This window comes from Protopterus annectens, chromosome 1.part0, assembly GCF_019279795.1.
Source record: "Protopterus annectens isolate FY-2018-M chromosome 1.part0, PAN1.0, whole genome shotgun sequence".
NCBI lineage: Eukaryota > Metazoa > Chordata > Ceratodontiformes > Protopteridae > Protopterus > Protopterus annectens.
Genome location: NC_056725.1, coordinates 1,805,697,597 through 1,805,769,685, shown reverse-complemented (window position 1 = coordinate 1,805,769,685; position 72,089 = coordinate 1,805,697,597).

Below are 72,089 nucleotides of genomic sequence, written 5' to 3'. Positions count from 1 at the left end.
AAACTGAAGAAGATTTCTTGTAAAACTGTCTGTGTATGAGGGGCCTTATGCAACAACCAGATTAATGGAATGGTAACAATGAGATCAGCACAGGTCTTCACAGAGATATGAGCACAGATGATGAAAAATAAATTCACTGGTTGAGAAGGAATAGCGCATAACCAGAGAAAACACAGATGTAATGATTTACTATTACAATGACCATTTCCTAAGAAGATCTGAGCATCATCATAAAACTATCTGCACATTCCAAAAAGATAGTACTGCATTCCTACTGAACTTGTTAAGTGATTCTTGAGCAATCAGTCAATCAATTAAGAATCACTTAACAAGTGATTCCTAATCAACCAATCAAGTAATTAATCATTAACTTCTTAAGTTACCCGTTAAGTAGGAAACATCCAAATTCTAAAACATACAAACCTTCATAAAACATAACTGTATATAAATGGCAAGTAAGTGGTGCAAGAATTAATAAATAGATATTTTCATAAGATACTCATAAGTGCAATTTTAAAATGCTTTTTAAATAGATGGGTCTTTATCAATTTCTTAAAGCCCTTTAAAAAGCAACAGACCCAAAGTGACAAAATCAGTAGAATGCACAAGTGTGAGGGTACAGAAACTAAATTAGTTATTAATTGATTTAACCATTAGTTAACCAGGTAGTAAGGTGGTTATCAGATCCTTTTCAGCCAAGACCTCTAGCCCATGAATAGCACAAACTGAACACATTAACAGTAACAGCACAGACACAGTATATTCCATAAAGCATACAACAAACTTAGCTGAATGTTTAGAGAGTGTCCTTTAACAAATAAGAGTTAAAAGGTGAATTTACACTGCAGTAAAACAGACATTGCATATAACAAAATTATTTGATTGTAAAATGGATTACCAGACCAGATACTGATACTGTAGTATGTTGCAGAGTAATTACAAAAAACTATTTTTGAGACAAGTAGCTTTAACTATTGTATTTTAGACACCTGCATTCACTTTCAAAAAACAAGTAGTCTATGCACACAAATCTGTAGTTATATAATGAAAACTACCAATAGCATCAGCAAAGCTGACTAGAACAATTCAATTGGCTGACAAAGCACAAACAGCTTCTGGGAACTAATAAAAATAGGGATATGGCTAATGGTTACCAAAGAAAAAACAGGAGCAAGCAATAACAAACAGTAAAACATTCCATTTTGCTGGTACTAAATACTGGAAATAAATGTTCTTAGAAATTAGGGGTGCCACAACTTGCCATGCAATGACATGTATTTAAAAACTTTACATCTGATTTGGATAAGTCATGACTACAAAAGTAAATATATCAAAATTAAGCAAATGAGTTTTGAGAAACTTGCCAAGAGATTCATAAAGGGCCTAGCATGAGCCATACAGCTTGTGCTAAAAAGCCGTGACAATGTAAGACCTCATTAGTGACTAATTTACATGCCTCTGAATCATATTTACTACCGTGATGTGCATCCCTCCAGTCACTCTACCACACATACAAGTACACAAAACATGATTAGATACGCAGGCACCATAGTCTTGATACCTGCTCCTGACCTGTCTCTCCTACCATGGTTTCCATATCCTTGATTCCCATCATGAAGTTGGTGCAATCATGGCAATGAAGTTTTACGTTTCCCTGATGTTTAGTGTCTTCTCCAACCTGACCCCAGTATTGCTATTGCTGCCATTACTGCACTTGCTTTAAGAGTAATTCCTCACAAACGCCTGATCAATGCACCATGGTTATGGCATGTAGTTGTAACACAGTCTTTGCACTGAATCATTACTGAAGCATGGTGGAAATAGTCATTTGATACAATTTTAGGGGAGAGAGCACACATGAGTAATTAGCATATGCCTCTCCCCAGAAAGCCTCATTAGCACTCAGCATGACCATGGGGCCAGCCATGCATGGTGCTGCATGTCTTGTGTTAGGGTGGTTGCTGAATCGGAAAAAGGTGCATGCCATGGTACATTATTGAATCCTGGCTAGAACGTGAAGGGAGAATATTTAATGCACAGTGATTGAAACTGTGGATTCATTTAAAGACCTGGGCATATTGTAACTCCAGTGTTATTTTTTTCTGATAACATCACGCAATTGGTTAATGATAGTCATACAACTATATGCTACATAAAAAGATTTATAGATTCTAGGAAATCAGAAATGATAAAATCATTGTTTACAAGTTGTATTAGACTCAAACAAGAGTATAGAGTAATAATATGGAAACCATGTAAGAAAACTAACATAAGTAACCTGGAAAGAGTACAGCAAAAATATACCAATGGTGTTCACTGATGTGAAAGTTTAAATTATTATGAAAAATTAAAATATATGAACCTGTACAATGTCTGACATAGATATTTAAGAGGAGACCTTGTTCAGCTATCTAGAGAATTTAGAGACAACTACCTCTGGGAATGCTTAGGTTATCAAAGAATAGTTCAGAATCACTGTGCGACACATTTTTGGCATATAAGTTTTGGCATTATCAAAAAACTTGGGGAAGCATTATTGAACGTAAAATCTCTAGTTTTATTTATCAATCAACTGCTGATTTCCTTGGTAGATTTCAGTGGATGTGTTTGGACTTTTTTAACACATTGAGGTTCACTCACTTTCACTTTACTTGGTCTAGATTCAGAATGAAAATATTGTTAGAGACTTTGGTACTTGGGTTGGTAATATCCTCTCCTTTGACCATCATGTAACAAAGGTAGTCAGGAAGTCCTTCTACTTAACACAACTGATCACCAAGGAGATATCTTCCAGATGCAAATAGGTCATTTTCTCATTATATATTCATCTCAAAGAGAGCACTGATTAGGCAGATTATTGAATATAATGCCTCTTTGGGAGGTACCTCACTGGACATGTCTAAAAACTAGAAATATCCCTGAGGTTTATAAGTAAGATCACCATCCTAAAAACCCTAAACTGAACATTTTTAACAAGCTGCACACTGATGAAATCATCAAAAGTATACTTTGCAGTACTGTACTTTAACCAACTTAAGTGCAGTTACTAATAAAACAACTAATTTATATAATAGATTACATGTACTACACACTACAGCTTACAGCCTTTACTGTACAAGGTTTGTTTCTTGATATAGATACAGATGATGATTCTCCATTTACTTTGGAACTATGTTCCTACAAAATATGAGCTCTAACACCATTTAGTTTTACAGTCCTTTTATACAGTTTTTAGTACCATTTGGATCCTGTCTATGAAAGCAATCTTTTGAAGTCAATACTTAGGTATTTGCTTGATGTCATGCAGTCTGCTGATCAGATGATTTATGTTCTGTTTCATGGTGAATTATGTGACAACCTTCAAGACTTTGGGAGGTGTTCCTGTCTCTGGTCACCCTTGCACCTGTGTTAGGAATTAGGGAGTCATCCTTATCTGCAGTTCTCTTGCAGCTGTACTAGTCAGGGAACAATTATCACACAGTATGGATGCCAAACATATACAGTAACTAGCTACTCTTTTTTCCCTACTTTTTCTACTTATTTTCAGAAAAGAAATGTTTAACCCCATAATGTATCTAACAGGTTCCCCCTTTTGTTTTAAAAACACACAAGACAGTTTACACTGATAGGTTTTCTTTGGTTAGATCATAATTTTCATTGTGATTTACAGAAAACACATTAGGAAACAAAACCTTTAGCTTTCTTTTGATACAGCAGGTCAAAACATAATTCCAAACAGTTAGTACAGTGGTAACAAGCATTACTACCAGAATTGGGTATATAATCCAGTCTAACAACTTTCTTTCCTTTTGTAGACCATCCTGTAAAAATGTCCCACCAGTTATCAGCTGTGTCTGTTTCATTTTTTTCAGCTAACTTGATTAATTTGTTTTTACAATCACAGAAGTTAATTCATGACTTAGAATTATTCTATTAACCTTTTGCAACTGTTGAATTAACTGTTTACTTTCATTTATGACTCTATGTAATTATTTTAATGAAAATCCTTCATTAATCACACTGTACATATAGCCAACCTGCTGGCAGACAGGTTCAGTGAAAACTTTACCCCTCTGTCCCCCTCCATCAGGAAATCAGGGCATTGCCAGCACCTGCCCCCCTCCCCTGAGCTCTAGGGAACAAGTCATCACTGCCTTCTAAAAGGCAAAAAATACAGCCTCCATGGGACCCGATAAAATTCCAGGCTGCATCCTACATGAACTCAGGCATGAACTTGCACCATCATTAGGCACCCTATTCAACCAAAGCCTGAGTATAGCTTTGCCCTAGCCAAGTGGAGGACAGCCACTGGTCCAGGAAATTATAGACCCATCATCCTAACTAGCCTGATCTGCAAGGCCATGGAGTGGATTATCATGGACCTCATTAACAAGGACATTGGCAACCTCCAAACACTCGATCCTACACAGTTTGGTTTCATTAAGGGGAGGTCATGCCTGTTAAATTTGGTCAACTTCTTTGAGACAGTCACCAAAGCCATGGATGAGGGGAAGATGGTGCATACTGCCTACCTTGACTTGGCCAAAGCCTTCAATACTATTCCCCACTCAGGTATAATAGATAAACTCTCTCAACAATCCATATGTTACCAGATGGGTAGAAAATTTGCTCACTGATAGAAACCACCTAGTCAAAATAGGGGAAGCCACCACAAGCAGTAGACCCGTAATGAGCTGTGTACTCCAGGGATCGGTCTTGAGGCCTCTGTTGTTTGGGACATACTTTTCTGAGGTGCAGGCCAAAATCAGTGGGCTATGTTTGACCAAGTTTGCAGATGACTGCAAGCTGGGTGCTGTCATCAATTCCCTTAGTGCTGTGGACATCCTCCCAGAGGGTCTCACCTAAACAAATGACTGGAGCCAGAAACATGGCCTCAAACTGAATGCCAAAAAATGCATCATTACCCCCTTTTGGGAGAGTGACATCCCCACAAATGATCACATTAATAACAAGGTCCTAAGCACACAATCAGTTGTGAGGGATTTGGGCACCCAGGTTAATAGCAAACTGATGTTTGATCACCATATTGCCTCCATTGTATGGAAAGCTTTCTACACGGCCCACATCATTAGTAAGGGCATTTTATCCAGGGACAAGGTGGTCATAACATCCCTCTAGTCTTCCCTTATAAGACCCATTATTGAGTACAATGCCCCTTTTGGCATGTACCTCACAAAGCACATGCAGCAGCTGGAGAGACCACAGATATTCCAGACCAGGAGAATCCAGGGCCTCAAACATCTACCCTACACAGATAGACTAAAGGCCCTGTCCCTCTACCCGGTCTAATGCAGACTCCTCAGAGGTGACCTCTGTCTGGCATACAAAGCAATCTCACACCTCGCCTTGATAGGACTGCTGCATATCCACAAGTCAAGCTCCACTCGAGTAACCCACATGCATAATCTCAACCTAATCAAATGTCTGCTTTAAATTTTAATCATTTTATTGATTGATTGTTGTTAATTAAGTGAGGTGTGCATATAAATGTGTGTGCTTATGTCTGTAACTGTTTGATACTCTTAAAAGGTGGTTACACCGAAGCGCTAGAGAGTGAGAGAAAAGAATAAAAGTTTTACATTTTCCTGCCTTGTTATTCATTTTGTACCACAGTCGGTGGTCTTGGGTCAGTGTTGTTTTAACTACTGAAGAGTGGCCAGAAGGAGGTTGTTTTGTTTTATAATCTCAACCTGGTCTGTGACATCAATAGGACTTGTTAGCAGGACTGATATGTCTCACAGAGACTCCCCCTTTTGTGAAATAGACTCCCTATGCACGTCAAGCAGAGCACCTCATTAACCCTTTTTAAGTGCAACCTGCATAACTGGATGGGAAACAGAAAATACACCCCTGGGATTCTACCTGTGTCCCTGCTGGACAGGTGCTGACTTGTTAGACATGGGCTAAATTCTTGGCTAGGCTTGTAAGGGCCTCAGGGACAATAGCCTAGTAACTTCCTATGATCCTATGCCAGTGCGTGTTGATTCCATTGCAAAGGCATTGCCACCTTGCTTTCTGGAATGAACACATATGTTTCATTATGTCATGTCAGGTGAGTTATATTATTAAGACAACCTACAAAAGGACGTTGCTTAGTAAATGTTAAACTTTAATTTGCTACAATACACACAAACTGTGGAGCTATTTCAGTAAACATTTCAAAACTAGAAGGTAAAATGGTCCATTTACATAAATTTACAGAATATTGCAAAAAGCATGGTTCATACACTGGTGAGTGCTGACCACACACCAGTCCATTAGCTATATGAGCATAATGTTCAGTTTTGTGAGTTTTATTTTGTAAATCAATATAATTTCCCTCTAACTGGGGTAACCAATACTGGTACGGATAGAATGGTGGTCCAAAAACCAGTGGTAAAACTACAACTTGACACATTACTTTTGAACTTGTTACATTATAATGTGTGATTTTTCCTGCACAGTATGTATTTGTGCAGACTGTTTGCTGCCGATGCATTTCAATCCAGTTGGTACTTGGGACACATTTTTCGAACATGGCTCTCCACACATATTTATTATTTGACATTAACTTCATTTGCACTGAATTTTTTTGCATTTCTATATACAAATACTGCAAAGTGCATTCAGTCCAATCTATGAATTTAGTAACATTAACATCAAACCCTAACCTGCTAATTAAAGAGTTAAAACATTTCAAAAAGTCTTTTTTGAAAATCCATATGTCTCTTCTGCAATGTCCATATAGTAGGTAACCATTGTGCCTGTAAATGTACAATTTGTGAAATATCCTGTTTTGTCAATTTTAATCTGTTTGCTAATATTTGTATATCAATTCAATTCAATGCATCTAAACCTGTTCCCATCCCTCCTAAAAGAGTATTGTACCATGCTCTTCATCTCCTACAGCCAGTAATGCCAGAAGGGAATGAGGCATTAAAATGTATTACTATTTTCTGATATTTTTGTCCCACTACTGTACATGTCGATGGTACCCTGATTACTTGATCTGACTTGGCTGTGGGATTATTATTAAACATTCTGATAATAACAAGACAAGGTTGTCTCCCAGTAATTACTGGATTGTTGATACAGACTAATATATTTCATTCCCATAGTACTATTTCAGACCCTTTTTCAGTACTGTTTACACAGTCAGTGTAAAATTGAAACAGTGCCCTTTTTCCTTGCAGTATGCAGCATTTTATACCAGTATTGTTTTGTAAAGATACATTTGCTTTACATTGTGAGAGTTGGACATATACCTGTCCCCTGGCTGTCTTTCAGACTGTGACACTGATCAAAGGAAAGGTTTTCAATGTGACATTTTTGCCCCCCGGGCAAGAAAAGTTACATTGACTTCTATTTATAGTATAATTTACCCACCACAACTTTATATTAGTAATATTACTTTTGTATGCCTTTTAAGCCGGGGTCTCTGCTAATCCTGGTGCTATTATACATTTACAAAAAATTGTAAAAAACAAAATAGATATTGGTTTAACTAACAGATGCTTAAATGTAGATATTTGTATAAGATTATTTGCATTTGCTGCTGTTTGCCTTTTTCTGTTCCAAACAGGTACACTTTAGGCAGCTATATTTTCATTTTCTGAAAAGAAAATACATGTATGTCACTTTTCTGACTTCATTTCTTCACTGCTTTTAACTACTCTCATTTGATCTCTGTGCACTAGAACTGTTGTTTTTCTTTTTATCTTTTATTTTGTACACCAGTGGACCTATTTGTTTCACTACTTTAAAAGTTCCCTGACAATTCCTATCCCAGGGTCCTTCCATCTGGAACAGTTTTCTAATGCCTTCCACATGGGAGTTTTATTTGGCAGTAATATTGGGACCTTTCTCCATAGATGGAAAACTTGCTCTCTTGCATTGTAATCACATACTTCTATAAGTTGTTTTAACCATTGCTGATGCTTGCTGATTTTTACTATAGGTCTACTGTCTGCTGTATCAAGATTAACAGGTAACTGTAATGGCATTTTCCTCCCTGTCGTACTTTCATATGAAGATATTGCTGTCTTACTGTTGGGTGTTGCCCTTATACCTATAAGGATGCCTGGTAAATGCTATCCCCATACATTTACTTTTTCTAGACATACTTTTTTGAAATGCTATTTTAGAGTACGATTCATTTGTTCTATAATTTTGTTTGACTGTGAATGATAAGGCACATGCAATCTTTGCTGAATTTTTAACAGATTGCACATTTGATTTATTAAGTCACTAACAAACTGAGAACTATTGTTCTATTCAATAATTCTTGGCCACCCCCAATGACAGAAAATATTTTTCCATAAGGCCTCTGCCGTTGCCTTTGTTCTCATGGTTTTGGTGGGAATTGCCTCTACCAATTTTGAGAAAACCTCTATTACTACTAGTAGGTATCTGTAACCTCCCTTTTTTCTTGGCAAAGGACCTGCATACTTTACAGTACCATACTTTAACCAACTTAAGCACAGTTACTAATAAAACAACTTATCTATATAACAGACGACACATACCACACATTACAGCTTATAGCTTTTACTGTACAAGGTTTGTTTCTCGATATAGATACAGATGATGATTCTCCATTTACTTCAGAACTATGTTCCTACAAAATACCAACTCTAACACCATTTAGTTTTACAGTTCTTTTATACAGTTTTTAGTACTATTTAATTCCTGTCTATAAAAGCAGTCTTTTAAAGTCAGTACTTTGGTATTTGCTTGATGTTATGCAGCCTGCTATTAAGCTAATTTTTTTTCTGTTTCAAGGTAAATTATGTGACAACCTTCAAGACTTAGGGAGTCGTTCCTGTCTCCGGTTGTCCTTGCACCTGTGTTAGTCAAAAATTAGAGAGTCATCCTTACCTGCAGTTCTCCTTGCAGCTATACTAGTCACAAAACAATTATCACACAGTATAAATGCCAAACATATACAGTAGCTAGCTACTCTATTTTGCCCTACTTTTTCTACTTATTTTCAAAAACAGTTTTGAACCCTTTAATGTATCTAACATAAACTACCAGAAAAGATTGTAAGCATGATCCCTTTATTAAGAATCTTACAGATTCCTGAGAGGACATTTACGCTTGCCTCCTGAGCCATTAGGGACCAAATGGTCCTGGATCTTTTCTATCTCCACAAATCAAGTAGTCACACAAATACTTGAAAAAGGGACCTAAATCGTCATCATCAACCCCCTTTTTCCTATTTTCTTCATGGAGTCAGGGTGTTGTGGCTACTGTCACTTTCTCTTTGATTCAATGCCACTCTCCTACCTTCTTAGACAGTCATGCCTGACTGATGTAGTCTTCTCTCACACAAGCCATCTCTTTGCTGGGTGCCCTCATTTCCTCATGCCTTTTTTCTGTTGGTCTCATATTTTCTTTACCAGCTTGCCCTCTACTTTTCTGCACATGTGCCCAATCCACCAGAATCTGTTCTCTTTGACCTTCCATACACTATGAGCTACTTGGGATTCTGTACTGATGTTCTCATTTCTTTGTCTTTCCTATAGTGTGCATTTTACCACCTGTCTCTGGCACTTTAGTTACATCATGTCTAATGTCCTCAGCTGCTCTGCCTTCTTTCTCCAGGTTTCTGTACTATATAATAATATTGCTCACACCACTGCTTTGTACATTTTACTTTTCAGCTTTTTTGACATTCATCTTTCACACACTACCCTGACACTCTGTATAAACCAGTGGCTTATGCTGTGGCCCACCTGATTCACTGGGGATGACTTTGCAGTCTTTGGTTCTATCAGCAGTGCCTATTCCTTACTAGGAGGAAGTCTACCTGAGTTGCATGTTGGCCACTCTTGTATGAGATCTTGTGACTGTCTGTCTTGTTTGGCCACCAGCAAGCTATTTGACAAACAGAAATCTAGAATGTTCTCTCCTTTATTCCTGTTGCCCCATCCATGTGAACACAGGCAGTCCTCATATCCTGTTCTGTCTGTCTGCATATGTGCATTCATGTTTTCCCAGTTATCAACGCAAGCTGATGTTATTTTGCTTTATCTATAAGGTCCTGCAGCTGGTGCCTCAACACACTATTTTCCTTGCTACTGCTGTTGGATATAGGCTGAATACTGGCTTTACACTGGAGTCTGATTGCCATGAGTCTGTCACTAATTTTGATGACATCCCTCATTGTCTTCTAAAGCCTCTGAAGTCTCTCCATCAACATAATTCTTATACCATTTCAAGTATATCCTCCCCCCAGAGTGAGAGACTCTTGATTCCAAGCCAAGTGGCTTTGCTGCACTGCCCTGGATATAGAGGATATGCAACCTCCTCCTTACTATTGAGTCATCTTCATCCAAGCTGCATCCCTTTAATGAAGAATGTAACAATTCTTAGTTCATGTTTGGCAGGTTAATTGGATTGATTTTACATTAAATTTCACTCATTAGATCTCTCCCAGATACTCCCAGCTGGGCAAATGGACACTGGCCAGTAGCTTATTGACTCAGGGCTGCTGGGCTTTATGGAAGGCGTACATTGGTCACTAGCAGCACATACAGCCCCTCTAACCATTAGCTGCTTTCCCTGACTTCATTTTCACTTAAGTCATTGGTTTCTGTTATAGCTCAGAGCAGACCAGGTCCTGAACCCACTTACTAGCAAATACCCATACCCATTTTGAGGGGCAATTAGTTAAAATGAAAATCACCAAAACTCAATTTTTTACACTGTCAAGTGGCTAGCCCTGCTACAGCACACAGTCTTTGATTTATGTTCTCCTGCCTAGGGGCTACTGCGCACCCCTGTGGGTGCCCACCCTATCTGATGCCCAAAGCAGTTTGTACAACTCTTTCCCCAACAGACACCATCTAGAGTCTATTCTAGGGTCTTTGCTGCTGCCCACAACTCCATTCTTGGGTGTGTGTTTGAGGTGGAAACATCCAGCATGTCTTGGGAAGAACCCCCCCAGAGACACAGGGAGAACATGCAAACTCAGACATCTGTTTGACGGAACTACAAATCCTGAAAAAAACTAAAATGGCAAATAGCTGAATATCACAGAAAGTTAAATTAAATATTTTACATGGTTCAGTATCCTACTACTTCATATTTCTAGCTCTAAGGTTACACACACAATGAAAAAAAGATGCTTTCCCTTCCACAGGGTTGTGTGAAAAGATGTTTGTGTTTTGGTTTTATACTGTTTAAAAAGTTTCTCGCACTGCTGCGCAACACACAGCAGCGAGGCAAACTGAGCAAATTTCTGGATAGTTAAAGTCTGTAAGGCTCCATGTTAGCAGAAGTCAGCCAGTAAACATCCAGCCAATCCAGAAACTGGCGAATCAAAAAGAGGTATGCCAGTCCTTCAGTGGAACCCAAGCTCAGGCAGCTGTCAAGTAGAGGCCTCTACTCTCACTAGAGGTTGGAACCCAACAGACCGAGTCGTAGGAAGCCATTGAAGTCCTTGTATAGATTGAATCAGTAAGAACCCACATGGAAAAGAGCTTGTGGTCTTCTCTTTCTTCTCTGTAGCCTGTCTTGGGTACTCCATGAAAGCACTGCTATACACCTTAAGGGATACCTGATTTCAGATCTGTGAACTAGGATTATTTTTCAGATTCTTTGCTAGGCATCATTCAAGTCTGGGTCATACTCTGAATTTTCCCATCTGCCACTGTCTGTCCAAATATTATTGCTGTAGCAATTTTGTCTAGAGGTTTAGAACTGAGCACTATATAATGAGAGTACATCAGTCCAAACATTTGGAGCAAGGCCTCAAAGTACAGTATGAGACAGTTACAATGATAAAATTCTACGTCAGATGAGAACAACTTTAAAACAAGATTGTTGGCTATAAAGGGAAAGCTTAAAAGAAGGTCAAGACAAGAGACAAGAGTGGAAGAAAAAGGCCAAAGACAGAGGAGAGGGAATAGCTAGGATGTGAAGAATAAAAAGTGTCTGCAGAGCTATGAAGTTATAGCAGCAAATTATGGATGAATAAGTAAAATGCTGCAAGGGTATGCACAACTTTAGGCCACAGTCAGCCAGGAAGTAGTAAATAAAAGTCTGCTTGTTCTGCAGCAGCTCATGTGGTACACAAGCAGCAAAACAAGGTAGGTAGTGTTCCTACAGGGTTGAAAGGAGAGGCAAAAACTGAGCTGGGATGCAGTAAATATATAGTACAAGAAGATAAGAGAAAGCTAAACATTAGAAATCTTAGATCTTGAAGCTCGGTTTCTGTTCTGACTTGAAACGTAAGTTAGGAATGTGAATGCAATATAGTATGAAAAGAAAAGAGCAGGACATGTAAGTGATACCGAGAAAAGTAAAAGCATAGACAAGAGGAAAGGTATGAAAAGTAGATGTTGCAAGACATCAGGACAACTGAAAACTATTTCAGAGACTTTCAGAAAACTCCAGAGGTAATGTATAAAAGTAGTGGTACTGCACAAACTGAAATACACTGATCTTTCTAGGAAAAGGAATGCCAAATGTGCTGGGTCACACCAGGCTGGCCTAGTAGTTAAGGCATTGGACTTAAAATACAATGGATGGATGTCTGCGTGGGTTCAAGCCCCACTCCTTGGTGAGTTTTACAAGAATAATGGTTAAAGGGCCACTACGTGCTTCTGTGTTTATTTCCTCCTTCACAAAATGTTTTTCTTCCTTATCTTTTGAATATATCAATTTAAAAATTGAGCAATCCTACAGTACATCATTATTTCCAAAGTTACTCTTATCACCCAGTGCTACAACTCTGGTACTGTGAGCCATTTTACAGTAAATGATACTCTCACAGAGCTGTACCTAGTGTATGGGCGCAGGAATGGCTCAGTAATAACACCCTTCATTATTTTCCGTGTTTCCCTGTTTCTACCTAAGGACCGCCCACAAACCACCTTCCTCTCAGTCCTTTCAGCCAGGAAATACCCCATAAATTACCTATGCAGCCGGTTGCGCTTCTCCATCCAATAAAAAGGCAATGTTGTGCATCTTTGGGAACTATTCCATTCAGCTTTGTTGCAGGACATGTCTATTTCTTTGAGGGAGTACTATCATGTTTTCATGAGGAGCTACTGTTGTGCTACAAAGACAAAGGCTTTCTCTGTTTTTTTACAGGTATGTGTGCCTTCTTAACTGTCCTATTGTGCAAAATACCGATGCACTTACTTAATCAGTGTTGTAGTTAAGGTGGAGGAACGCAACAAGTAGCGTTCATAGTCCTTTACTCAGTGCAATAGCTTGCAGATCAAAATATGGGATGTTTCTTGGACAAATCGCACACGTTCCTTCTGTTTATCTTGTTTTCGTTTGTATCAGGTTGAAAACTTTTTTCATGTTTTGATTAGGTCGCGTTCAAGGAAAGCATTGTTATATCCTGTTGTGCAGTTATAGGTAGCTAATGTCTAAGAAATATAGAGAGTTGTAGGATGGTGACATTTTTATTTCCAGTTTGCTTTCCTGTCATTGAAGGTAATTTGACAGAAGTTTAAAATGTCTGTTAGTATAACTGCTGACGTGTTACTTTTGTCCATTTTGAGGTCTGCTGCATCTGAACAAATTGGGTATTCTCGGCATGCATATGTGAGGTGTATTGGCTTCCCTAAGTGATTTCATCTTCAGAAATGGCTGTTTTAGCGTGATTAAAATGTACTGCTTCCATTAGATGTATTGTACCAGAAGTCTTTTACTTGCATGGCTGGTGATGAGCAAGTTGAATATTACTGTAGTGCTCTTGATCAGGTCATCATGATTTTCTGTGTGAGAGACTGTTTGCTGTTTTTCTGTAATGGCTTCTTTGTACTGTTTGTACCTTTTCCATGTAATTTAGAAGAATACAAGCTGTAGCTAGGTGACTAATCTAGAATGTCCAGACTTTTGGCTATTATCTGTGGCCTGTCCCTCATAAAATTTAAGGTTTTTCTAGCAAATTCCTGAAGATTGAAATTGCTACATCATAACAAACAATTGAATTTCAGGTTTTATATCCTTCAGAAAATGCATGTTAAGGCAAAACCTGTTATTCTGTCAACTTTCTAAGTTTATATTAACAATATTTAACAATACTTATATTAACAATATTTATATTTATAGTCTGTTCCTATTTTTGAGCCTTGACCCCCATTATTTTTGCCTTTGACCAGATTTCTTGTGCTAAGAGGTTGGCTATATATGATCATTCGTGTGCCATATCTTTCATTAATTATGCTTTCTGGTATCACAATTGTCAAAAACATGTGTCTTGGATAATTAAGTCAGATCTACTAACCTGAAATGTGTTCTTTAATATAATTTCACAGGTTATTCAGTGGGCTTTGTGACACCTACCCAGTCCTTTCATTGTTGGGACACTATTCTGGGAGTTGCTCTCTATTTTGATGCAAGTCTGCACATGTGGTATTTTATTGAAATTGTAGTTTGTTGTTGAGCTCTTGCAGCAAGGAAAAACCTTGAAATATGTTTATTTAAAGTACTGAAATAATTTTTTTGTTGTTGTTGCTATTGTTTATCGGTTAGGGATCAGTTATGATGGGAGTAAAGCTTTATTTTTCTGTGCTTTCTGACCTGTACTGGCACTGCCTGGCTGTGTTTTTGTTACTTGTTTAATAGGATGAATGTTGTTTGAGTACATTGCAAAAGTATGTATTTTTTTTGGTACATATGGTAGATGCACTCATATGAAATAGGGTTTATATGGAGAAAAGTGTTTTGATTTGCTTCAATGTCTTTGGAAGATCTTTCTTTAAACTTGTAAAGAACACTTAGTAAATAAGTGATAGTTAAAAAAAATGTCCATGTAGTATTTTAGTGAACTAGAGAACTTCGCATTTAGGTACACATGTTCTCCCCGCGGTTGAATGGCCTTCGAAAGACATGCGTGAATGAGTGTGCCTTTGTTGAAGGCTGGGCATTAAGCTGGCACCTCAGCACAGTAAAAATCTACTGCCAATCATTAGCAGACTGGAGTTCCGCTGTGGCAACCCCCAACCAGGTAAAGCTGAAAGAAGAAGAACAACATATAAAGATATTTAAAGGTTTTTATTCTTTTTATTTAGTTATATTGCTTGAGAAAAAAAATTGTTGTGGTTATTTGGCGTAGGTAGACCCGGATGGGGGCACCAGGTAGTGTGGTGGGGGGGCAACAAAGACCCCTTTTGCCTAGGGTGCCAGTTGACCTAAGGCCATTCCTGGATGTACTACATGATTCTTCTTTCTTGATAGCTGGAATTTTTGTCCCAAATGATTCAAAACAGCATTGTTAGTTAAGCTAGTTGTTAACTTGGCTAAACATTCAAGTCTATGTTATTCGCTTATTATCTACTGCGTGTTGCTGACTTTGACTGAAAGTGACACTGTTCGCAAACACTACTTCATCACTCAATTTGATGGCTACAGCTGATCCTTCTTGCCAATATTTGTGCTAGAGGTAGAACTGTTTGACCTACCATTATCTTACTGTAGATGGGGATGTTACATTTACCGCTATATTCTATCAGACTTTATTTAAATGTTTCTAAGGATAGTTTTCACTTATTATTAAAAAATGAATTTGCCATCTTTCTGTCTTCCAGTTGGAATTATCATTCTTGGATGCTTTCCAGGTGTCAGTCATTCAGTTATGATTTGCTTACAGGGTTTTACTGGTAGTCTAGGGTTATTATTGTAGCTTATCTTCTTTTACCTCATGGAAAATGTGCTTGATTTATAACAGATGTAATGATACCTATCAAAAATATGGCTTTATTACTTTTGCAGAGGTGATTTTAAATGCTTCATGGTTAAAAAAATAACTAATTCTCAAATCATATGGTAAAAGTGGGGATTTGAGTGTAATTTTCTGCACTTATATCTCATGTAATGGACAGTCTTTCCATTTCTCTGGCCTTGAAAATCAACAGGTGAAGTACTGTAAAGTAGTGTGGGAACCCAACTGAAAAAGAACAACATGTAGATATACCTTGACAGATGCATATCTGTCACCAGTATTGGAGAACATTTTTTCCATTTCAGCCAACAAGTGTCTTGTGCCTTATAGTCTGAATGACATATGATGTTGTCTGAAGCATTGAGATCTTGCTCAGCACTTTGTGGGATGTCTTTTTACAGATTACCATGTTTGGGATGACTGCAGTGATTTCAAGCAGTACTCAGAAATTGTGTGCACCTTTAAGCTTATAGGAGTTCTTCTTTTAAAAGTTGTGGAACTGAATGTTGAGACCTGACAAGACAGCTGAGAGTGATTCTGACCTGGTTTGCTACAAGTGGGAATGATGACTATATTTTTTTCTGGGATTATCCTTATGATCAGTTATGATTGGACTTTAGCTTGCATGTGGGTAAAGCTGCAATGATTTAATAGTAAAAGAAACCCTGCTTTTCATTCTACTTTTAAACTCCTGTGCACTTTATCTGTCTTCAGCTGAATGCCATCTTTCCACGATTGTGTCGTGCTGTTTGTATTTGTTAGTAACTATTATGCAGTTGTACTACAGGCATTATGGTTTGAGTGTCAAAGGTGAGACCAAATCTTTATCAGTTGTTTTTGTCACATGAGGGTAAGAACAATCATTGTGCAAATCACCTCCCAGATTAAAAACTATCACTGTTTTTTCTACGTTTTAAGACTTGTTGTAGAGTCACATTATTCAGAACATCTTACCACATCCACATAACTGTTTTTGCTTTTCCATAATATATCCCTTCTCCAGTAACTCATTCTCAATTTTTTTCATATATTATTTTGTGTATCTGGAATAGCCCTGTCACTGTTACTTCTCTGCTAATTTTCCCCACTTGTATCCCATTGGCTGCTGAACTGTCAATGTGCATATGGGGAGAGTGTATTTAAAATGTGAGAGGCAGCACTTTGACTGGATTAAAAATGTCTTGCCATAGGATTATGAAATACACGAAATAAAAACTGCTATACCGCTTAATCTGGATTCTGTTTTCATATTCAGTTTGTTATCAGAATTATACCTCTCAACTGTCCAGAGTTTTGTAGAATGTCTTTATTTCTCCCTCATATTTTTGGTATGTTCTCACATAATTTGCATGTTTTCTGGCAAATCATTGAGGATTGATGTGACTAAATAATCCTCAGTAGTTACAGACATTTGAGTGTCCGATTTCAGATCCTTCCAAAAATACATAATACATGAACTGTTAATCTACCAATTTTGAAAGTTTACGGGAGCAATATTTGAAATCTGTTCTTATCTTTGAGCCTTTCACCATCCATTATTTCTGACTTTGTCCAGATTTCTTGTGCTGAGAAGTTGAGAGGTATGCTCAGACTGATTTACCATTCAGAAAATCCATACTAATGCAAAGCCTGTTATTCTATCGACTTTTTAAGTTTGTTAAAGTAATATTTAAAAATTGTCCATATTTTGGGACCTTGGTGCCACTATTATTTATGGCCTGGTTCAGATGTCTTGATGTACCTCTCAACCATTTATCTCAAGCATCGCAGATGAAGCCACATCTTTAAGTTGGATATACGGACACTGTACCATATTTTCATCTTATAGATTTTCTGCAGTGTATGCTAGTGCTACTGTGCATACATACTTTGTTTGGTGGATTGTATTTGGGTATGGTACATACAGCACTCAAGTATGGCACCTCTCTTTGGCCTAGACTGTCTCGATTTGTTTTATGTTATAATCTGTAAGTTGGACACAATAGCAAACACTACAAAAAAGTAAAACAACAAAGAAACAATCATCCAATTTACTGCATAGAATAATGCAGGTCTCATTTATATCTGACATACTTGTAGCTGGAAATTCACGAATCGAGATGGAACAATTTACATTAAGAGCTCCAAAACAAGCCCTCATGAGTAATGCCGGCAAACATTGCATGTTTTTCAGCTAAGCCATCGCTGACTCACTTACTTATTCTGCTCAACACCATACTTCTTGAGTGTATCTCATTACGAGGAACGCTCCTAATGTGGAATCTTAAAAAGTTAATGTTCATCAAGATTATAATTTGAAAGTATCTGAAATATTCATTTTTAGCAATTTTATTTTAACTGATATCAATGGTGACTGTTTTGAGACAGCTCCACTGGCTTGAACTGCCCAACCTCCTAACCTACAATCAGCTCTGCCTCTGTCATTCGATCTATTATCTCCCCAATAAGTGTCCTGCCCTCAAAAACCTAGTACAACATCACTCAGCCAAAAGGCCTCTTAGATCATCAAGCAAACTAGTACTAGAAGTCATTAACAGCTACAATAACTTTGGAGATGCACTATATAGTAGTTCAGTAGTAGTTCAGTGGCTAAACAATGGAACTCTGTCCCCACTAACATTCAAAACACATCATCCAAAGCCTCCTTTAAAGACCTCATCAGGCAACATCTCAAGCAAAGGTGGCAGTGCCATGATTGCTCCCCAGGCTAGTGAAAGCGGATAAGGTACACATACTAAACCTAGAGTACTTGATAATAGTTTTCAGTCTTACTCACAAACATTGGCTAATCTACAATGTATGTACTGTACCTGTGTACTATGTATGTATTCTACCTATGTTCCAAATTTCAGTTGTACACCACAAATCTATTAATTACCATTATTTTAAATTAATATATTTTTTGTTTGTTTTCTCCACTGTAACTGTTGATGTGTTGCATATCACTGTAAAAACATGTCTTTTGTAATTTGTGTGTATACTGATCATGTCTAAATAACTAAATGTATCTGTAATTTTTCTATGTGGAGCTTTTCTCCCTGGGCCTCTGCTGAAAAAGGAGCCTTTTCGGCTCAGTCAGACACCCCCGGTTAACAAATGTAAAATAAAATAAAATAAAAAAAACTGTAAGTGAATCATATTATGTCATGAAAAGAACTATATGAGAAGTAAAAATCTCACATGTTAATAAAAGTATGTGCTTCCTAGCTGAAATTGAGTGAGCTGTTAGTAATTGCTGCACATTTGGTCCATTTGTTCCACATCATGAGAGACATTGTTCTTAATTTTGTAGATGGAAGGTGATTCCCTGTCCCAATCCAGGTGATGGATGAGTGAGTAAAATTAGGCTAGGCCAATCATTTGAGAGATATTCAATGGATGGACAATAGGATGTCTATGTATTATACATTATATAATGTGCAACCCAATATGCTATTTCATGTAGCTGTATGGAGCAGCTACATCAATGTTACACCTTGAGTTCAGCAGCTACATCAATATTACACCTTGAGTTCAACTGCAGTAAGTGTGCAAGGCAGAGGGTGTACTACTAATTCCAGTGTAAAATGCTCAGCTGCATGACTCCCTGCTCCTCCGCTCTCCAATGAGGCATTTATTTCTTGATCACTTGTATAAACACGGGTCAATCACAATCTGCATATGCTCAGGAAAAGCAAATTGCAGTGACTGCTTTCTGTACGCCTAGACATATTGAATATATTTTTATAAGAGCTTCTCCATTCACTTCTCTCTGTCTCTGAGTCTTTGTAGCCACTTTATTATCAAGGTAATGGGATGTAATTTCAGGCTAAATAATACCGGAGTATAGGACTTCCAATGTATGATGTTTGCAGGTGACATTGTGATCTGTAGTGAGAGTAGGGACCAGGTTGAGGAGACCCTGGAGAGATGGAGATATGCTCTAGAGAGGAGAGGAATGAAGGTCAGCAGGACTAAGACAGAATATATGTGTGTGAATGAGAGTTAGGATAGAGGAATGGTGAGGATGCAGGGAGTAGAGCTGGTGAAGGTAGTTGAGTTTAAGTACTTGGGATCAACAGTTCAGAGTAATAGTGAGTGTGGAAGAGAGGTGAAGAAGAGAGTACAGGCATGGTGGAATGGGTGGAGAAGAGTGTCAGGAGTGATTTGTGACAGACTGGTACCAGTAAGAGTAAAAGGGAAGGTCTACAGGAGGGTAGTGAGACCAGCTATGTTGTATGGGTTGGAGACGGTGACATTGACAAAAAAGCAGGTGTCAGAGCTGGAAGTGGCAGAGTTAAAGACATTAAGATTTGCAATGGGTGTGACAACGATGGACAGGATTAGGAATCAGTATATTAGAGGGTCAGCTCAGGTTAGACGGTTTGGAGACAAAGTCAAGAGGCGAGATTGCATTGGTTTGGACATGTGCTGAGGAGGGATGCTGGGTATATTGGGAAAAGGATGCTAAGGATGGAGCTGCCAGGTAAGAGGAAAAGAGGAAGGCCTAAGATAAGGTTTATGGATGTGGTGAGAGAGGACATGCAGGTGGTTAGTGTGACAGAGCAAGATGCAGAGGACAGGAAGAAATGGAAACAGATGATCCACTGTGGCGACCCCTAACGGGAACAGCCAAAAGAGAAGAAGAGGGACTTCCAATGTAGCTGAGAAAGAAATCATGTTATTAGGTGTTGGTACAATGTATGATTTTTATGGAGATTACTGCATTTGCATGTGCACTAATACTCTATTCCTGATATTGCCCTTGTTTAGTATGTGAACTGTATTGCCATCTATGTAACACACTAAGTCAACTTGCCAGGAACATCTTCATGCAGTTCAGGCATCAGGCAAAATATAAGGCTAGACAGAGAATGTGTAACTGTTCATGTCTGCCTCCATCCCATGAAAGCTGCCACTCACACATGCAGTCAGACATACTCAGACACACACACACACACACACACACACACACACACACACACACACACACACACACACACACACACACACACACACACACACACACACACACAGCGCACACAATATCCTTATAGAAAATAATATGCTTGGCTTGTATGCTGTCACTTTAGCCCACAAATCTGTGGGGTTATTACAGAATTTCAATCAATTTCTGCACTCTACAAAACTACAATTGTAGTTCTCTTTTTTCATACAGACACATCACTGTTTTTGCTGCCAGTATGAAAATTTGTCATCACAATCCAGTTATTGTCTTAATATGCTCTTGTGCATGCCTTTTCATGTTGGGCACCCAGTTACTATAACAAGGACACTGGTAATCATGTAGAATGTCTCAGCCACTCTTTTTATGTCAGATACACACTGTAATTCATCACTGGCCACAGATCCTCCTCTCATCACTGCATTGCTCTCCACAAGCTAAATTGGCTAGAACTTCCCAACTACCTTATCTACACTCAACTAACTCATGCCCACAAGCTCATATTCAAGCCCTCCCTCTGCCCTTCTCTTGCCTCAACCTTCACTATGCACATACCCAGCAGACCCCTAAGAACCAACACTCAGAACTTGATCGAACTCCACAAACCCGCCCGTCCAGCAGGCAAACTCCTACTCTCTTTTTCGCTAGCCCATCTCTGGAACTCCCTCCCACCTCATATTTGCAGCACCTGCAGTCTCCCCTCCTTTAAAACTCTCCTTCACTCACACTTACAATCTCTGTGGGAATGCTCATGCTCCCATCCTGCTTAACATTCCCAGCTACTATCTTATCCCTTAGCCAAACCAGATCTCCTCTACAGGAACTTACATACTCTAAATAAACACTTACATTTAATTCTGTATACATACCTTCACACTATTGTCTTTAACTAAATATCTATCTTAGTGATTATAGAGACTTAAAAAAAAAAAAAAAAAATTTGAAAACTCGTGAATTGTTACATATTGTTATGCTTTACCTTCTATTTGTGTAATGATTTACTTTGGGTTAAATGTACTCTTCTTGCATTTTTACTATGTTTTTATATATTGTATTTTCACTATGTTTTTATATATTGTATCCATGGAGCTTTTCTCCCCAGGACTCCATTGAAAATGGGCTCATTCGGCCCAATGGACCATCCTGGCAACCAAACTTCAAATAAAATAAAATAATAAATAAATAAAATAAAATAATTGCAGTACTGTTGTCTTCTCCACACTTCTTGGAAGTAAAGCTCATTGAACACTGAATACTGACTTAGGCTTGGTGATGTTGAGTGTTATGTACCAGGAAGTTCAGTCTACTTACAAGATATTAAACTGTTTTGAGAAAGCAAAGAGGAAATTATTCAGTGCCCAACCACTGGCTGCTTTACTGTTTTTGCAGTACATGATAACTTTAGAAGTCCGGATCCATCAAATATTAAACCAGTACATGATCAAGTTGCAAACAGTATAGCCGAATAAATGAACAAATAAATGAAAATAGATTTTCTTGGCACCTATTGCTGTGTGGAGGTACAAAATATTTTGGGAGGCAGGTGTTCAACCCTTTGCACTCTGAGTTAATAAATTCCCATGAGGCCATGTTTCTGGCACCAGTCATTTGTTTGGTAGAGACCCTGTTGGAGGATGTCCACATAACCTGGGTAAATGATGACAACGCTCAACTTGCAGTCATCTGCAAACGTGGTAAACCATAGGCCACTGTTTTTAAGCTGCACCTCAGAGAATTATTTCCTGAATAACAGAGGCCTCAAGACCAATCCCTGGGGCACGCCACTCTTTATGGGTTTACTGCTTGCAATGGCTTCCTGTATTTCGATTATTTGGGTTCCATCAGCCAGCCAGTTTGCTACCCATCTGGTAACATATGGAATGAAGTCTGTTTGAGAGAGTTTATCTATTATGCCTAAGTGGGGAATAGCGTTGAAGGCTTTGGCTAGGTAAAAGTAGGTGGTGTGCACCATCTTCCCCTCATCCACGGCTTTGGTTACTGTCTTACAGAAGTCAACCTGATTGAACTGACATAATCTCATCTTGTGAAAGCCATCATATGTGGGGTTGAGTGTTTTGAGGTTGCCAGTGTCATTGTTAATGAGGTTCATGGTAATCTGTTCCATGGCCTTGCAGATCAGGCTAGTTAGTCTGATGGGTCTATAAGTTCACAGATCATGGGACACTCCACCTTTGTGAAAAGGGATCACAGTGGCTGCCCTCCACTGGACTGGGACAAAGCCAGTACTCAGGATTTGGTTGAATAGAATGCCTAATGGTGCTACAAACTCATGCCTGACTTAATGTAGAATGCAGCATGGGATGTTATCTGCTCACATGGAGGCATTATTTATTGCCTTTGATAGGGCGGTGATGAGCTGTTCCCTATAGATAAGGGGAAGGGGGCAGGTACTGAGGATGTCCTGATTTACTGATGAGGGGGACATAGGTGTGAAGTTTTCCCTCCATCTCTCAGCCAGTAGGTTGGCTATATCTACAACATTCATGTATGTGGTGTCCTTGAACACCAGTTGTGAACAGATCTGGATGCTTCCTTGTGATTGTGGACATATGTGAAAAATGCCTTATGATTCCCTCTAGTAGATGTGGCCACTTTGGACTTGAAATTGGCTTTATAGATTTTGGCTAGTGCTCTTCTCTACTTGTTTAGGCTAAGGAGAGATTGGTTCCAGTTGGGCACCTGCTCCTTCTTGCTCATGGCCAGCAATTTTTTTCTGTTATATAGTTTACTGCAGATGTCCACCAGACAGGTTTACTCTTCCTTGCAGAGGATGATTTTGTCTTGTCAGGTATTCCTGATTCCATGCATCTATATAACTGCTTGTATAATACTTTGGTGTACATTTGGACATTGGTGCCAGTTCCTACAGATGGGTAGGGGGCTGTGAAGCTGTTCATACCATTCCTAAGGTAGCTGTAAACAGCTTTGGAGAATTTTTTTTAGTTTGACCCTAGCAAGAGGGGGTCAGGAGAGATGCAGGCTTCAAAAGTGACTGCTTTATGCTCAGATCTTACCAGGGAGGATGACACTGTAGACATGCTGCTGTGGTTACTCATGTGGGTTAATACCAAGTCCAAGATATGATCACATCCACACTCATTTGGATTCATTCACTTAGGAATCTTGATGTCTGCATAAGCAAATCATCTTCTCAGCATTACACCTGTTTCTCAGTTACCCCCTTCCTTAACTGAAAGCCAGGCACATTGTGTTTCATAAACCTTCATGGATGATGCCCTTGTAGATGCTATGATATATGAATGGTGCATCCTCTGATTGTCTGGAAAGTCAGAATCAGTAGTAGCCCATTTTCTTAAAATGACGATGGAGAAAACTTCCAAAGTATTATACAGCATCTGAACAACAATAATTTGGCAGTGTTTAAAAGTAAAAAAAAAAAAAAAAAAAAAAAAAAACATTAATGGAATTAGACATGATATGAAGCCATTAGGAATATACTAGAGATATGAAATGAGGTAATACTTGGAGAATTCTTAACCAGTTAAGACAAGTTAATGGAATGGTAGTGTCCTACAGCGAGCATTTGGCATTTGCAGTGAGAGAAAAGCAATCTTCCTGTACATTATGATAGAAATTGGTTCCAGTACGGGAATGTGGGAAGAGGAGAGATTATGGTGATGTAAGGTAGAAATAGGTATTTATTGATAATTGGGATGGAGTAGGTATTTGTACACATATAGGGATATAGTTTATTCTGGTGTTGAGCAAGAACTGGGTTTGGAACTGTCATTTTGGTTTAGGTCACGTATGTCATTTGTACTGCTTTGACAACTGGAAAAATTGCTAATTGTGTGTTTGGGCACTATGGGGTTTGGAGCACTGCCAAAAAAGCTTACTGTATTTGGTGTGCTCAGTACAATGTCTGCATTAATGACTTCATATTATACATCACTATGCTTTCATGTGCATTGTGTTATGAACCGAGAGCACTGATTGATATTTACACAGTCAGGGTTTCAATACTTTTTCTAATGCAAATTAATGTACTAATGGAGGACTGCAGTGCCAGCTGGACTGAATCAGTTTTGTGAATTTAAACCCTTAGGTCATTGCCAAAGTTATTCTTCATATTATTGCTCGATCACTGGTTACATGACCCAATAAGTGATTCCTAGGGTAAAAACCATACCATGCCTTTGTAATCTTAGCCATGTCTCTCAGACTGCATTCTGCAGATTGTGATATTGTCTATAATGCATGTTGAGCATGTAAATCTACTGGCTAGATTGTGGGTTATTTAACTATTTCATGTACATTTGTCAAAGTTTCATTTGCACGGTGGCAGGGAAGAACTACTTTACATGGCTGGTGAGCAAATTCCATACTCTATGGATCCTTGTGGGACAGAACTGATAATCTGGAATGCTCCGTTTATCTCAAAAGCCAAAGTTAAGCTCCTATGATCTGGTCTTGTCCGTTTTGTGCATGTGCTAAAGATACATCAGAGAAGGGTCATCAAAGCCCTCAAAACCAGGCAAAGGTCCCCTCTCAGAAGGCTATAGGGGATTCAATGCAGAGTCGGAGCCCTTAGCCAATCAACATGGGATCAAGTATTCCATTCATAGGTTCAGAGGTGTGTACTAGGCTAATGGCCTTGGAGCCTTTCGAAGCCTAGACCATAGGATTACCCTGGCATAGTGCCACCCGACCTTAGTCCACTGTGCCTCTGTCAAGTAAAGCCAATGGATTGATCCCTGGGGTGATTTTTCTATTTCCCATCCACTCATCAAGATTTCTCTTGAAGCGGGCCAGTGAGGTGCTCTGCTTGACATGTATAGGAAGTCAATTCCATAGCATGGGCAGTCTCTGGGTTATGAACCTGACCCTCCAGCATGTTATGTTGATTGTGGTAATGAGGCTGAGGTCTTTGGAGCATGTGGTATGGAGGGATTGGGATTTCTTCAGATGTAGCATTTGTAACAGAGCTGGGTCAGACATGGCTTTGTAAGTCAAGCAGAGATTGCCTCTAAGTAGGCGATATGAGACATAGAGTAGTTGGACTTTTTTTAGTCTGTCCATATAGAACAACTGTTTAAGGCCTGGGATCCTCTCTGTATGGTAGTTTTGCAGCCTCTCTAGTTGTTGCAGGTGTCTACTGAGATACATGCCAAATGGGGCATTGTACTCAATGACTGGCCTAATGAGGGAAGAGTAGAGGGAGACAATGACCTCTTTCTTCTTGGATGCAAAACCCTTAGTAATGAGATATGCTACATAGAAGGACTTTCTGACCACAGTGACAATGTGGTGGTCAAAAGAGAGGTTGGTGTCCACCTGTTTTCCCAGATCTATTAAAACGTCATAATATTAACCCGTATCTTTACTTTAAAAAATGGTTTCCTCTGTGGTACTGCTCATGTCTCATCTGATGCAATGGTTTGGATTACTGTGAATGTGCTAAGCTGTTGTCTGACTTAGAGAACACGTGAATATGCATAGCACCACTCTCATCATTTGTAGATGAGCAGTCAATTGAAGTTAGACTGAGGAGTCATGATATCTACATAGCACATTCATCTCCTCAACATGATACCTGTTAGCTCAGCTTGCCCTGGCCTTTCCTGTTCTGACTGTCATAGTCTTTGTTATTCATTTGGCTTCACAAGTTGACCACCTGTAGATAGTAAGACACATGAAACATGGCTTATTTGCATAACTGATCTGTCGTAAACATTAGAGAATGTCTTATGATTTTCTGTCTTTATGCAATGTTGTTGCCAAGGGATGTTTGTGCATTTGCTGGCTTGAAAGTACTTTGAAGTTTGAGATGAGTTGTTTAAAGTCCAAACATTACATTTCGCACCCTTTTCTGTTGATGAAGCCATAGCCTTTGCCTGTGGTACATACATATCTCAACCTGGAATCATCAAAAATCTGGACAAGGCCCATGAAAAATAGGTACAAATCTGTATGCTGATTAACATAAAATCTGCATACACAATAATGTAACCCCTCCCACTCCAACGGAATTGTGGGACACCAACTTTCAAATGCATACTGAACAGACAAGAAAAATATGGCACCAGAGTCTCCCTGAAGCCATTCCAGTGTCCCGTTACCTGTGTATTTCGCCCCATTTACCATAAACACTAATGTGCATACTAAAACACTAATGTGCATACTGCTTTACTAATACAATGATTATTTGGATTTTATTTTTACATTTTATAGCCCAATGCACAACCAATAGACATCTGCTAAACAAAGCAACATTATCTCACAACGAAAATAGACTTGGCATTAAAATTTCTCTCTCTACTGCAGTTTAGTTTCATGCGTTTCATTGTTTAAATTATGATTGTTCGTAAATTCATAGCTTGTATTTCAAATTCTTGTGTGTATGTGTCTGTAGGTCTGAGTGGTTACTCAGAAACTAATTATTAACTGATAAATAATACAGCCATTTCAAAAGTCAATGACTTCCACAAAACAGACTGTTAATATTACAGCTAAGTGTATAATCAAGCTACAAATGGAAAGGAAAAACATTTGGCTTATCACATACTTGTATGATGACTCATGGGAATGCACATTTTAGTAAGTGCTCACATTTATCTGTACCAAGTGTAAAGCAGTATAGCACATTCAGATAGAGTATAAATATTAACATAACAGCAAAATATAGAATTTAATATAAAAGGAGCCCTATAAATGTGATCCTGAGTGGTTAAATATGAGCTAAACAAAGTCCAACATGACAAGATCATAGCAAAATGATTTAATTTGCAAATAAAATCAAAAATAAAATACATTCATACACACTCACAAACATGTACAGCTAGTTAGATAGACAGACAGCTAGTTAGATATTGATATATAACTATCTTGGTTTCACAAATAGTGTTTGTTAAGACAGAACCTAAATTAAGCCCATAAATAAATTAATGAGACATGTAGTATGTGTTTTTTAGTATAAATCTATGAAATGAATGAAGATATCTGTCATGACAAGAAAGGAAATGAACTGCTATTTGAGCATTAAAAAGGATTTTAGCACCTGATCACAGTGGAATGCATTAGTTACATGTTAAAACAAGCAGCTGCTGTCTTTTTGAGGCAGACAAAATGTTTCAATGTTCCTCTTAACATTCTTAAACTACTTAATTGGTCTGATAAATAATTTTACAATCTAGATGGGAATGTCTACTATGCACTATGCAAGGTATAGACATAAGCTCTATACTTGTCAGGACTCCTGGGTCTATGCAACTGAGAATAGCACTTAATTCCGTGGAATCTGTTATCAAAATTACCTACTGACTTTTTCTAGAAATCCCTCAAGGGTCTCCATGAAGTGCCAGTGGAGCAGTCATATTTTCTACACACTGACAAAGCACTGTAGTCCTTCAAAGGTTGACAAAAGAAAAAAAAGAAGAGATTGATCCCTTAAACTTTTATAGCACAAACTGCTCAGAGTGGAACCCACTTTGACCTCTTCCACAGAAGATCAAGGAAGGCAGCAACCATTTCTATTAGATCGGTAACTGTGTCAGTTGCTGCCCTTGGCAATCCCTCAGATGACAGCCATCCAAAAGGATTTGAGGACAAAAAAAAAATAGTGGGCCTCCCAAAGAGCCCCCCAGAATGTCATTCAACATAGATTTGGGGACAATGGGAACCAAAAAGAAAATAACCCTTAAGTAGTATACTTTAAAATGATACTTCTTTCAGAAACTGCTGTAAAAAGCTATACTTGCTCTTTGCAACAGTTTCTAATGCACACACTTATACATGCACACAAACACACACACAGGTCCACACATTTGCTCTTTGCTACAGTTTCTAATGCACACACACATACACACATAAACACACACATTACCATTTCACATTCCTTACTTAAAAATAAATCCAGCCAGGAGCGAAAACAACAGCCAGCGAGTGATAATCCAGCCAGGCGAGCCTTCTAAATAAATCCTAACTCCAGAAACAGCGAGCGATATTGCATCCAGCCAGAGCATTTTAAATAAATCCTTTCCAGCTCTGGTGAGCAATAATACATCCACAAACAGCCAGGCGAGCCTTCTAATAGATTCCACAAACAGCCAGGGCAGGCGAGCCTTCGAAATTTCTGTTCCCGCTCACAAAACATTTAAAACAGAGCCAGAAATACGTGTATGCACTGCGCGAGCTCTATTCCGATAGGCTGGTAGCCCTGACAGAGATGACGTCATCGCACGCAATGACGTCAGCTCACAGAGAGTGAAAAAAAAAACAAAGCGAGGAAAAGAAAAAAAAAACGGAAATGAAGGGGTGCCACTCAGGAATCGTGGCACCCCATTATTTGGACCCCAAAACTCGGTAAAAACTGAGTAATTCGGGACAGTTGGGAGGTATGGGTACATAGGAGGATTATACCAAAACATCAACTTGTATGTGTGGTGTTGCTGTGTAAAATGGCCTTTATATCAGTTCCTCTCTATATCTTTTTCTCTCTCTCTCCCTCTCACTCTCTCTCTATATATAAATATATATATTTTTAAATATAATTTGTGTGTGTGTGTCTATGTATGTGTATATATATATATATATATATATATATATATATATATATATATATATATATATATCCTAAAATTAAACATAAAATCTGCATACACAATAATGTAACCCCTCCCACTCCAACGGAATTGTGGGACACCAACTTTCAAATGCATACTGAACAGACAAGAAAAATATGGCACCAGAGTCTCCCTGAAGCCATTCCAGTGTCCTGCTACCTGTGTATTTCGCCCCATTTACCATAAACACTAATGTGCATACTAAAACACTAATGTGCATACTGCTTTACTAATACAATGATTATTTGGATTTTATTTTTACATTTTATAGCCCAATGCACAACCAATAGACATCTGCTAAACAAAGCAACATTATCTCACAACGAAAATAGACTTGGCATTAAAATTTCTCTCTCTACTGCAGTTTAGTTTCATGCGTTTCATTGTTTAAATTATGATTGTTCGTAAATTCATAGCTTGTATTTCAAATTCTTGTGTGTATGTGTCTGTAGGTCTGAGTGGTTACTCAGAAACTAATTATTAACTGATAAATAATACAGCCATTTCAAAAGTCAATGACTTCCACAAAACAGACTGTTAATATTACAGCTAAGTGTATAATCAAGCTACAAATGGAAAGGAAAAACATTTGGCTTATCACATACTTGTATGATGACTCATGGGAATGCACATTTTAGTAAGTGCTCACATTTATCTGTACCAAGTGTAAAGCAGTATAGCACATTCAGATAGAGTATAAATATTAACATAACAGCAAAAATATAGAATTTAATATAAAAGGAGCCCTATAAATGTGATCCTGAGTGGTTAAATATGAGCTAAACAAAGTCCAACATGACAAGATCATAGCAAAATGATTTAATTTGCAAATAAAATCAAAAATAAAATACATTCATACACACTCACAAACATGTACAGCTAGTTAGATAGACAGACAGCTAGTTAGATATTGATATATAACTATCTTGGTTTCACAAATAGTGTTTGTTAAGACAGAACCTAAATTAAGCCCATAAATAAATTAATGAGACATGTAGTATGTGTTTTTTAGTATAAATCTATGAAATGAATGAAGATATCTGTCATGACAAGAAAGGAAATGAACTGCTATTTGAGCATTAAAAGGATTTTAGCACCTGATCACAGTGGAATGCATTAGTTACATGTTAAAACAAGCAGCTGCTGTCTTTTTGAGGCAGACAAAATGTTTCAATGTTCCTCTTAACATTCTTAAACTACTTAATTGGTCTGATAAATAATTTTACAATCTAGATGGGAATGTCTACTATGCACTATGCAAGGTATAGACATAAGCTCTATACTTGTCAGGACTCCTGGGTCTATGCAACTGAGAATAGCACTTAATTCCGTGGAATCTGTTATCAAAATTACCTACTGACTTTTTCTAGAAATCCCTCAAGGGTCTCCATGAAGTGCCAGTGGAGCAGTCATATTTTCTACACACTGACAAAGCACTGTAGTCCTTCAAAGGTTGACAAAAGAAAAAAAAGAAGAGATTGATCCCTTAAACTTTTATAGCACAAACTGCTCAGAGTGGAACCCACTTTGACCTCTTCCACAGAAGATCAAGGAAGGCAGCAACCATTTCTATTAGATCGGTAACTGTGTCAGTTGCTGCCCTTGGCAATCCCTCAGATGACAGCCATCCAAAAGGATTTGAGGACAAAAAAAAAATAGTGGGCCTCCCAAAGAGCCCCCCAGAATGTCATTCAACATAGATTTGGGGACAATGGGAACCAAAAAGAAAATAACCCTTAAGTAGTATACTTTAAAATGATACTTCTTTCAGAAACTGCTGTAAAAAGCTATACTTGCTCTTTGCAACAGTTTCTAATGCACACACTTATACATGCACACAAACACACACACAGGTCCACACATTTGCTCTTTGCTACAGTTTCTAATGCACACACACATACACGCACATAAACACACACATTACCATTTCACATTCCTTACTTAAAAATAAATCCAGCCAGGAGCGAAAACAACAGCCAGCGAGTGATAATCCAGCCAGGCGAGCCTTCTAAATAAATCCTAACTCCAGAAACAGCGAGCGATATTGCATCCAGCCAGAGCATTTTAAATAAATCCTTTCCAGCTCTGGTGAGCAATAATACATCCACAAACAGCCAGGCGAGCCTTCTAATAGATTCCACAAACAGCCAGGGCAGGCGAGCCTTCGAAATTTCTGTTCCCGCTCACAAAACATTTAAAACAGAGCCAGAAATACGTGTATGCACTGCGCGAGCTCTATTCCGATAGGCTGGTAGCCCTGACAGAGATGACGTCATCGCACGCAATGACGTCAGCTCACAGAGAGTGAAAAAACAAAGCGAGGAAAAGAAAAAAAAAACGGAAATGAAGGGGTGCCACTCAGGAATCGTGGCACCCCATTATTTGGACCCCAAAACTCGGTAAAAACTGAGTAATTCGGGACAGTTGGGAGGTATGGGTACATAGGAGGATTATACCAAAACATCAACTTGTATGTGTGGTGTTGCTGTGTAAAATGGCCTTTATATCAGTTCCTCTCTATATCTTTTTCTCTCTCTCTCCCTCTCACTCTCTCTCTATATATAAATATATATATTTTTAAATATAATTTGTGTGTGTGTGTCTATGTATGTGTATATATATATATATATATATATATATATATATATATATATATATATATATATATATACGTGTGTGTATGTGTGTGTGTGTGTATATATATATATATATATATATATATATTTATACATATATATTTTATTTCTTAATATATATATATATATATATATATATATATATATATATATATATATATATTTATATTTATACTGTCCCGTAAACTTTTAGGGAAGATGTAATGGCTTTTTTAGAATCATGTGGAATAATCAGATGTAAATGTGCTTGAGACGGTTTGAAAAAAAGACATTGTATACTGGTATACTCGGCAAGTGTCTGTATGTGTGCATTATGGAAGCTGTTGTGTTTAAGGGACAACTGGGTCTGAACTGGACTGGCACCCAACATTTTAAACAGCAGCAGCTAGGGCCACCCATAGATGTGTCTGCATCGCTTTGTAGAGAGGTGAGACATTGGTGGAATCCCATGGGTTTATATTTTGTTTCAAACCCAGCTATCCATGTCGTACTTACAAAGGGGTAAACGGGTACTCTGCTTGATGTGGAGAGGGAGCCTCTTCCATAGTTGAGGGATTCTCTGAGACACAATTCTGTCCTGCCAACAAGCCTGGTTGATGTCTCAGACCATGTTGAGGGCGCATGTGCAGGTTACTCGAGTGGAGCTTGACTTGTGGATATGCAGCAGTCTCATCAAGGTCTGGTCCACGATCGCCTAGTATGCCAGACAGAGGTCACCTCTGAGGAATCTGTATGAAACTGATTAGAGGGATTGTGCTTTTAGCCTATTTCTGTATAGTAGATGTTTTGAGGCCCTGGATTCTCCCGGTGAGGAACCACTGTGGTCTCTCCAGCTGCTGCAAGTGCTTTGCAAGGTACATGCTGAAAGGTGAGTTGTACTCCATAAGGGGCCTTATAAGGGAAAATGCAGGGATGCTATGACCTCCTTGTCCCTGGATGAGATACCCCTTACTTATGAGGTGGGCCATGTAGAAGGCTTTTGGTACCATGGAAGCAACATGGTGGTCAAAAGTCAGGTTGCTATCAACCTGTGTGGCACAATCCCTCACGAATGATTGAGCGCTGAAGACATTGTTATCAATGTGATAATTTGTGGGGACATCACTCTCCACAAACGGGATGATGTTGCTTTTTTTGTTATTGAACTTGAGGCCGTGTTTGTGGCACCAGTCATTTGTCTGAGTGAGACCCTCTTGGAGTATGTCCACATCACTAGGGGAATTGATGACAGCACCCATCTTGCATTGATATGCAAACTTGTGGACCACTGGTTTTGGCTGACACCTCATAAAATTATATCCCAAATAACAGAGGCCCCAAGACCACACTGTGAGGTACGTCACTTGTTACAGGTCTACTGTTTGAGGTGGCTTCCCCTATATTGACTATGTGGGTTCTATCAGTGAGCCAGTTTGCTATCCATCTGGTAACATGTGGATTGATACCTAGTTGACTGAGTTTATCTATTTTCCATGAGAGGGGAATAGTGTCAAAGGCTTTGGCCAGGTCAAGGTAGGTGGTGTGCATTTTCTTCTCCTCATCCATGGCTTTGGTGACTGTCTCAAAGCAGTTGATAAAACTTATCAGACATGACCTACCCTTGACAAAGCCAATGTCCTTGTTGATGAGGTCCATGATAATCAGTTCCATGGCCTTACAGATCAGGCTCGTTAGGCTGATGGATTTCTCATTTCCTGATCGGTATACTTTCAACCTTTGTGTAAAGGGATAACACAGGCTGTCCTCCACTCACCTGGGGCGAAGCCAGTACTCAGGTTTGGTTGAATATGGTGCACAAAGGTGACATACGTTCCTGTCTGAGTTCACGTTGGATGCAGCCTGGAATGTTAGCAGGTGCCATGGAGGCTGTATTTTTTATTTTGAGAGAGCAGTGATAACTTGTTCCCTCGATTTAAGGGGAAGGGGACAGGCACAGGGGATGTCCTGGTTTACTGAAATGGAGGAACAGAGAGGTTCAGGTTTCACTGAATCTGTCAGCCAGCAAGTTTGCTATATCTACGGCATTTGTATATGTGGTGTCCTTGACCACCAGTTCTGAACAGATCTGGGTGCTTCCTTTGAGGTTGCGGACATATGTAAAGAAGGCCTTATGATTGACTCTAGTAGATGAGGCCACCAATTTGGATCCTAAGTTTGCTTCGGGGGATTTCATTACTGCTCTTATTTGCTTGTTCAGGCTAAGGATACATTGCTTCCAATTGGGCACCTGCCCTTCTTGGGCTTGGACAGCAATTTTTTCCCTTTGTTATAGAAATTATTTATTGCAGATGTCCACCAGACAGGTATAGGTGTGTGAAAATACTGTTACATTTCAAGGTTTATTTTACGGAGGTAATAGCAGCAGCAACAGTCAAGTGTAGCTGTTTGATTGCTGCTTAGTGGGAAAGTTGGCAAGGCAGCATGCTCTGCTGGTAGTGTGAGTGTGTTAGTGTGAGTGTGTTGGTGTGAGTGTGTTAGTGTGAGTGTGTTGGTGTGACTGTGAGCGGGCGTGTTGGTGTGTGACTGTGAGCAGGTGTGTTGGTGTGTGACTGTGAGCGTGTGTGTTGGTGTGTGACTGTGAGCTGGTGTGTTGGTGTGTGACTGTGAGCGGGTGTGTTGGTGTGTGACTGTGAGTGAGTGTGTTGGTGTGTGACTGTGAGCGAGTGTGTTTGGTGTGAGTTGGGTGGTGTAACGTTGAACAATGTAGTTGAGCTGCACTGGCACCAACTCTGTTTAGGTCAAATACGTCACCAAACAGTCTTCATTTAATAGACGGTTAGCGCTTTCATCTGGTATAACTCACCAGACTTCATCAGACAATGTAAAGAATCACAACCCTTCTTAAAATACTCTTCCCAATTAATACATCAACCAATAAGGTAGCAAACTCAATTATACATTTCATTGCATCACAGATAAAACTTTTAAAGCAAAACTTTCCGTTTTTGCTTCATTGTATTTCATCCTCTGACTTTAAACATAAAACATAAACAATATAAACGTTTACTTCCAGCTTTGTGTGCTGATTTTTGGATTTACAAGTCTGGTTTTCATCTTCTTGGTTACCAACCCTGTTTAGGGATGACATGATGTCAGTGCAGTGGGCTTGCTGCAACAAGTGTTGGATGCCCTGGTCTGACATCAACTGCAGATTGGGTGGCCCACAGTTGTTGCAGCACTGTTTTGTGGAGAGGTGGGCAATGCTGCATGGTTCACAGCTACATTTTGTCTCAGTGTGTGTGTTTAGCATGAGTTGTGTCAAAGAGAATGATGTAGCATGGCATGGATGAGACCAACCCTCTTAAATGGAGTGACTGTGAGGTGCCCAGATCTGACATGGAAGTGCGATTGTTGAAAGAGAAATATTTTCCATATTATTCTAAGTAAACAACAAATAGAAAATGCAATAATATTTCTTTTTGAATTGGCAAGCTAATAGTGTTATTTTTATTGGGTGTCCAGAGTGAACAACACTAACAAATGGTTTATTGTTCCGTCAGATACATTACAGTTTTTTGAATTACACAAAGTTTGGCTGATACTCATGTGTGCTGGTCACCTGAAATCGACTTGTTTAGTACCAGTAATGACAAGAATGGTGCGCTGCAGTTCGCTGTGCATATTCTTATACAGACACGTGGAAATGTAGAAAGATATTGGGGAAGAATCCTTTTTTTTGTTTTTTTTATCTTAAGAATTTATGTGCTTCTTTCTAAAATACTGAATCTTGTTTCACATTCATTGACTTCATTAATTAATTTTTAACAGGGAAAATATAGTACAGATTCTAATTAATCAGTTTATGTGCATTTATTTTAGGGCAGTACTTCCTCAGTTGATTTGCTGCTCTTGCATTGTCTGGAGTTCAGACCTGTTGGCTATCTGAGAAACACAGACTCACAAGCCTTGCCATATGATTAGCTTTAGTGTCTTGGATACTTTCAGTTCAGTTAATTTCTTTGATTTATTTTAGTAAATAATCCTGGCATGATCTGAGTAATGTGTAAATCCCTCTTGTTTACTTGCGTCAGAATATTGAACTTATTTACTGTAAGACCTGGAGTTCTTTTCCAATGAGTATATAAACTGATGGTGAGTGTTGCAGATGGGTATTGGTAGTTGTGCATTGGTGGACAGGTATTGGGAGTTGTGCTTTGGTGGACAGGTATTGGGTGTTGTGCGTTGGTGGACAGGTATTAGGAGTTGTGCATTGGCGGACAGGTATCGGTAGTTGTGTGTTGGTGGACAGGTATTGGTAGTTGTGCGTTGGCAGACAGGTACTGGGAGTTGTGTGTTGCGTGTAGGTATTGGGACTTGTGTGTTGCAGGTAGATATTGGGAGTTGATTGGCTGCTTTTCACTGTATGTAGAGCTATGAGTGTGGTCGTGGCTGTATGGTTGTGGTAGTGAGATCAGTTAGGTGATAGGTAGGATATGCATGTGAATATGGATGGATGAGGGGTGGGTGCATGCGTTAGAACAGTACAGGAAGATGTTGGATGTTTATTGAATCCATGTGTGCATGTATTTGTGGAATGTGTGTGTCACTGGCATACTTATACAGGTTGTGCAGCATGAAAGATGCATGGGGAACACTAGTCATTGGGGGCACACTTAAATAATATCATACTCCCTTAAAGATCATAGAGTACTAACACACATCTTCACACTACACCAATCATTACAGAAGAGGCCAAACACATAGAGCTACATAGTCTGAGGCTCTTTAAAGTAACTTATCTAAATCACAAAGGCTTTCTAGATGTAACACAGCAAGTACCCTCATCATATTCACAAACATACAATGCAGGCAGCAGTATCCATGAAACATACATCTAAGAGTCACATTGTTTAATTTCAGCTGGTAGGTGGGCATAACTGGCTTAGACAGTATAACGTTAAGGTCACATGAATGGACAATGAACAAATATGCCAGCATTCTATAGAGTATAAGGACTACTCCTCAGGGAACAGCACAGCCATTATGTTTATATACAGCTAGGCTCTTCATGTTAAACTTGTTGCATTGAAGAATAGCAAATAATCCCAGGTTTTGTATAGGTTCAATAGAGGGCCTTTGTCTGCTGGTGTGGATGCTCAGAGCTGGGATGTAATGCAGTACTTTCAAGAACTATATTTCTATTGACACACAGTATGTGTAAATCATTCATAGTCGCAGATGTTATTATACCCTATGGTCTTTCATGGTGACTGTATGATATTCCTTGGATGGTCTTGAGAAGAAAGGTGTTATTATCCTCACAACATAAATAAGGCTATTAGAATGCATCTGCTGTATGTTGTGCTATCATCAACCAAGGCTGCATGCACAGAGGGATGTAAAACAAGGGCCTTGTACTCCACACCTCCCAGACATGCTGTAGATGTTTTGGGCAGCAGAGTGGTTCATTACTATGGACTCAGCAGTACATTAAGGTTTAGAGAGGGACGCTGACGTAATGGTTAAGGTGTTCAACTTACAGAGACAAGGTGCATGCAGTTTCTGATTCTCACATGGGATAATTGGCACAGCTTAAAATTGCCCACAAGGTAGTTAGCCTAGTACAAATGTATGACCCTATGAACCTAGAGTTCATTCTTGTGCTACATTCACTACCTGTCTAAAGTCTGCATAGTCATCCAATCTTTGTATTTCATGCCTCCTAGCTACCTTGTACATCTCCTTGGTAGCATGTTGAGTCATTGGTATGATTCACGAGAAACATTTCTAGCGTCTATGGTTCAGTGCTAATATAAGTACATGTCCATCGCTATGGCACTCTGTCTTCCTTCCACCCCAAGTGCTGGCTGCTTTGTGGAGGTAGATTACCCTGTTATAACTTCTTGTGTCCTTTGTTTAAGCCAGTTTGCTATTCAGATAGTTTATGTACATGCTCATAGGAGGTGTACTTAGCCATTCTAAAATGCCCCAGTGGAGTATTGTGTCAAATGACTTGGTCAGGTCGAGGTATGCAGTATGCACCATTACACCCTCATCCATTATTTTGCTGACCTGCTTGAAGTAAGCAACAGCTATACTTGACAAACCCAAAATGATATGGGTCAAGTGTTTATAGATTATCTATGTCATCATTCAGGCTAGAAATTATTATTCTCCTGATTTTGCACATCAGGCTATTCAGGCTTATGAGTCAATAATTTGCCAGGTTCTCAAATGGCCCATGTTTATGCACCAGGACAACTGTCGCAGTCCTCCATTCACTTAGCATGAATCCAGTTTGGAATCTGTGGATAAACAGTGATTATAGTCAGCCCAACAGCTCATGTTTCATGCTTGTGATGGGTATTATTGGGACCCACAGATGCTGTGTTCTTGGCCTTGGAGAGCCATTTGAGTACTTGCTTTTTCTTTGATAGCTGATGGAGTTATGGATATTGGCATTTCCTGAGGGACATCAGGCAGAGAAGGGGATTAAAACTGGAACTTAATTTGTTGCCCAGGAGGTATGTTATATCCTCTGGCTCTGTACAGGTGGCATGGCATGATTTGCAATTAATTCAGTACATTGCTTTGACATAGATGAAGAAAGCTTTGTGACTGTTCTTGGCCTGGGAGGCTAATTTTACTTAAAATGTGCCTTTGTTAGATTTAACTAGCTCACCGCCTTGCTTGTTTTGGTTGATGAGGGATTTTTACCTTGCTGGACATTGTTCCTATTACTTTTTGGCATGCATTTCTTTCTTTTGTTGTACATTTCATTGATGAGATTTTACTAGGATAGCTTATGTTTTGATCTTGCTTTTAATGCAAGTAGGTACAGCTGTCTCTATGCACCTGTTAATATGATTATACAGGGTTTCTATGAATGATTCCTCATAGGCAGCAGTGTTTTCATAGTTTGTGGCAGCTTGAAATTTGGCCGGGGTATCAGTTATTAGGAGAAAGTTTGCCCTGGAATAATTCCTAATAGTTCCAGGATTAGGTGGTGTGTTTGTTTTTACCCTTACTTCAAAGGAGACACCCTCATGGTCTGACCTAATCAGGACATTACTCTGGGGGAGGGTGAAATATTTCTGCCATGTTTGTGAGGACCAGGTCAATATTTGCACCACTAGTGGGTGTACAGACTAAATGGTCCATGGTGTTTGCATATGCAAAGTATAGTAATGCTAGGCCTGCATGTTAGTGGGTCCTTACAATAGAGCAGTTAAAATTACCCTTGAGTATGGCATTGGATTGAATGGGGATTCTGTCCAGTATATTTAAGTATGTATTATGGTTTTCCAGGGTCATAGAGAGGGACCTATACTTGCAAGGATATGGCATGGTTTCTTTTAGCTGGCTCAGCTATGTCAGTAGTTTTATCAAGTTGACAAATGTCTAAAAAAGGAAGTATAGGTGGACAGCATTTTAACTAATATTCAGAATCCCAGTGGGGCCAAGTGCAGACCATCCCTGGCAGCGGTGTGGTCTGTCAACCATATCTTCTCAGGCTGACAAATATTGTAGCCCATTCAATTGATACTGTACTCTAAGCCATTTATTAAAGTCAGTAATTTTCTTTTTATATTGCGGCATCATCCTTGGAGAATGCAGAATGCTAGGCTCACACTGACATGGGGCACATAGCCTGAGAGCTCCATCATGACTATCTTCATGTAGTCCAGGGGGTGTACTTCTCAAGTTATTTACTCCCACTTGGACTAAGAATAAGAGTGAGTCATAATAGAACTTCTAGCTCAACTTACATTTTTTTCTCATTTTAGCTTAGCACTGTCAGTTATCTATGCTCCCAGTGCTTTTACAAGTGTTTTCTGACAGCACCATAATGATGTGGTACATAAACTATACAAGATCCTACCCTCTATGTAGACTAGCCATGGTAGCCTCTGATATACATTTTCAGCACAATTTCACTCTGCAGGCATCTTATATACACTCAGTACAAAATCTTGTGTCAGAGAAGCTGGACAGGACCAGGATAGACTCTCATGAATGGAAACTGAATCGGGATCTTCCCAGAATTAATTCATCTGTGAGGAACATCTCTAAAAAATCATTTCACCACCACTCTCAGTCAGTTTAGAAATTTCAGCTCCAGGACTTCATGCAAAAAGACTGGGAAACCAAATGTTCATTTTCTTGGACAGGAACATTCCTTTTCTATCAATATCCAGAGCCATTTTGAAGATACTTAAGGACGCTACAAATATCATTGTGGTGACTCTTCTCTGACCCAGGCAACAGAAGTTTTTTGTTCAGTTGGAAATCCAGCCACCCAGAATCCCTTTTTCCTATTCTGCACATTGGAGTCAGTGTGTCTTTTCAACAGTGACAGTCTTCTAGAGGCAATGTTTGCACAGCCTGTTAGATGGTCCGTTTGCAGTATTTCTTCCACACCACACTCACATTTATGGCCAACCTAAAGTGTTCAGTCCACCTACAGCATGTCTTTGTAATGTGAGAGGATACCAGAGCACCCAAGGAAACCCACTTGAACACAGGGAGGACATGTAGACTCCGTACAGAAAAACCTCCAGCCAAGAATCAAAAGAGGGAACTTCTTGCTGTGAGGCAACAACACTAAATACTGTGCTACTTTGGATATCAATACCATGAGACTGCAGGACAATTATCAAGGACAGTTAACACATGCTTCCTCACAGACCAGACATACTAATATAAGACAAGAGATGTTGGCTACATCCTAACCCCCAAAAACCTATGACTAACTGCATACATGATAGAATCGTAATACCTTTTAGGCATATAATTTCTGAAAACATGCTGCAGGCATTAAAGGAAGCTGGAAAACCTCCATTAAGATTATTCTTAGCTGTGTTTGCTAAATGTTTCTCAAAGCTGCCCTTAGAGGATTTTATAAGTTGTCTTATTTGTTTATTTAAGCTTAGGAGGGTGCTTTTCTAGTGCTGGGACCTCCCTTTGGTATTCTTAGACAACAGTTTCTTAAGCTTGTTTAGTGTATTTATGTGAGCAGTCCACCAGGGTGGCTTGTTTTTTCCTGAGACTCTAACTTCATTCTTATCTGAGACTCTAACTTTGGTCTTAGCTGGCACAACCAAGTCTATACTTTTGTATGAGTGTTGGTACAGGGCATCAGAGTATAGGTGCCAAGACCATCTGTGGGGACTGGGACTTGGAAATTGTTTATGCAAACTGCTCGAAGGGTATAATTGGCTTTGAAGTTTTTTAATCTGACTTCACCTCTGATGGGTTCTGGAGTTACTGCTCCTTCAAAAGTGACTGACTTATGAACAGATTTTACTAACAAGGATTCTACACTTATGGTAGTGCAAAGGTCTCTAATTTTGGTGAAACAGCAGGTCAAATATATTTGAGCCACTACTGGGATTTTGTACAATTTGTTACAGGGCATTTGAGTTACCAAAGTCAAGGAACTTTTGTGCAAGTAGGGGTTCATATAGGTTTCCCACTTGATGGCAGGATAGTTAAAAATCCCCGTATGACAAGAGTGTTAGGTTGCATTTTGATTGACCTCTGCCTCATCTGATGCAATTATTAAGATTACTGTGAATATGCTAAAGAACTGCGGTGGTGGTGCTGCGGTAGCGTTGTCGCCTCACAGTTGGACGTTGCCCGTTCGATTCTCAGTTAAAGCGTCTACTGTGTGACGACATGCGTGAATGGGCGTTCCTTCGTTGAAGGTTGTGCGTTAGGCCCGGCAAGCCAGCATGTAAAACTCTACTGCCAATCATTAGCGGACCGGAGTTCCGCTGTGGCGACCCCTAACCGGGAAAAAGCCGAAAGACACACACACACACACACACTGTGAATATGCTAACCCATTGTCAATGACTTAGGCTTCACAGGCATATGCATCACACCTCCTCCTTCATGTTCCATTGTTGAACAGTCGATTGAATGTTATCAACTGATGAGTTGTGATGTCTGGATAATTAATTCATCTCCTCAGCATGATACCTGTTAGCTCGTGTTGCCCCTTCCTGTACCGAAATCCAGAGTCATTGTTATCCATCAGGCTTCACAAGTTATGCACTTGTAGCTGCTAAGATACATGAAAGGTGTCTTATCTGCATAAATGCTCTGTCTTTAACCTTAGATAAACTCTTATAATCTTTGTCTTTATGCAGTGTTGTTGCCATGGGCTGTTTGTACATTTGCAGGCTTTTCTGTACTTTGATGGTACAGCTCAGCTGTTCAAAACCCAAACTTTGCCCTTTGCACCCTTTTTTTTTCTGAAGCCATGGCCCATCCCTCTTGTACATATGAGTTGATGTTTGTGTATACTCCTAAGTATTGTCATCACAATTGCTTTGTTGATGTTCCTGTGCAAAATGGCCATTCATGCATGATCCGTGCTGTAACAACTGAATTTATATGATAATAAAATTTCCGCACAGTCACAGTTACACAGTGCACAGCTTTCTGCTCCAGTTTTGTCAAGCAAATCTGAGCAAGATAAACACTGACAGCTATTTCTGCCCATAAGTACACATATCTGCCTTGCTAAATGCACTAACCTGAGGTACTTGGTGTTCATTGATTTCCATATGTAGTTGCAGTTACTGTGCAGTGCCACTTCCACATCTCATCCTAATGTTGAACTTCACTTTCTTTGTTTCTGTACAACTGTTTGTAGAGGGGTATACTACACAGATATCTTTTATTTACAATAAGCAATTTACTAAATTGAATAAGAAGTATACTCCTTATCTGAAGCTCTTCATTTGAAAAAGGGCTTGAGACATTTTTCATGCATTTGACCAACTGATGCTGTTGATCTGGACAAGAGATGAAAGTGATGCTGATTTCTCATGTCTATGGCCTAACAGCTTTGCCACAATGATCAACATTATAATGATGCAGTTTTATGTAATGTAATGTGATTGTGAATTGCATTGGTAGCCGAATATGACTTTCCAGGTGTCTAGTGATGCATGATAAAAGTGATTTGACAACAAAGGATTAACATGAACAGGTAAAGCAGAAGTGTAATGATGAAGTGGTGATGGGGAATATATGCTGTTTGTGGGATAGTTGTGTGATGTTACAAAGGGCTACTATGTGGAACTGTTTATTTTCTAAGGGTTACATAGAGCCAGTGAAATGATGTCTCTCAGAACAGTTGTAGTATGGCAAGGTTACAGCAGGATGCCTTAACAGTTGAACTGGTGATACATGGAAGGTTCTGAGATGGGATCATTTCTGAGACGTGTGTGTTATGATGCCTTATCGCATGGTCAGCCTGTAAACCACTCTTTAAAATAATTACTAGCTGATATTATACTGATATGGCAATGCATTGATGACTTGTGTGCGAAGGGCTAATTCTGTGATTGTAAAGGTATGCAGTATTAATATATGTGTGTGAATTATTGCTACTGTTGGAGTTCTCCTGTAATAATAGCATCAGGATACACTGTCACATGATAACAAAAATGTGTGTGTTAGTGGCCTGCTGTTGAAATGTTGGAGAAAATGAAAATTTATATTTATAGAATCATAGGAAGTTACTATGCTAATGGCCCTAGGGCCCTTACAAGCCAAGTGAGATGGCTGTTTCCACGATCAGCACCTATAGCTCCTATCCAAGAGGGACACTGGTGGAACCATAGGTTGAATTTATACTTGCAGACCCTGCACAAAGGCTGCTGCAAAAGCTGGCTTAGCTTGCTCTTCTGGGTCTGGTATTCCTGAATGTCTAGCAAATACTGTTTCAAGGTGACAAAAAATAGTCTGCAGGGGCTTCCCCTGTGTTTTGTTTACATGCCTGTATTTTAGACCAGTCAGTCCTAACTTGACACACATCCATAATCTTGTTTAGCAATCGTGTTTGTTTATGTGTTAATGCATTCCCTATGAGAGTGAAATCTGTTATTTCAGCCTTTTCCAGTAACTGATTTCTTATTTCATCTGAAGTAACTACTCTCAGCAGTTCTAAATTTGTCAAAGTAGGATTGTAACATTCTGTTATAATTTTTAATTCTTCTTTGAATTTTAATGGATCTTCTCTAATATTTGGAAAATTTTTAGACATTGTATGCAAATCTGCACAGGCCCATGGGCGATGAACAAGTTCCCTATTGTTAGCCCCCAAAATTTCCCTGAGAGGTGCCAATAGATCCCCTCCAGAGGTTGTAATCTCTTGTTGTATCCTGTCATGTGAGCGTGTATGGTAAGATACAGGAGCGTCAAATACTAATGCCCCTGTTGGGGAAGTAGAAGTTATCTGAGAAGGATAGGAAGAAGACCCCCCCCCCTTGACTGCAGATGCCTGTTCAAAAGATGAAGATTGAACAGGGGAACCAGTCTGAGATGTACCAGTATCATGTGAACTGGGTGTCCAATGGACAGTAGACTGAAAGGTAGGAGTGTGAGAAACAATAGAGTCTTCTACAGGAGGTACCCGTACTGGTGTATATGGGGGTGGGGGTGCAGCAGCTACTGGAGGATTATCATCCTCTTCAGAAGTTTCTGCTTTTTGTCCAGCCTCAGTTTGTTCCAATGCTGCTGCTAAGACAAGATAAAGAGATCCCTTTTTATTGGTCTGTACTGCCCTTTTAACATCTTGCTTGTTGCAACAATTTCTTATTAACATCCTGCAATCCTCTTAATGCTGACTCCTTTTTAAGTGCTTCACTGTACCAAGAATACAATGATGTCATTTGTTCCCCACTTACTTTGTTTTTTTTTCTTCCAAAATGCCTTTCAATGTCAGCAATTTAGTCTTATCATAAGTTCCATGTAATGGAAATACCCCACCAGCACAATTCTTAGTAAGCTGAAACCAGTCATGCAAATATTTACAACTATCCTTCCCATAATTAAAATACATAAAATAAGCAGGTGTTCCCTTTTCAGGGATTTGATCTTGCTTACTTATCTTTGATCCCATTTGTCTTATTTTTATAAATCAGTAATAAAAATGTTAGGATTATCTTACAACTCCTGGGTCCTGGCAGTTCCAAAGACAGAAAATAACTGTAGTAATCCACACACCATACAGGGAGGGAAGGGTAGGAAGTTTGTCATCATGCAGCAACAGAGGACAGGTTTCAGTCAGCTTTTTCCCACTGCACTCCTTTGCTTTCGTCCCTGCGCGAGCTCAAAATATACTGCTCCAGCACTGTGGTCAGGATAACGGGGCGGATAGGTACTGTGTCCAGAAATGACCACTGTTTCAGACCCTCTGAGGGTGCTTTCACACAATCACACTAAGTCCCAGCGTGCATTTGGGCTCATGAATTTATTTCAGCAATGCATACCTCTACGTCCTATCATGCGGTAGGCTCATGTATTTGTTTTAACAGTATATAGTCTACATCCCAGTCATGTGGTGGGCTCATGAACTTGTTGTGTAGTCTATGTCCCAATCATGCGGTGGGCTCATGAACTTGTTGTGTAGTCTATGTCCCAATCATGCGGTGGGCTCATGAACTTGTTGTGTAGTCTATGTCCCAATCATGCGGTGGGCTCATGAACTTGTTGTGTAGTCTATGTCCCAATCATGCGGTGGGCTCATGAACTTGTTTTAACTTTACAGTCTACGTCCCAATCATGCGGTGGGCTCATGAACTTGTTTTAACTTTACAGTCTACATCCCAATCATGCGGTGGGCTCATGACCTTGTTTTAACTGTATTTTTAACTTTTTCTTTTCTTTCTCTCAAACATTCATACATTGACAGAATAAAAACATCTCTCATACTTCTTACCTTTCAAGCCTGAAGGTACCGCCCTTGACACAAGGCGCATCCTTGCGTTAATTTGTCCTTTACTTTATGTGCTCATACATTTAATATACCCATTTACTGTGGGGGTCCTCCCACTATTACTTGTATACCTTACAGCCACTCAGTCAAACAAAAACACAGTCACGCACTTATACTACATACACAGTCATGTACTTACATTTGTTAAAATTTGTCTAAAAAAAAAAAAAAAAAAAAAAAAAAAAAAGAAAAGCAAACCAACCCTTTTCCCCTTACAAAGCAATTTCCCTGCCAAGGCTAGTATGTTTGCACACCCTGAATAGCTGCACATCTGAGTCTCTGACTATTCCATACAAAGCAGTGTGGAATTCACAGAAAGTCTGTAATGGGCCCTATTCCAGAACTTCCCTGCAGCAATACCAAAGTTCACATCCACAGAACAGCACCAAATTATTATAGTCATAAATAAATAACATTACAAATTTACCTTGTATGCCTTCAGTTAGGAACAACGCTTCAGGATGTGCAAACAGACATTTGATTCTTACAGAGCTCTGAGTCAGTCTTCATAGTTCTTGATGAAGCATTCTCACTTTACAGAGAATCTGTAATTTTATACATTTTCTTATCTAACCTGGTCATGCCTCACTTCATGCAACATCTACTATTCTCTTATTACATAGTAAAAGAATGCAGTGTAAAAGCAGGGGCGGCCCGTGCTATTGGACTGCTGCCCCCTCAACTTTAAAATAAAAAGAAATAAATAGAAAAAATTTTTTTAAAAATCGTGGACTTTGCGTATGCGCTCTAGTCCAGACTGCTGCTGAAACAGTCTGGAGCATGCGCAGATTGTCTCAGCAGCAGTCCTGACTGGGAAACATGGAGAACAGAGCTCCCAGAAATCTATGCAGTTTTAAACTGCATAGACTGTCCTGGCAGCTCGCTGGGAAAACGCGTCAAGGTCAGACTACAACGTCAGCAGTCAGGAATTTAGGATCTTGTGACGGGCAGGGTCTGGATTGGAGTTCATCAGGGGAAGATCTCACGATGGGCAGGGTCAGATGTGCGCAGGTTTTGGATAGGGATCAGATTTGCGGTGGTGGTTTACAGGTAGGATTTATTTTATTTCAGAGGTACTTTGGAGTTATGGACTACAGGTAAGAGTGAGTGTGTGTGTGTGTGTGTGTGTGTGTGTGTGTGTGTGTGTGTGTGTATGCCCCAGGTGCAATATACTGGTGGTTAGACTCATGGTGGTGTGGTAGGGAATACCTCAGCCTTGAACCCTGTACCTTGTATGCAGGTGTTAAAGAACTGAATTCCCTACCCACCACCATTTGTAAAAAAATTGCAGATTTTTGCCTCATATTTGATCTGATCTATTCCTCATAATATCTGTGGTTTGTAAATATTGCACTGCTTGATATTTGATGGTGTAGTGGTAGCATTATTGCCTCACAGCTGTAGGTTCTTGGGTTTGATTCTTAGCTGGGGTGCCTTCTTTATGGGGGGGTCTGTATCTTCTCCCTGTGTTTGTGTGGGTTTGCTTTTGTGTCCTCCCATGTTACAAAGACATGTCTGCATTATTTCTTCCTGGGCCTCTGCTGAAAATTGTTTTTTTTGTTCCAAGTCAGACTGTCCTGATTAACAAATGTTAAATAAAATTGACAGGCATTTGAATTTCAGACTTCAGGTTTCTGAATGTGTGCTTTCTTCCATATTTGATGGTGCAGTGGCAGTATTGTTGTCTCGCAGATATAGGTTTTCTGGTTTGATTCTTGGCTGGGGTTCCTTTTGTGTGGAGTCTGTATCTTATCCCTGTGTTTGTGTGCATTTGCTCTGGTGTCCTGCCATTTTACAAAGACATGCGTCTACAGTATTTCTCCCTGGGCCTCTGCTGAAAATTGTTTTTGTTCCGTCAGAAGTAAAATTGACAGGCATTTGAATTTCAGACTTCATATTCTTCAGAAAATACATAATAAAACAACTTTTTATTCTAGCAATAAATATATAGTAACACAACCTTTTATTATAGCAATTTTTTAAGTTTATAAGATGACTATTTGAAATGTGTCCTTATTTTTGGGACTGTAATACCCTGTTATTGGCTTTGTCCAGGTTTTTTGTGCTAAGGTTGACAGCTATGGCAAGAACTGAATTCACTGAATATGTTTGAGGGCTGTATTCCCTCATTACTGGGTTTGTCCAGGTGTTTTGTGCTAAGAGGTTGACAGCTATGGTGAGAACTGAATTCATTAAATGATAGCCATTTAAGTTTCAGCCTTCCTCTCTTTCACAAAGCAGCTGATTTGGCGTAGTGGTATGTTGCTCTTGACTGTTTTGCACAGGGACCTTGGCGGTAAAATGTACGGTGGTAACAGCATTTTTCTTTCACAAAGCAGGTGATTTGGCATAGTGGTATATTGTTCTGACTCTTTTGCACGGGGACCTTGGCAGTAAAATGTATGGTGGCAACACAGCATTTTATTCTAGCAGCTTTCCAAGATTATACAAGCAATGTTTAATGTGTCCCTGTTTTTTGCCCTTTTGACCCACCCCAATAAATTTGGCTTTTTCCAGACTTCTTGTGCTGCGAAGTTGAAATGCAGTTGAGTATTGAGTAGATTTTACAAGGAGCTGAGAGCTGCAGGGGAAGAGAAGTTTAGTGCTGATTATGCTAAGGCAGCTTGCGTTGCTAATAGCACAACAGGTTGTATATTTGCTTTTGATGCAGAAGGTTGTTGGTTCTACTCCCATAAGGGGTGAATGCTGCAGTACTGAAAATTAAGATAGTAACTATGAGCCTGTTATCAGTTTGCCATCCATTTCCTATTGCAATATTACTAGCTTATTTTTAATGTAATTTAGGCAATTTATTCCTCAGGGGCATCAGACACTTTATTTTTCGATGAAACCATGAAATATAAAGGTGATTGCAAGCAGCAACCTCTTCATTACAGATTTATTTAACGTGGAATTATTTAGATGACTTTTTTACTACTTCAGAGATTGTGCATATTTACTGATAATGGTGGACTGTAGAATTGTGCATATTTACTGATAACAGTGGACTGTAGACGTTTGAGTAGACTTTTATCATGGAAATGTTCTGAATTGGGAAGTTTTGTTTCATTGTTTACTGGAAAAATGTTCAAAGCAATAGGAAGGTGTATCAAAGAGCACATGTATGTTTCATATGCAAGGGGTCTATGATTTGAAAACAGCCCAGAATTCATTTTTATCTGCCACGGGTAAAATGTATTTTCTTTGAATGGGGGTTTTAATGTTGTTTCAATGAATGTGAGTTTCAAGGGCAGAGAAGTTTTAATGCCAAGTTTGTTTAGCAGATGTCTTAGTGTTTGTGCTGTAAAATGCAAAATAAAACTTTCAAATGAAGTTCAAATCATCATAGAAATAAATCAGTATGCACATTAGTGTTTATGGTAAATGGAGTGAAATAGCAAAGTAATGGATCATTGGAATGGCTGCAGGGGGAGGCTCCATTCGACCATAGTTTTGTGAGGGGGAAGGGCGGCAAACTTAGGCAGCCCCAGCTGAACTATACCTCCCAACTGTCCAGATTTTTAAAGAATGAATAGATTTTTTGCTTCTTATTTTTGGTTTGTTCCTCATAAAATTTGTGGTTTTCTGGCAAATCATTTAGGAATTAAGTCACTAAATAATGATACACGAGTTTCAGACTTCATAACCTTCAGAAAAATGCATGCTAAAGTAAGACCTGTTCTATCAACGGTCCCAGTTTATACAAGAGCAATTTTTAGTACTGTTTATATGTTCCCCCAATATATTTGGCCTTGTCCAGATTTATTGCATTAAAAGGTTGAGAGGTACATGCAAATAAATTGCTTTATAGAATTAGGCATAGCCAAACCTCTCAACTGTCCCTGATTTTGGCTCAAAATGTTGCTCTTCCCCTAATGATCCCTCCGCAAAATAGCAATTTTGGAAGAAAACATGGAGGGTTTATAATTAAGAAATAACTGTAATAATCAGATGACTTTTATTTCAGAAATGCATGTAGATTATTTTATTTTGTCAGCTGCTCAAGTTAGCAGTACTAATATTAAAGTGTCCCTTCTTTGACAGGTTCCCAGCTGTATTGTGCTGCTATTTTATATTTTTACATCACATGTTTGGTCCATTTTTCATAAAATTGTGTTTTTTTGGCAAATTAGTGATAAATAATTAAAGACTGAAGTTAAAAATAATGACAGACATTTGAGTTTCAGATTTCATACCATTCAGAAAATTCATACTAATGCAAGACCTCTATTAGCTTTCTAAGTTTATAAGAGCAATATTTTAAAAATTGTCCTTATTTTTGGGCCTTTGTCCCATTTCTTTATATGGCTTTGTCCAGATTTCTTGCTCTGAGGTTGAGAGGTATGACAAATGTGTCAGGGCCATCACAAGTCAGCCAGAGACATTTCAAACTGTGACATACTTGTTGCACCCCACTCCCCCATGTAGTGACTCTGGATGTGTCGAAGCAAGGCAAGGAGTAGTTATGCAGTGTAAATGTGCAGAGAATCCCACCCATCCAAGGTAGACACAAGTACTAGAGTGGCTTTTCATCTGTCCTTGATTTTTACAGAATGGTCTGGTTTCTGTCATATTTTTTGTACTGTTGATTTATGCTTATTACTCAAAGTGCCTGTTGCTCTGTGTTTAAGTAGCAATACTTTAATGACCATCAGGTAAGCTTGGCTGAGATTGCAAGATGCAAGTAAGCTTTAATAAGCCTACTGTTAAAGAATTGCCAACATTGAAAGCCTTTCTGTTGTTGCCATGCAGTGAATACTTGACTAGATAATGTATAAGCCTTGGGTATTAAAGGACAGGATTCCATTTTTTTAAAAAGCTCATTACACTTGTTGGAGACTTCCAGTCATCTCTACAGACTTTACCCGTAAAATAAACAGAATGCCAATCATGTGTGGTCCATAACCTGTACAGTAATCCTTTAAGCAATGTATCTTGAGCTTGTTTCTTGTTTGCTTTTCATTTTTTACTTTGATCATGTTTTCCCCATGAAACAAGTAGATAGTTGTCAGGCAGCAGGTCTTTTTTGGATAAGAAACATTTTTACAAGTGGGGGCATCATAGAGATTTCTACTTTCAGCATGTTACTTGGTACTTTAATAAAGCTGAATATAAATTATAATTAGAACTGCAGTGCAAGAAGAAGTGGTTTGAGTTGAGTGCTTCTTGTTTTTCTTATACTTGATTTTGACTGGCATTCCAGTAATGTATTTAAAAAGTAATTTATTTTTTCATGCTTTTCAGCTGTGAGTAACATTTCTGCAATTTGTTCTAAGTAGTGGGGATATTTGTAGCATTTCCATATTCAGGCTTGTATTTGGGCCTAGTGTTTGTGGAGGCTGTATGTCTGCGCACATAATTCAGGGACATCTTGTTTTAGCCAAAGCCATCAGGCATTTCAGTGAGAGAGAATTGTCTGAGGTCATTGGCTGACTGAGGTCTCCTGGACTACAGCTTAGACTAAGCACCTCATTGGTTCTTTTGAGATTTCTTTCTTAAAAGCTGTCTCAGGTTTCAACTTTCTGTTACCTAAGAAGCTCAGTTGTGAGTGTTCTGCCATTTTACACCGAGCTAATCGAAGGAAGGACACTCAGCAAACTCGGAGCTATAATATATAACATTAAGTATCCTTTTTTTGTTTATTTTGTTCTTTATTTCTTTGTTATTTATAGCACTTTGTGTACTGTGTATTTTTTCTAGCTAGTTTCACTGTGTGTGAGGTATTAACTGGAAATTGTCCACTCTTATTAAGCATCTGTTGGGTTGTTTGTTTATGATAACTTGTTGCAGTTAAACTCTTTTTTCTAGTGGCTCCTTTAGCTGTTTAAAACTTTCATTTAAAGGCTCACTGCTGCTTTTCAGCTGTGAGTAACATTTCTGCAGTTTGTTCTAAGTAGTGGGGATATTAGTAGCATTTCCATATACAAGCTTGTATTTGGGCCTAGTGTTTGTGGAGGCTGTATTTCTGCGCACATAATTCAGGGACATCTTGTTTGAGCCAAAACCATCAGGCATTTCAGTGAGAGAGAATTGTTTGAGGTCATTGGCTGACTGAGGTCTCCTGGACTACAGCTTAGACTAAGCACCTCATTGGTTCTTTTGAGATTTCTTTCTTAAAAGCTGTCTCAGGTTTCAACTTTCTGTTACCTAAGAAGCTCAGTTGTGAGTGTTCTGCCATTTTACATTGAACTAATCGAAGGAAAGACACTCAGCAAACTTGGAGCTATAATATATAACATTAAGTATCCTGTTTTTTGTTTATTTTGTTCTTTATTTCTTTGTTGTTTATAGCACTTTGTGTACTGTGTATTTTTTCTAGCTAGTTTCACTGTGTGTGAGGTATTAACTGGAAATTGTCCACTCTTATTAAGCATCTGTTGGGTTGTTTGTTTATGATAACTTGTTGCAGTTAAACTCTTTTCTCTAGTGGCTCCTTTAGCTGTTTAAAACTTTCATTTAAAGGCTCACTGCTGCTTTTCAGCTGTGAGTAACATTTCTGCAGTTTGTTCTAAGTAGTGGGGATATTTGTAGCATTTCCATATTCAGGCTTGTATTTGGGCCTAGTGTTTGTGGAGGCTGTGTGTCTGAGCACATAATTCAGGGACATCTTGTTTTAGCCAAAGCCATCAGGCATTTCAGTGAGAGAGAATTGTTTGAGGTCATTGGCTGACTGAGGTCTTCTGGACTACAGCTTAGACTAAGCACCTCATTGTTTTTTTGAGATTTCTTTCTTAAAAGCTGTCTCAGGTTTCAACTTTCTGTTACCTAAGAAGCTCAGTTGTGAGTGTTCTGCCATTTTACACCGAGCTAATCGAAGGAAGGACACTCAGCAAACTCGGAGCTATAATATATAACATTAAGTATCCTGTTTTTTGTTTATTTTGTTCTTTATTTCTTTGTTATTTATAGCACTTTGTGTACTGTGTATTTTCTAGCTAGTTTCACTGTGTGTGAGGTATTAACTGGAAATTGTCCACTCTTATTAAGCATCTGTTGGGTTGTTTGTTTATGATAACTTGTTGCAGTTAAACTCTTTTTTCTAGTGGCTCCTTTAGCTGTTTAAAACTTTCATTTAAAGGCTCACTGCTGCTTTTCAGCTGTGAGTAACATTTCTGCAGTTTGTTTCCCAGCCTCCCTCCCTGTTGGCATAGTGTTTTTATAGTTGGTGGCTTTGCAGTTGCCCGCCCCTAGTGTAAATTTGATCTGGGACCCTCCTCCCAGTCTAGTGTCATTACCTCATTCTACCCAGTACAGGGAGAGCATTTGAGAAGGCCAATCAGTTTAGTTTCTGCCACTCTTTTCTCTCTTCCCTTTCTCTCTTTCCACAAAAAAAAAAAATATCTGCTTTTACTGTATTTGTGTTTTTTCCTACTTTATTTTGCTTTTGCATCATCTTAAAAGTACTCAATTGTATTTATTACTGCTTGGTGTAACTCATTCTAAGCCTTTTAGTTTAAGCACCTGGGCTTCAGACCAGTTTTACATTAAGAAGGTTTGTGGTCTGCACTGTAGTGGCAGAACAGGTAGCTTACATCCTTCTAAGTTGGGAACTGCTGATTGAGGGCTCAGTGTCTGTTATTCTAAAGGTGTATTAATTCTGGTTTAAGCACTTGGGCTTGAGGCCAGTTATTTTACATTAAGAGGGTTCGTGTTCTGCACTCTTGTGGGAGGAGAGGCTGGACTCTGTCCTTCTGAGCTGGGAATTTCTGGTTAAAGGCTTATAGTGCCTGCATATTTGAACTGCTTCTTACTGAAATTGGTACACCTTGTTTGCTGTAGCATAGACTAGATCCAGGCCTGCTGAATCTAGCTTTGTTTGTATAACTTGAGCACTAATCCAGGCATTCTTTAAAGTATTCAGTTGTATTTATTACTGCTTGGTAGTAACTTGATTAAAGTGTAGCTATCATTTCTAAGTCTTTTGGATTAAGCACTTGGGCTTCAGACCAGTTGTTTTACATTAGGAAGGTTTGTGGCCTGCACTGTGGTGGCAGGACAGGTAGCTTACATCCTTCTAAGTTGGGAACTGCTGATTGAGGGCTCAGTGTCTGTTATTCTAAAAGTGTATTAGTTCTGGTTTAAGCACTTGGGCTTCAGGCCAGTTATTTTACATTAAGAAGGATCGCGGTCTGCACTGTTGTGGGAGGAGAGGCTGGACTCTGCCCTTCTGAGCTGGGAATTTCTGGTTAAAGGCTTATAGTGCCTGCATATTCTAACTGTTTCTTACTGAAATTGGTACACCTTGTTTGCTGTAGCATAGACTAGATCCAGGCCTGCTGAATTTAGCTTTGTTTGTATGCTTGTTGTTTGTTTATTTCCCTGAAACGCTAATTCCACCTAAAACGCGGCCTTTTAGCACTTCTGTGGATCCCTAGTGATATCTGCATTGCTTACTGTACTTATTTCCTTGTTTCACTTGGAAGAAAGTTACTGTTTGTCGTTTTTGCATTTAAGTTACCTGTAACACATTGCATTTAAGTTACCTGGCACTTGCTCACTAAAGCAATTATATAAGTCAGCTCTAAAAAATGAAAAGCACTACACCCTTACAAACTCCCCTTGAGTACCTTGTTCCCCATTGGCCTTTTTTTTCAATTATAAAGGAATTCCCAATACTATTCTAGCATGTCCAAAGGTCAGTTGTCAATCTACTCTCCGGTCCAGCTGGTGAATCTGGGAATCTTGAGGCAATGTTACAACTGCCTCATGTACACAGACAACCCTCTCCTCCTCCCAACAAATTCCAACACATGTGAGAGATGCAACCATATAGCCAAACTGGAGGCTAAGCTCTCTCAACTCAGTACTGGCGTAACCAGTCAGGAGGAGAAGGAAACCACACTCACTACAATTCCAGTCTCGCATAGACCTACCATGACAACAAACCAAACACATAAACACACAAAAACATACTCGGAGGCTCTAAATAAAAATCTGCCCAAGCAGCAGAGACCTCCAAAGCAGACACCCAAGCAACCACTACCCCAAAACAAAACACGTGCAACACATAGCTCACAAAGCCAGTGTGCCGAACAGTCACAGCCCTTAAGGCTAAACAACACACCTGATACACTTGTAATAGGTGACTCTATCGTCAGGCACACTGACGTCCCGCTCACCAGGCTGAACAAGGAGAAGGTCACAGTGAGCTGCCTGTCGGGCGCTAGGATCCGTCACATAACACAAGCACTCAGGTCACTCCAAGGCAAGTACAAATATGACTCAGTCATTGTCCATGCTGGTGTGAATTACCTGAGAAGTACCTCCCTGGACTACATGAAAAGAGACATAGTGGAGCTCTCTGAGCATGTAGCCCAGGCCGGTATGACCCTGACCTTGAGTAGCATCTTACCCTCACCAAGAATGATGCCACAATATGAAGACAAGATGATCAATTTCAACAATTGGCTTAAGTATTGGTGTCATTCAAAGGGGATCCAATGCCTGTTAGCCTGGGATGACATGCTCGACAAGCCACAATGCTTCGCTAGGGACGGCTTGCACCTGTCACCCCTGGGCTTTCGGATATTGGCAAAGGCTCTTGCTACCCCCATAGTGCCTTTTTTAGGCAAGGCTCAAAGACAAACCCACCTCCATAGGTATCACAAGGGATAAGAAACTAAGAGTAATGCTACTCAACACCAGAAGTCTAAACCTCAAGATGCACGCACTCGAATCTCTCCTTAGCATGGAGAACATCGATATCTGTGCAGTAACAGAAACCTGGTTCAAGGCTCCCGAGAGCACCCCAGCACTACCAGGTTATACCTCATACCATGCTTTTCGGCCCCAAAACTTGGACCGAACCACAAAAGGAGGGGGAGTATCAATATTCGTCAAAGATACCCACACCTCCAGGTTGGTGGCACAGCACGAAGCATCAGAGACTATCCATTTGCAACTAACAGTGGGTAAAACTGCCTTCCAGTTTATAGCCTGCTACAGACCACCCTCCCAAACACAGGAACCCCACTCGGCCTTCCTGAGAATACTGGAAAATATGAAGGTATCTCCAAACACCATTATACTGGGTGACTTCAACTACCCAAACATAGACTGGGAGCATTACTCTAGCTCCAACACCCTAGCCCAAAGGTTCCTAGAATTTATAAACTCAAATGCTATGGAACAACTTGTTACCACTCCCACAAGAGGGGAAAACATACTGGACCTGATCATCACCAACATGGGGACACTATGCTCCAGACCAGAAGTGTATCCCTCACTGGTAAGATCAGACCATAAACTAATCTCACTGGATATTCACATCCCGACCCCACCCCCTGCCCAGAAAACCACAGTGAAAAACTTCTCTATAGCAAATTTCACACGCCTCAAAACTGAGGCAGAATCCTTCAAAGCCCCCGGGCCTGTGGAAAATACGGCCCAGACCGCAGAATCCTTTATAAACGCATTCTATGAACACCTTCAGGAATTCATGGATCATGCAATCCCAAATAAAACCAAGACCCAATCCTCCAAAGGCAGACGTCCTGTCTGGTGGACCCCAGCCATAAACAAACTATACAATAGAAGGAGGAAGCTACTACATGATAGAGCAAAATCCCAAAAAGGGAAGGCATCTCTGATCAGTATTAGCAAAAAACTACGGGCACTCATAAAATCGTCTAAGGCCAGCTTCGGGAGAAAAATTGCACAGGACACTAAGGATAATCACAAGGCTTTCTTTAGTTATGTTAGGAACCTGGGTGGTAATTCCCAGATATGCTCAGAATTAGTCCAAAATGACAAAAATACACCGAGCCCACAGACATTGCCAACATCCTAGCTGACAGGTTCAGTGCAAACTTCTCCCCACCAAAAGGGCAAATATCTATCCCAACAGAGTTCTGCCCCCCTGACATCTCAGATGCTCAGGTAAGAGCCGCCCTCTCCAAAGCAAAAAACACAGCATCAATGGGACCAGATGGCGTCCCGGGCTGCGTCCTACATGAACTCCAAGAAGAGCTAAACCCAAACATAAAACTACTGTTCAATCTTAGCCTTACTACAGAATATGTATCCAAAGAGTGGCGTACAGCAACAGTGGTCCCTCTCCACAAAGGTGGTGCCTCAACGGATCCTGGAAACTATCGCCCCATAAGCCTGACTAGCTTGGTCTGCAAAGCTATGGAAAGGATCATCATGGACCTCATAAATAAAGATATTGGGGACCTAAAGACACTGGATCCTACCCAGTTTGGCTTTGTTAAGGGCAGATCCTGCCTCTTAAACCTGGTCGATTTCTTTGAAACAGTCACCAAGGCCATTGACGAGAGGAAGGTGGTCCACACAGCCTACCTGGACCTCACAAAAGCCTTCGATACAATACCCCACTCGGGCATTATAGATAAGCTCACCAGCTTAAATATAAACCCCTATGTCACTAGATGGGTTGCAAACTGGCTCAAGGACAGAACCCACATGGTTAGAATTGCTGGAGCCATGTCAGACTCCAAACCAGTTACAAGTGGCGTCCCACAAGGCTCAGTCCTGGGACCTCTCTTGTTCGGTATATATTTCTCGGCAGTACAGGCCAACACGGAAGGACTGTGGCTGACCAAGTTCGCAGATGACTGCAAACTGGGCGCCATAATCAACTCTCCAGCCGACACAAGCATCCTCCAAAAGGGCCTCATAGAAACAGACAACTGGTGCCAGAGCCATGGCCTCAAGCTAAACGCCAAAAAGTGTACAATCATCCCCTTTGGCAAAAACAAAGTGCCCACAAATTACCACATAGGTAGTAATCCATTAAGTACAGAAGAAGTCATTAGGGACCTGGGGACCCAAGTTGATAGCAATCTCTCATTTGACAACCACGTGGCCAAAGTGGTTAGAAAAACATTTTATATAGCCCACCTAATCATGAAGGGATTCACATCTAGATCAGGGGAGGTCATCGTGCCTCTTTACTCATCTCTCATCAGGCCCATAATTGAGTACAATGCCCCTTTTGGGATGTACCTTACCAGACACCTGCAGCAACTGGAAAGACCCCAAAAGTACCTCACCAAGAGGATCAAAGGGCTCAAACAGATGCCATATGCTGCCCGGTTAAAGAAACTCCAGCTCTACTCAGTGGCATACCACCTGCTCAGAGGCGATCTGTGCCTGACGTATAAAGCCATGTCCAACCCGGAATTAATGGACATGCTGCACCTCAGAAAATCCAAATCCCATCGAGCTATGCGCTCGAGAGACTTGAACCTCAGCACTGAAATAAATAGTACATGCTGGAGGGACAGATTCATAACCCAGAGGCTCCCTTCACTCTGGAATAAAATCCCAGTCCAGGTTAGGCAGAGTCCCACATTGACTCTCTTCAAGAGGAATCTTGATGAGTGGATGGGAGATCGTAGGTTTACCCCGGCTATCACTTCTGTGTCACTGTTAGACAGAGGCACAGCATACTAACCTCAAAAAAAGGCATAGCAAAATTAATTTAAAATGGGTGGCGAAAGCCAAACACACTCTGGCTAGGCTTATAAATGCCCTAGGGCAGATAGCCTAGTATGAACCTATGAACCTATGAACAGCGGAACTCCGGTCCGCGTTGCATTTTCCATGACTAAGTAAAAATTTTTTATGAGGCTGCACATGATTTGGTTGCTTTATATATGTGAATATTTTTAGATTTGATTTCCCATAATACAGTTTGGTAATTTTCACATTGTCTATCAGCCTTAACTTTAACTCCACTTCTTGCTGTGATCCTGCTGTATTAATGGGGCTGTAGCTAAAATAGGTCCAGTCTGTGAGTATGGATAGCAGATTTTATTAAATAAATAAATTGAAAGAATGTGGCTAAGCATTTAATTTACTACCATGTATATTTCTTAGGCCTGCTTTTCTTATTGGCCTGCATATTTGTTTGGCTACATGTGGAAGAAGTTAGCCATTATAACAATTACATTATGTCTTGTCACCTGTGGTTCAGTGAGTGGCTAGAAAACAAATATGAATTTTATCATGCAGGAGGTTGAGGTGACTGTTAATATACACTACAAAGATGTCACCCTTCTTGTGGGTCAAGATGGCAATGAAGAGCTGAGGCAGTACAGGTGGGTTGAGGTGGTCTTGGATGTAAATGTCATTGGTGGACATGGAAGCTGGAGTACAGCCATTCTAGAATTTAATGTCATTAGGCACAACGCTAAGGAGGAGGTCCAGGACCTTGGTCTGCTGTGGGATAGTAGGGGGTCCTCACAGCAATGACAAGAATTAATAGATAATGTCTGTTTGTTACTCTTAGTAAAACATTACTTCGTTTTTGGAATCACTGGGGCATGGATGTGGGTGCAGGGAATGTTACTGCTTACTTAGATATGTTTATCGTGGAGTATTGCTTAAAGTACATTAACTACATATACAGACTACTACACAATGATCAGCTGATGCTGATGATGGCTATTTCAGTATAGGTGGTGATGGAGGTAGTAGACTATCATCTTGTGGGCCCTGCAGTCATGTAGGATCATCTTGTGGAGGTGGGATGCAAGTCTGACACAAGAGATTGTACAGTATACATGTACTCTAAATGCCTGACAGGGTTTGTGGAAGTATGCTGTAGTGTTCCCCCACAGCTGCCTAGGCAATGCAACCTCTTTTATAGGTGAGCTAATACACGTTCACTTATGTTAATGTCCACTCCTCTGTGCATGCTTGTATACCACCTACTGTGGTGTATGTGATGACAGTATAGTTCTAAAGGATAGCTGACACGATGTTGGGGGCTGTTACCCACACCTTTGTTACAAATATACATACTAACTGTGTGATTGCTGTACATATCCCTATTCCCACTTAAATTCCCACTGTTCCGAGTGCACTCATTATCCTTGACCACCTTCAATGGTCTGGTAATTGGCACAAGAGTGCCAACTGTTGGCATCACAATTTTTTTGGGACTGATAGCACACACATCTGTGTAGTGACATCACCTGATAACTTAAGGAATAAATTTGCACAGGCAGTCACATCATCAGTGAAAGGTTTCTGGATCTCAGTGTCTGTGGCATCCATTGTACCCAGTTTACCTGGCACATGGCATATAGTGTGTAATTCACTCATCACAGGTGTCCACTCAGCCTGCATCCAAGGCATTTGACTATTCATCACTGCATTTGACAGTAGACTCTTGAGAAACTTTGTAGGATCTGGTTTATAAATGCTTTCAAAACCCCAGTAATATCTCCAGTTAGTTTGTGTAAAGTTCCAGTGGCCAGCACAGTCACTGATAAATGACATGCTGTTCAGTGGAATGTTTATTGCCTTTCTCCCTGCAGCTGATGTTCAGCTGCCACCAGCTCCTCTGTGAATTCACTGGATCTGCTGTATCCACCATAGCCTTCTCTTGTCTCAATCTGACCCATACCTGAGACTAGTGAAGAGTCAAAACACACTAGTATTGCATCAAACTTCTGCTGGGGAGTGTGCCCCACCTCCCACAATAACGCGTCTCTCTTTATAAGCTCTGCATTTCCTGCATTAAGAAAGTGCATGCTCTCTTCCATGCATGGTCAAACCTCAACTTAAGAAGTATACTTCTTACAGCATATAGCTCACCAGGCACTTCATGCGGCTATTCCAGGGAGCCTAGGCTACCTCCCTCCCCCTAGGTGTGTTGGTATTGACCACTCACTCCTATCTTCCCCACCCAGTCTCTCCAGTGCCCATGCATCTAAACAAACAGATGTTGCCCAGAGATCAGAGTAATATTTATCACACCTGCTGTTTTTACTGTTTAAGTGGTAGCGGGGTTATGGACATATAGGATTTAGACATGTAGGACTTCTGCATTACTAATTAGTGGATGGTATACTTCAGTGGCTGGCAGGATACATACACCATCTGCATGTCTTGCAGTATTGTCATGGCTTCTCTAGAATGCATAAGGGAGAAGCCCTACTTAGCAGTAGTTATTGATTGCTGTATATACAGGCTCAGTAATGAGATGCAAGCAGTGTATTGTGGTGAAGCACAGGTTGTTAACTAGGGAGCAAGTGATATAGTCCCTCATCCCTTTTGGCCTACTCTTCCTGGGTACAGAGGCAGTGAATCACTGGCTACAAAGATCATCTACATCCTACTGGAAGACATAACCCTTTTTTTATAAGCTCTGCTATATAGAAGGACTTTTTTACCTCAGTAGACACATTGGTTAAAATTTAGGTTACTGTCCAGATAACTTCCCAAATCCAAACAAGCCTACTCATAGGGTCTTAATGTCATTGTGGTTCTTCCCTGAGGTAGATGACTTCCCAAATAATACAATAATGCATTTATTGACATTTATTTTCGGTCCATGATTCTGGCGCAAGTTATTTTTTTGGGATAAACCTTCCTGCAGGATGGCTATGTAATTTGGGGATTCAGTGACTGCTCCTAAAGTACAGTTTTGTGCCTACCATAAATGTAGATGTTCGAGTGTTCACACTGCTGCAGTCATTACACTTGGGTTATCCTGCCATCAGGCGGTCCCATAGTCGGCCAGAGTTCCAAAGTCTTGGCCCGGCATTGGTTGCTGTCGCTTCTTCCATGACGTCAGTGCACCAGGGGTATACAAGATGCATCCAATGCCATTTTCTTCAGTTTTTCTTGCCCCAGATGTCAGGTGCCCCCAAGTAGGTAGGCAATACATATTGCTAATCAAAAATATATATATATAAAATAAAAACAATACCTTCAGTTACAAGCAAATACACCACACAGGTTGTATATGATAGAAAGGTATAGGTAAGTCCAGCTAGTAAAGAGGGGATGGAGGGAGGGTAACCTGGACTGCAGCAGTGTGAACACTCTAACATCTACATTTATGGTAGGTACAAAACTGTACTATATTCATCGTGTTACACTGCTGCAGTCATTACACTTGGGTAGAATCCCAAAGCTAAGGTTGGGTGGCTGGTCTATAAAGAGTTAGGATTGGCTATGAGGCCCTGCAGAACTGCAGTGGCAAATCCTGCTCTGGATTTAGAGTAAAGAGGCAGGTGGTAATGCTTGGTAAATGTGTGCACTGAACTCCAAGTTGCCGCCTCCAAAATTTCCTTGGTAGGTACTCCTCTGAGAAATGCTGCTGAAGTGGCTGTTGCCCTGCTGGAATGTGGCCTAATGTTATTTGGGACTGATTTTCCATGCTGTGTGTAGCAGTACCAAATACAGTGTCCTATCCATTTGGATATAGTCTGCTTTGAGATAGCCTTGCCCTGTGATCCTGCAGCATATGCTACAAACAGTTGCTCAGTTTTCCTGAAAGCTTTTGTTTTGTCCAAGTAGAAGCATAGCTGCCTGTGTATGTCCAAAGAATGCAGAAGTTTCTCCCCTTTATTCTGGGGGTTCGGATAAAAAGTTGGCAAATGGATGGTTTGGTTAAGAGCCACACTAGATACCACCTTTGGCATAAAGGTAGGGATTGTCCTTAAAGATACCCTGTCCTGATGAAAAATTATAAAAGGCTGCACTGCCATTAATGCCTGTAGCTCTGAGACTCTTCGTGCTGAAGTTACTGTCAGGAGCAGAGCTGTTTTCCATGATAAAAATTTTAGATCGGCTGTATTGGCTGGCTCAAAAGGTGGTAGGATCAGTTTTTCCAAAACGAAATTGAGGTCGCAAGTTGGTGTTGGTGCTCTCCGGGGTGGTCTTATGTTTTTAGCCCCTCTGAGGTACTGCTTTAGCAAGGGATGGGAGAATAAAGGAGGATCCGTGTTGTAATGTGCTGAAATGGCAGAGGCATGGAATTTAATTGATGAGAAGGATAGGCCTCTGTCCAGCATCTCAGCTAAGTATTGTAAAATCCGAGGAATGCTTGGAACAAGAGGGTCAAGGCTTTGAGCCTGGTTCTAGGTGCAGAATCTCTTCCATTTTTCTGAGTAAGCTTTCCTGGTGCTAGGCCTCCTGGCCTCCAAAATGACATCCATAACAGCTTTAGATAGAGGTGTTGCCTGTGTGACTAATGTATCTGCCATGCAGCCAGGTTTTGGGTTTTGAGCTGACTGTGCAGGATCTGATTGTTTTGTTGAGTCAGAAGGTGTGGAATTTGAGGCAAAATCCATGGCGGGCCTTGAGCCAAGTTCCTTAAGATAGGGTACCAGTGCTGGCGTAGAGAGTCTGGAGCAATCAGGATCATCTGTGGTTTTTCTTGTCTGGCTTTTAGGAGTACCTTTGAAAGGAGAGGCAGTGGCGGGAAGGCATAAACTTTTAGGTTTTTCCAGCTGAACAAAAGAGCATCCACTTTCCATGCTTGTTTGTGATAAGTCCTTGTACAGAATTTTTGTAGTTGGCATTTCAGTGGGGAGGCAAAATGATCTATGTCTGGGCATCCCCATTTTTGCATTACCATGCTGAAGATTTGTGGATTCAATTTCCATTCGTGAGGGTCCATGATATTTCTGCTTAGATCGTTTGCCAGAGTATTTTTCTTTCCTGGCAGGAATTGTGCTTGCAGGTGAACTTGATACGTTAGAGCTGTGTTCCACAAGGTCATGGCTTGCCTGCATAGGGGTTAAGAATGAGTGCCCCCTTGCTTGTTTATGTACCACATTACTGTGGTGTTGTCTGTCTTTACTAATAATTGTCCTGGATGTAGAAGGTCCTTGAAAGCTGTTAGGGCATTTTGAACAGCCAACATCTCTTTTTGATTGATGTGAAGATGCATCTGGTCTGTGGTCCACTTGCCCTGAATGCATTTTCCTGCTATGTGTGCTCCCCAGGTGTAATCTGAAGCATCTGTTGTTAGAGTTTGCCTAGCTGTGGGTTGGGTAAAAGGCTGACCCTTGTTTAGGTGACATGCCTGTGCCCACCATCGAAACTCCTGTTGTAGGCAGGGAATCACTGGTATTACTGCTTCTAAACTGTGAGAGTGTTGAGTCCAAACACTTTTAGGTACCACTGTAATTTCCTCATATGCAGTCTGGCATATGGTATTAGTAGTATGCAGGATGCCATGAATCCCAGGGCCTGCAGAATTTTTCTTGCAGGGAGATGGGACTTTTTTGCCAGTAATTGAAAATATTGAGTTAGTTGAAATTGTTTGTCTGGCATGAGGTAAGCCATCTGGGCCATTGTATTTAAGTTGGCACCCAGGAATATAATCTGTTGTGAGGGCACTAGTTTTGACTTCTTTTCATTTACTGTGTACCCTAGAGAAATTAGCAACCTTTTTACAAACACCAGATGCTGTACAAGAATGTCCTTTGTCTCTGCTTGAATGAGGCAGTCATCTAGGTATGGATATATTTGAATTCCTTTTTGTCTGCAAAATGCAATTACTGGTGCCAGGCACTTTGTGAAGACCCTGGGTGTAGTAGATAAGCCAAAGGGCAGTGCAGAGAATTGGTAGTGCATTGTACCAGCTTTGAATCTGAGGTATCTTCTGCAATTTTGTCTGATAGGGACATGCAGGTATGCCTCTTTGAGGTCCAGAGTAACAAGCCAAGCCTTCTTGCCCAGCATGGGTAGAAGCTGCTGTAATGTCAACATTTTGAATTTCGGAATATCCAGGTAAGTATTCAGAATTGAAAGGTCTAGTATGGGCCTCCAGGCCTTGTCCTTTCTGGGGACCAGGAAGAGTCTTGAGTAAAATCCTTGTCCTTGTTCCTGTTGTGGTACTTTTTGAATAGCTTTCATGTCCATGAGGTCTGAAATTTGTTTTTGTGCCTCTGCCCATTGATTTTGTGGCAGGTCTGGCATTCCTTTTAGCCTTGGTAAAGTATGAAAGTGGAACCTGTAACCTTGAGACACAATATTCAGAACCCATTTGTCTTGGGTGATTGTTTGCCAGTTTTGAGAAAAAAGTGCTAGTTTTCCCCTAAGGGGGCTTCCAAAAGGGACGTGCTTGGCGTACGAAGGGGAAAGTCATTGTGACTGTTTCCTGTAAGGTTGAGGCTTGTCCTCACTTCCTTTTGGGGTTGAGGTGCCCCACTGTCGTTGTCTGTTTGAGGCTTGGGGTTGAGATCTGCCTCTTGGGCATCTGTATCTGCCTCTCTGTGGCCTGTCTGACACTGGAAAGGACCAATTCTTTGTTGGCCAATTTCTGCTAAACCGAGGTGGCTGTACCTGTAAGAAATCCTTGACTGTTTGCATAGATTTAGCTTTATCCTCCATTTTCTTTAACACCTCTTCTGCCTTAACACCAAACAAGGTATCATGCTGTAAAGGAGCATCCAATAATTTTGCCTTAACATGATCAGGTAAACTCTGTTCTTTTAACCATGCATGTCTTCGAATCACAGAACCTGTAACTGCAGCTCTACAAGAGGCCTCTAAAGAATCAAAACCACATTACAGAGTATGTTTTCCCACCTGTTCAACTGCATGCAATAAATCCTGCATTTCTTTACAATCAGGAGCTTCTGAGCTTGCAAGCATTTTCTGTTTTAACTGAGCCATTAAATATTGTTGGTACTTAAGCATGTAAACTGGCAATTTAAAGCTCTTACTGCTAAAGTTGCAGAAGTGTATACTTTCTTCCCCCATCTATCCAAAGCTCTGGAATCTCTGTCAGAGGGTACTGGATTTTTTGCAATAGAAGCCTTAACCCTTTTTGGACCCTGGGAAATAGTTTCTGGATCAGCAGAAGGGTTTTTGTAAAGAAACTTGTGAGAGTCAGGGACTCTATAATACCTATCTGGATTGGCTGGAGCAGGGGGCAAAGAATCTGGAGATAGGCTGGATTCAGAGAACACATCATCCACAATGTCTAGCACAGGTGGAATAGCCAGGGGGCTGTGCTGAGGCAATAAAAGGAAATCCCTGAGCCTTTTCTTGGATTCTGAGTAATCCTGACTTTCCCAATGGAAATGCTCCCTCATGGTATGTAAAGTTTCCCCAAAAGAATAATCCTCAGGAGGAGAGGCTGAAGGGATATATTCTTCAGCATCAGAGTCCTCATAGGGGGGTGGAGAGTATCCCTGGTCTGAAGAGGAACCAGAGGAAATGGAAACCTGATCAGAGGAATCATAGTCTGTATCCTGCCTAGGCCTTTTCTCAGGAGGGGGATGGGAACCCCTGATTAGAGTAATGAGGTCTTCGGCCATTTTAAGCATCTGTTTCTTAGGCATGGAGGACTGTCCAGGAGAATGCTGTACTTGTTTCTTTGTCTTTAATGGTACCTTTGTCTTGGCTGTTGCTTTAATGGTAAGTTGTGAAGGTCTGAAAACACCCTCAGAAGTCGATGCCTGCTCAGTGACTCTGGACCCATCTGAGGGATTAGTTTCCGTAGGCCCAATACCTTGAGTTTCCAGAGGCCTAGATGTCTCCACGTGGGGGTCGGAAGCGGCCTGTGGCTCTGAGGTAGCGGGTGTCAGGGGCTGCGAAAGTGCCTCACTGAGAACCGGCGACTGGCCTAGAAGAGGTTTCGTCGTCGGTTTTGGACCTCGGATGCCTGTCTTTATCCTTGTCTTTGCGTTTTTTCTGTATTGAGGTTGTCGATTGATCCGACGGCATAGTATAATTGAACCTTCGGCCAAAGTAGTGCAAAGCAAAATCAAAACGTCTTTTTATAGTGCGTTTGTTAAATCTAGCACAAAACCGACAACTAGTGACATCGTGATGAGGGCCTAGGCATGGAATACAGTAAGAGTGGAAGTCCTTATGAGGTATTTGCTTCCCACAAGAAATACAATTATTAACTTTTTCTGACATCGGTCTGAGGCAAGAAAAAAGTTTCCCCAATGGGGTTCTTAGCTTTATTGAAATTGTTCGGATCTAAAATTCGACTTCGAAAATCTCAGGAGTTGGCCGACCGGCACTTGCGAACTGCTTCTGCTTCGGGCACTGCGTGGCAAGAAAGACTGAAGAAAATGGCGTTGGATGCATCTTATATACCCCTGGCACTCTGACAGCAGGGAAGAAGCGACAGCAGTCGACACCTGACCAAGACTTTGGAGCTCTGGCCGACTACGGGACTGCCTGATGGCAGGATAACCCAAGTGTAATGACTGCAACAGTATAACACGATGAACATCTTGTAACCATGTGCAATCTTAGTCAGCCAGAGCCCTTTGGTATTGAGTTTTACTTCAGAAAAGTAGATGCTAAATAGGAAAGGTCCCAGCACAGAACCCTAGGGGACTCTACTGGTGACCCATCCCTTTGTGGAGGTAACCTTCCCTATTTTGTTTTCTTGCATCCTATCTGTAAGCCAGGTGGTAATCCAGTGTGTAATAGGATGCGACTCCCAGTTTATTTCGCTTTTCTACAATGCCTGAGTAGGGGATTGTGTCAAAAGCTTTGACCAGGTTGAGGCATGCAGTGTGTACCATTTTACCTTCCATTGCATTGGTAACCTTTTCAAAAAAGTCCACCAAACTGAGTAAGCATGATCTGCCCTTGACAAATCCAAACTGAAATAGGATCAGTGTTTGGAGGTTTCCTATTTCCTAATAAGTCTTTCCATGGCTTTGTATATTAGGCTGATCAGACATTAAAGTAGATTTTATGTTACTGTCCTTTGTGAAATGCTACGGTAGTTAGATTTGTTTTCATACTTTGCATATAACTTAACTTACTTCGTTTTTAGGACTTTTTCATAATATGTAGTTCCTTAACTTGCAATGCTCTTTTTAATTAACTGAACTTCACTTGGGCACATAAAATGATTTACTTAAATTAACTTTGCTGGTTTCACATAAATCATTATTTACTTTGCTAAGGGTACTGTTGGGGTGATATCACCTTCACTGGGACTCTCTGTTAGGATACCACAATGCGTATGTCAGGTTTGCTTTAGAAAATAACTCAAGTAATCTCTGTGGTATCCCCGAAGTCTCAAACAACCCACTAAACAAGTATAGTGGGTCCAAAAACAAAACAGTGTAAGAAACTTTTGTGTGGAAGATTTTCAATCCATATATATCTTGTTTAATATACAGTGATTAACTAGATATATATATGGACTGAAAATGTTCCACACAGAGAAGTGTCTTATACTGTTTTGCGTTAGAAAATAACTGAGTTGGCATGGGCAACCAAACATATCTTCCAGGTATGTTTTAAAACATACTGGTAATGTCTGTAAATATGCTGTGTGCGGGACAGGAGTTGTGTACCTCCACCAACACAGCCACACCAGGTTCTTTGGATCCTTGTAGAATATTAGGCTAACTGCCTTAAAGGGTAATATTAAGTCTAGCTAATAAGCAGAGGTCAGAATCAAACCCAGTGCTTTGTATCTATGAAGTGAAGACCTTAACCCTTATGCTAAGTCCAATCCCACTGAGATCCAACTGATTGTATGTTGTAGTGTTTTCAAACATGCTGATAGAATATGTTAAGGTGATCTTTTCACTTCCCCTTCCCCAGTGTTCTGCTTTCTCACCTCACTCGTCAACTTTCCAGACTGCGCCCCCCACCCCTTGCAAAATCCTGGATCCGCCACTGTATACATTTTAATAAGCTGGTCTTGTCCCATAACAGTATGCATAAGGAAAAACAAGGTAGAAGGCTGAAATTCTAATTACGGCAATTTTTTTATATTCTTAATGCGATAATTTTTATTTTTATTTTGCAGACAGAGCTCAGTAGGTCAGTGGCCAAGATGAATTGTAATGAGTGTATATTACAGGCATGTGTAAAGGAATACTTAAACTCCTTTATATCAAGGATTGAGAAAAAGCATTTTGTAACATGATTTACTGTAAAAGTGCTATTCAGATGATAGGGGTTAGAGAAATGAGGGAACACTTTTACTGGCACACCAGGCAGACTGCAAGTAAGTCTGTTTGATGTATATTGTAATGCAAAGCTGACTGAATAGCTGAACCTTGCAGGGTGGGAAATGTGATACTCTAGCAGGGGGTTGGGATATGGGAGGACTAACTGTAGAAGAAACAGTAACAGATCAAAGTTAAATGTTTTAAAAAAGGCTGATATCTCAGAAAAGAGATAGTAGATTGGGAAGCCTTTTTCAAAGAATGTGTAACACATCAGCAGCAAACACATTTGTAAGAGGCACAGCATGACAGTGAATTATAAGTTTACTGAGGCCTATGAGCAATAGCTTCTCATCTCTGCTTTTCTGTTCTAAGTGAATGGAACTCTAATCAGACAGTCCATCTATGGGCACTATAATCTCAGATACAGTGGACTTGCAGTGTATTATGGACTAGATTTTTCTTTAGATCTAAATTAACTCTCATCAGGATGTCTACCCCCAGGAGGGCAGTCAGGGGACACACAGTATAAAATTATTATTTAATACTTATATCTGGTACATACGGTTTGCAATGAGCCAAACTTAAGGAAAGGCTAAAAAAATATATATATATATATATATATATATATTTAATTATTTTACTGTAGTGGTCCTTTAAGCAGTAGGAACTTGAGACTGGATTTCAGCTGTACCTTGTCCTTGTTACAACCTTGAATTAATGATTTCAAATAAGTTGAAGAAAAGTTAGGAGGTTTTGCTAACCTCATCAAGATGTCCTTTCCCACAAGACATGATAATGTTAAATAGTATGAGGAGCGACTCTGCTTTTTTCTCTAAACAGTTCTTGCATTATACAATCATTTCACCTTCTTGTAAAACAAGTGTGCTTAATGTTTCATTCATTTTTAATAATGTGCAAGAAATACTTAGCTATTTCAATCAAAACAAACTTGCCCAGCACATAATACAGTTTGGTTGTATTTCACAGGAGCTCATAAACTTCCTCAAGGCAAAAGCATGCATTTCATAGGTGACATTTTACAGAGAAAGAGAGAGAGAGGGCACAAGAAATATTATCTCGGGACCGGAATGTGCCAGCGAGAAAGATCCTTGATTGCCACTTTACATAGTCATGGATTCCACTGGTGCAGTCCCATTTCAGAAACTTATATTTGAGTGTCTGTCATATCCCATATTTAAAGTCTTGAGGAAAATTAGCAAAGGTTGCTGAATAATTTGCAATTATAAAAAAATTAGGTTTCTTGTTAAGATAAATAATCTGAGCAGCAGCGCGGAGAACTGTGAAAATCTCTGGATAGTTAAAGTCTGTAAGGCTCCATGTTAGCAGAAGTCAGCCAGTAAAAATACAGCCAATCCAGAAGCTGGCGAATCAGAAAGAGGCACGCCAGTCCTTCAGTGGAACCCAAGCTCAGGTAGAACTCTCACTAGAGGTAGGAACCCTACAGACCAAGTCCTAGGAAGCCTTTGAAGTCCTTGTAGTGCACTGAATCAGTAAGAACCCAGATGGAAGAGGGCTTGTTGTCTTCTCTTTCTTCTCTGTAGCCTGTCTAGGGTACTCCATGAAAGCACTGTTATACACCTTAAGGGATACCTGATTTCAGATCTGTGAACTAGGATTATTTTTCAGATTCTTTGCTAGCATCATTCAAGTCTGGGTCATACTTTGAATTTTCCCATCTGCCACTGTCTGTCCACATATTATTGCTGTTGTCTAGAGATTCAGAACTGAGCACTATATAATGAAAGTACATCAGTCCAAACATTTGGAGCAAGGCCTCAAAGTACAGTATGAGTTAGTTACAATGATAAAATTCTACGTCAGATGAGAACAACTTTAAAACAAGATTGTTGGCTATAAAGGGAAAGCTTAAAAGAAGGTCAAGACAAGAGACAAGAGTGGAAGAAAAAGGCCAAAGACAGAGGAGAGGGAATAGCTAGGATGTGAAGAATAAAAAGTGTCTGCAGAGCTATGAAGTTATAGCAGCAAATTATGGATGAATAAGTAAAATGCTGCAAGGGTATGCACAACTTTAGGCCACAGTCAGCCAGGAAGTAGTAAATAAAAAGTCTGCTTGTTCTGCAGCAGCTCATGTGGTACACAAGCAGCAAAACAAGGTAGGTAGTGTTCCTACAGGGTTGAAAGGAGAGGCAAAAACTGAGCTGGGATGCAGTAAATATATAGTACAAGAAGATAAGAGAAAGCTAAACATTAGAAATCTTAGATCTTGAAGCTCGGTTTCTGTTCTGACTTGAAACGTAAGTTAGGAATGTGAATGCAATATAGTATGAAAAAAAAGAGCAGGACATGTAAGTGATACAGAGAAAAATAAAAGCATAGACAAGAGGAAAGGCATGAAAAGTAGATGTTGCAAGACATCAGGACAACTGAAAACTATTTCAGAGACTTTTAGAAAACTTCAGAGGTAATGTATAAAAGTAGTGGTACTGCACAAACTGAAATACACTCATCTTTCTAGGAAAAGGAATGCCTGCTGTTTTGGGTCACATCAGAATGGCTAAGTGGTTAAAGTGTTCCACTTAAGTTCCAGAAAATGTATGCTGTGTGGGTTCAATCCCCACTCATGATAGAGTTTTACAGGAATAATGGTTAAGCAGTAGGAACTTGAGTGGATTTCAGCTATACCTTGTCCTTGTTACAACCTTGAATTAATGATTTCAATAAACTTGAATAAGAGTGAGGTGGTTTTGCTACACCTCATCAAGATATCCTTTCCCACAAGACATGATAATGTTAAATTTATTTATTTTTATTTATTTATTTATTGACATTTGTTAACCAGGTTTGTCCAACTGGGCTTATGGCCCATTTTCAGTGGAGATCTGAGGAGAAAAGCTCCAGTAGTACATTTTAAACAAGTACAATTTTAAACAATATTGATATAATAGCAGTTATAGCAAAAAGATTTACATATGTTGGGTTACATGCATAAAGTTAACATTGAATTAAAAAGAAGCTAAGTAACAATTTTACATTGATATAGTTCAATAGGTCAACAAAAAATGTTTTGTTTGTATAAAATTATGCAAATGCATAGTAGACACATTGGAGAGATAGGTGTAATGAGGTACTAAGTATGGTCCTTTTGAGGGTACATAAGGGGAAGGAAGACTAGGTAGGGTCATGGCAAGGGCAGGTTCTGGAATTGAGAAAATAAGCTTTTAGTTAATTTTTAAAGTGTGAGGTGTAGGAGATTGAACGTAAGTCAAGGGGAAGTTTGTTCCAAGCATGGGCAAGGGAGTGTTTGCAAAGTAGTTTGCCTACTGACATTTTTGGTTGGTAGATATCAAGTAATTGTTGGTTAGAAGTACGGAGGTCCGGGATGGGATGTAGATGGAGACTAAGAAGATAGAGATGGACAGAAGGAGGGTTTATAAAGAATAGAGTGTAGCATATGAAATTGATAAGATAGCAGAAATTGGGGAAGTTCAAGCCATTGAAGAGAGTTTAAAGAAATGCAGTGGTGTGAGTTGTATGGGGCTATTTTATGGTAAGTCTGTTGGAGTTTATTTAGAGTGGAGGCCTGGATATTGGTAAGAACTCAGGTGGCATATAAGTGGGAGGGGAGGAGGAGTGCCTGGCCTAGGGTTAGTCTAGATTCAGAGGTTAGGTTTTCTTTGTTCCGATATAGCAGACCTTGTTTCTGGTTTGTTTTTTTTATACACTGGAGTATGTGTAGGTTGAACTTTAGTTCATCATCGATAATGAACCCTAGGAGTTTTGTGTGGGTGTCAGGTTAGATAGTTGTATTGTTAGAAGATGTAATAAAAAAGGAGGTTTTGTGATGA